General features: G+C 43.1%; 1 protein-coding gene across 1 annotated transcript; it reads left to right on the forward strand.

Annotated features, from left to right (window-relative positions):
* Nucleotides 1–10,914: 10,914 nt before the first annotated feature.
* Nucleotides 10,915–29,271, forward strand: LOC123390717 (transport and Golgi organization protein 1 homolog). Its single transcript, XM_045075212.1, has 9 exons — nt 10,915–10,965; nt 13,543–13,644; nt 21,293–21,353; nt 21,461–21,496; nt 21,579–21,646; nt 21,770–21,864; nt 22,830–22,894; nt 25,861–26,014; nt 29,132–29,271. Exons 1-9 carry the CDS (start codon nt 10,922–10,924, stop codon nt 29,134–29,136), a joined length of 630 nt encoding a protein of 209 aa, XP_044931147.1. The 5' UTR covers nt 10,915–10,921; the 3' UTR covers nt 29,137–29,271.
* Nucleotides 29,272–72,089: the final 42,818 nt, after the last annotated feature.

Consider the following 72,089-nt stretch of genomic DNA (forward strand, 5'->3'; position numbering starts at 1 on the left):
AAGGACAAGGACATGATGGTGCAAAGGCTACTCTTCTGGCTTGTCTTGCTCCAGTGTCCCAGTTCCCCAAACCCAAATGTGAGTAAATGTGACACTTCACTCGTGTCTTCTCATGTCTTCCTTCTTCTTCTTCTTCTTCTTCTTCTTCTTCTTCTCCTTCTCCTTCTTCTCCTTCTTCTCCTTCTACTCCTTCTTCTTCTCCTTCTTCTTCTTCTTCTTCTTCTTCTTCTTCTTCTTCTTCTTCTTATATGATTTATTTGAGGAATAGAGAAAAAGGGCTCATGTGTAGGTGGCAGAGAGGGTGGGAAAGAGAAAATCCCAAACCAGCTGTGCAGTGAGCACAGAGCCCAAAGTGGGCCTCAACCTCAGGACCATGAGATCATGACTTGATCCAAACCAAGACTTGGTCACGTATCTGACTGAGCTACTTGGGTGCCCATAAGCTGCTAGTGGTTTCTTCCTTCTGACTGGGTTATTTAATCACAGCTTTTTCATGGGGTTCTTGAAGGTAACTTCAGAAACGAGAGTTCTTCCTGATGACTGGGCACCACAGGGCAGGTTTCAGGGTCAACCTGAAGGTGTTGAGGCCACAGCCATTTCCCTCATGTTTCGGGTCCTGTCTGTGCTGCTGGGTCCAAGAAGCACAGCTTTGGTAGGATGGAAACCTGAAGGCACCAGGTTTTTATAGTGTCAGGAGGAAGGATTTGTGAAGATAGGAAAAGCCATTGAGCTCTTTGTCCTAAATAGGGGGCTTGTGTGATATGTACATTATATCTCTTTAAAATTGTCTTCAAAAATGTCAGGAACTCTAATTTAGTAGGAGCTAGGGGTGCTAGATTGTCCCCTGGGATCCTGGTGAAGATCCTACTGCAAGCCTGGTAAATTCAGGGTCCAGCTTCTGTTTAGTTTGTTTTTGTGTCAGCGCATTGTTTATATTTGTAAAGTTTGACATCCCTGGGTATCTTAAGCATTGGTGTTGGGACTAGAGTATTAAGAAGTGAAATATCCTTTTTGCTCTGCTTCTTGGTTGGAGGCTGTCCCCAGGGACTGTGTGTCCCACCAGGTCCATAGAGACCTGAGAATCCCAGAAGACACTAATAGACCACAACCTGCTGGGATATATGTCACAGGAAAATCACTAGGAGTGATGTGATTAGGAAGTGAATGAGTTGTTGTCCTTTCTTTGACCAAGTATGTGCAGTGTGTTGATTTTCCCAAAATAAGAAAGTTCTGGATGTCCTTAGGATTGTCCAAATATAAAGAAATACGTGGTTCCCAGCATGAATATTTCACTCTGTCATGAAAAAGTAAACCCTGTACCCCCAGGAGAAAGAGAGAGAGTCAGCCAACAGTTAGGGAACACCCCTGGAAATAAGTAGACTACTTTAGATCCGCTTGCACCAGATTATGAAAGAGGGATCTGGAAGTGTCAGTAGTCAAGAAGGATGCTTGTATTGAGGCAGACCCATCCCACATGAAGACCTCTAGTCAAAGTAGACCCCATTCTGTTTCATTTGAGTCTTCAGAAGAGGGAATTTCTTGGTCGTCTGGATTGGAATCATTCCCCTCTACCTGGGCTGCATCTCATGGATCAGTTCACCTTTCTCACCCTTCCTCATCTCTGAACTCTTGCCTAAATGAACTGGTGTTGCATTTCCCACCTCCACCTGCTCATGGCCACTGTTGGAGAACCTAGAGTTTTTGGCCCCACTGGCTGTCCTCTAGTTAAGACTCAGCTACTGATATCAGCATCCAGACAGCTGCCAGATGTACTGTGTGCCCACAGCTGGGCGTGTTTTACATTCCTGACAAGACAGCCTCTGTCTTTTGTGCACTTGATCCCCATGACCAACCATTGTGCTGACAGCTACTGCTCTCTTCCAGACCTTGGCTATTAAAGGCAGTGTACGTTTCCCACCAGCACACATTTTCCTGACCTCAGCTGTGAGGGCTGAAGAGGAAAATGTTTTAGATTTCAGTAGCTCCTTTCTAGAGAGGTGTGTTTGCACAAAATTCAAGCTTGGTGTGAATTAGTATGAATTGCATTGTTAGTGTCTTTTCTCCTGAAATACTTCTAAGTGTAGTTTTTTGTAAAATGATGTGTTCCTAGCTTCGGTGTTTGTATCCAGGAATTTTGTATTAGAATTCACAGGCACCTGGGGCGGTTCAGGCAGTTAAGTGTCTGCCTTAGGCTTGGGTCATGATCCCAGGGTGCTGGGATTGGTTGGGCTCCCTGCTCAGCTGCCACTCAGCTACTCAGTCTCCCTCTGCCTTTTCCCATCTCTCTTTCAAATAAATAAATACATTCGTTAATATTTTCCCTGTTTAGAAAGTTAAATTTTTAAGCTGCTCTTGCATGATTTACTTACAGTACCAAGAAATAGGAACATGAATTGCTTCCATTGGCTTTTTGGAGATACTAACCCTCACAGATATGCTTAGAACATACATGATCACCTGATTATGTACTTCAGAAATCTGACATCTGGGTTTGCGATTCAGAATCAGAGTGAGCATTGAAAGAAAACATCAATGTTTTCAGAAACTAATCAGTAACTCTGATTTATTTTTATTGGGCAATAATCACATGTCGTATTAACGAGCAGCCTCCTGTCTCTCTCACTTATGTCCTGATCTATAAACATGTGTCCATATAATGTGCTCATTTGTACCTCTAGTACAAATTCTATTCATGCTTTCCCTCATTCGTCCATAAATTTTGGGTGTAGTTTTGGAAATGGTCCAAAGGAGTTTTTCCAGGTCCTCCATGGATATACAATAGAAGTCACTGACTCCTTACCTATTCTAAGTTTACATTGACTTACCTTGTTTATTTTATGTTGGCTTATAAATTCTCAAGTTCTGTTAGCTATAGAAAAAAACAGTTGCAATGTGCTTGTAGATAAAATAAAATCTCTTAAGATTTGTCTATTAGATTTTGCCTGCAGCTTTAGTGTGTCATAATGTATATATGATCACAACATCTTTTCAAAGAATACTTTTTGTTGATATTTGACATAGGGAAGCAACAAGGAAGCCATCATCATGGTAAGTTGGTAAAACACACTCATCACTGCCAAAAGTTTGCCCCAGCTCCTTGGAAATGCCTCTGTGCTCCTTCTCCTCCAGGAGGAGCTAGTTAAGAGGTATGCTCACCTCCTGGAGGCTGACTGAGGGTTTGTAAAGTTGATTTTTTGTGACAGATACACAGTAAAAGTCTTTGAGATTCCTCATTGTCTCAAATGGTATTTCAGCTTGTCCTTTCCTTGCCTGATCCTTTCTGTCTTGGCCCTCATGGGATTGAAGTTCTGTGGAAGCTTCTCATTTTAACTGCCTTCTTGGGAACTTGTGCCTTTCTCATATACCTCTGGAGAACCATCCTCGCTGTAAGTATATTAATGTACCTTCTGTACTTTCACTCATAAATAAGCAAAAAATGTTAGAGTCCCTGGACATTTTTATGTCCATTCAGTACTACAAATTTCCCTCTAATATGTCAATTTTGATTATCACCTAGATTGATGTAGTTTTAAATTTCTATTGAAGTGACTTCTTGATCCATATGTTCTTTTTTTAAGTTCAAGCATAATTGGCAAACCGTGTAATGTGACTTTCAGGTGTACAACATGACTCCGCAATTCTGTACATTTCTCAGTGCTCAGCAGAAGAAGTGCGCTCTTCTTTCCCTTCACCTCCTTCACCCATCCCTCCACCCACCTGCCCTTCCACCCATGTCTTCTTTAGAAGTGGGCTGTTGAATCTCTCTCTCTCTGGTCATTTCTCCAGCTATCTTTCTGTTCTCGATCTCTAGTTTGAGTCAACTGGGGTCTGAGAGCATAGTTCCGGTGATTTCGATTCCTTTGGTGGTTCACATGTGTTGTATGGCCCCGAATTTTGGCTCTCTTAGTGACTGTTTCATGTCAGCCCGAGCAGAATGTCTATACCTCATTGTTGAATGAAGTATTCTGCCGATGATAGTGGATGGGGTGGATGGGTGATGCTGGTCATTTCACCTGTGTTCTCATGGATCTTCTGCATCTCTGGGTCTGTCAATGAGGGATAAGAGGATTTTGAATTCTCCAGCTGTAGGAATGGATTCATCTGTTCCCACCAGCAGTATTTTCAGTTTCTGTTTCATGTGCTCTGACACTCTGTTGTTGATGCACACACATTAGAAATTGTTGTGTCTTTTTGGAGAATTGACCCCTTCATCATTGAAATAATGCCCGCCATTATTCCTGACGGGTTTCCTTACTGTGTGGTGTGTGTTGAAGGACCATTTCACTGGCCACAGATTTCTAGCTCGATGTTCCTTTAAACAGTATAAACACTTCACCCTTCTTGATGGCATGGTTTCTGAAAAGAAGTGTGATGTCGTTCTTATCCTTTTCTCTGGAGTAAGGTGTTACTGCTCACCTCTCCCCTTCCCCACCCACTCCCAATCCCTGCTCCAGATTTCCAGAACAATTTATTTGTCTTTAATGATCTGTAGCTGAATATTCTAGATTAGGAAACATTGGTGGTTTTGGTTGGTTTGTTTGTGTGTGTGTGTGTGTGTGTGTGTGTGTGTTTTGGTATTTATCCTTCTTTCAATGTTTTGATTTTCCTGGATCTTGATTAGGTAACTCCATTAATTTCAGACAATCCTCTGTCATTATTCCTTCAAATAGCTCTCCGTCCACTCTCCTATAGGAATAGGTATTCCTGTTATGTGTGTGTTACACATTTTGTAATGACCTATCAGTCTTGGGTTTTCTGTGTTGTCTGTGTAATTTTTGTCTTTGTGTTTCTCTTTTGGAAGTTTCTCTTCCTGTCAATGATTCTTTCCTCTGGTTTATTTTGAGTCTCTTCATGAAGCCAGCGCAAGCACTCTTGATTTTTATAATGGTGTTGTTGTCTTTCTAGACAACATGTTACAATCTTAGGGCTTCCTATCTCTGCCCACATTTACCATCTCTTCTTCCTCTTGTGCACTTTTCCCTTAGACCCAGTATCTTACATCAAAGAGACTTGAAAGTCCAGCCTGCTCTCCCCATCACTTCTGCCACAGGAAGTGTGATTCTCGTGCTTGCTGTCATGGTTTTTACCTGCAGCATGCCTTGTAGGGTTGTGTTGAAAGCTAGATACTGTGTCCTGCTGAAGGAAGGGAGGTAAGTGGGAGTTAGGGTGAGGTTTTCTGCTTTCTTCTCTGGCTCGGAGTTAGACTGAGGTCCTCGCCGGTGAGACAGGGAGGAGATGGCACTGGAGTTGAGGATTTCCCTCACCTCTGTGGCTGAGTCTTTGGGAAACCCCCATTTAGACTCTGGAGACATAGTTTCATTTGAGGGCAGACCTTTGTAAGAAGAAAGAACTCTTTTGAGTTTCTTTCTCCGTGGGACTATTCCCCCTCTCCCTCACAATGGAGAAAACTTCCCTTCAAAGAGAAAAGAAAAATATTATATATTTGGTGTAGCCATCGACCTTTCCACTTCCCCTGCCCATGGGGCTGGTGACATAGGCCACAGGAGCTCAGAGGTTCCTAATCAACATGTGAAATCAAAGGAATAACCATGGCTTTCTGATTTCCCTCCCCTGATGCACTCTCCCCAACAACATACTATGACTGGTTTATTGATAGCATGGTGATATTCCAATATCCTGGCAAGATTTGCAGGTTGGCCCCAGCCTCTCATCATCCTGTAAACCTTTTAAAACAGGAAATATGTTAATGGTGTCAAAGTGAGGTCTTGCCTAGATGTTGTTGAGCTATAATAACATGAGGGTGACTCAAATCTGAATTGCCTCACTTCCCTTCTTGGAACCATCAGCTGTCATTTCTGTCATGGCTTATGCTTCTTCTCATAATGGGCCACTCTTTATCTCATCTGATGGCTTTTACTTCTTTTTGATGACACTGCATTTAAACAGTCTGGGAAACTGCATAGCACCTGATATGTCATAACTGTGTGTGAATTCAGCAAACAGCCAACTCTTTGTAAGGTTTCAAGATAGCTTTGTAGAGAAGGAAAGAGGTGGCATATCCTTGACACAGCCTTTGCTCCCGTGCCTGCCTGCCTGCCTTCTTTCCTCCTTCCTTCCATTTTCTTTCTTTCAGTATTTTAAAATAATCCCAAATTCTGTACTTCAGTGCAGATACTGGGTTGCAAAAATGTGAGGGAAATATACTAAGTGAAATAAGTCCAGTGGATAAAGTCAATTATCCTTTGGTTTCACTTATTTGTGGAACATAAGGAATAGCATAGGGAATATTTGGAGAAGGAAGGGAAAAATGAATCAGGGGGGGGGGGAAGAGTCAGAGGGGGAGATGAACCATGAGAGACTATGGACTCTGGGAAGCAAACTGAGGGTTTTTTTAGAGGAGAGGGGTATGAGGAGCCTGGTGATGGGTAATAAGGAGGGTACCGATTTCATGGAGCACTGGGTGTTATACACAAACAGTGTATCCTGGAACACTACATCAAAAACTAATGACAGAAGGGACAAGATGGCGCGGGAAAGTAGGAAGAGGCACCTTTTCAACCTGTACTCTAAAGCGAGCTGATTACCTACCAAAGAACTCTGATCACCTATGAAATCAGCATGAGATCAGAATTTTACACATCTGGATCTCAACAGGGGCAGAAGACGCCAATGGGCAGGTAAAGCGGAGTGGGAAAGGCGGACTGATATTGCAAGATAAACAAAAGGGGGAGGGAGCCACCAGAGCTGACCAGTTGGAAAGTAATACCCTAATACGAGCGAGCGTGCCCAGTGTCTGGGGACCAGCATTAACTTGGAGACTGGTTGAAAGCACTCCAAAAGAGCAAAGGAACGTGGGTGGTAAATTGTTGGAATCGGGGCAGCTAGGGACAGGGGCTTAAGTCCTCGGTCCCAGGACAGCCTCCCCTGCATCTGAGCCAGAGAGAGTGTGACAAAGAAACCAGATCTTGGTCCCAGAGCCGCCAGCAAACCCGAGATTGCATGGGTTCTGGCTCCTGTAAAGGGATGGGAGCCACACAGGATGGCAGAATGTGTGAGCCCTGCTACAGAGCCTCTAATGTGCATGTCCCTCATCCTCCCCTGAGAGAGGTACAAAGGCCCAGCCAGCGCTCTTTGATATGCGCCATTGTTTCAGAGCCTAACAAAGGCACCCCAAACTCTCCCAGGAGAGAGGTGCTCGAAGGCCCAGCCTGGTGCTTTTGGACCTGCACCTGTTCTCAGAGCCTGAGACGTGCAAGCGACCCACAGCCTCCCCCAAAAGAGGTGCATGCAAGCCAGGTGCTCTTAGACCAAGAATTTGGGGGCAAAAATAAGTTAAACACACTTGTGCTCTTTATCATAAATTGATTGTGAACCATGATGACTTCATCAGAAATTCTAATTTTATCTTCCTTTTTAATCCTGTGAATTCATACTGCTAAGCAAAGTGATTGTTGTCATATCTTTGGATTATAATTGTGGTACTATCTGTACTATAGATTATTACTCATAATATGTTTTGTCATCCAGCTTATCTTTGTTTCTTCCTCTCTTAGATAAAGCCTCGACAATACGAAGGTAAGTTTTGGGGCTTCAGTTTTCTTTGCCAAAAATTCTCAGTACCCGTATTTGATGTGTGTTTAATTTGATGAGGGATAAATATGGTGACTTCTGATGTCTCACTGACTTAAGTCTTGAAAATGCTTCTCTTCCCCATGTGGAGTCTAAGTGACAGTGTGGAGGGAGTTGCCATCTCTAAGAGACCAGGAGAAGGAACTCTTCGTGGGACTAGGGAGAATACAAGGTGTAATTTTGCAGAGACATGTTTAGGAGGCAAGTGATGATGACAGCGTGAGGTCTGGAGTGAGTACTTCACCATGAGCTGGCTCTTGGTGAGATGTCAAGAGGAGAAAACTCTCTGAGTCTAGCAAAATGGCTACACATAGGGAAGAAGGCAGATATCGCCATACAGAGCGTGTGTTACAGGAGAGAAGTAAACTGTGGTTTTAAGTCTGAAGTGGAGGGGTCGTTGCCTGCCAGGGGAGAATGAATGGAATAAAGCCTGTGCCAGTGGGGATAATGGATAGTGTGTGGGGATCATGGATTGTGGTGATTCCATGGTGCTGGCTGTTGACGGCCTGGGTGGCCACCTGGCACTTAGGAAACCATTGAATGCCATTGTTCGTTGTTGTGAGTGTGGAAGTGGTTCTGGTGAGAAGAGAGGTCTCAGGGCAGGAGAGCACTCACAGTGGGTCAGGAGAAGAGAAGTTTACACTTTGAGGCAAGATGAGAGAATTATTTTTTAAGAGATTCTGTTTATTCACTAGATATATATATATATAGAGAGAGCACAAGCTGGCAGAGTGGGAGGCAGACAGAGAGGGAGAAGCAGGTCCTTGCTGAGCAGAGAGTTGGATGTGGGATGTGATCCCAGGACCCAGGATCCTGATCCCAGCAGAAGGCAGACCCTTAACCAACTGAGCCACCCAGGTGCCCCACGATGAGAAAATTAAGTGGCTCTTAGAGGAGTCTGTGTTCTAGACCTTACAAGTGTTATGCAGCTGCCATCAGTCTCCTCATGCGTATTGTTTTCCTTTAAGGGTGGAGGGTAACATTCTCCTGTTGTGATGAAAAAAGCTTGTCTTCTCAGGCTTGTACATTATCCAGGGCCTCCAAAGACTCTCTGTAACGTGGAGATTGTACCCAAATGTGTTTATAGCAGAGATCTTGTCCTCCAGAGCCCCCAGCCTGGGGTCCATGAAAGGCGATCTGGGAGCAGCAGAAAGTTTCTGAAGGCCTGTGAGTTGTCACTCACCTGACATCTTGAGCTTTCCTTGTGTGGAATTCCAAGTAGGACCTGGAAGTGGACGATCCACTGAGCAGGAACAATGTATAGTTTTGCTCATTATGTGTTGTTTGCAGGGACCTGCTTTTGTATCTATCTGAATCACTGGAGGAGAGAGATGTTAGTTGCTAGGATGCTTGATTTTTCGGTCACATCTCTGGCGATGACATTAGCATATGCAAGGTTTGAATTTTCCAAGAATGGTGCTTACAGGTGGGAGAAAAATGAGAAAGCTTTCGATTGTTTCTTTTTTTATGTTTGAAAAACATTTTAAGTAGGAATCTCACTGATATAGAATGTCTTAGGTTTCAAATGCTGCTACAACATGCTTCCTTCAGGCACAATGGGAATGCTAGCAAGTTAGTGACACCCAAGTGTCAGAGAATGTACTCTGGTGCTAATATATTGGGATTATTCAATGTCGCTGTTTTTGCTAATTATCTTAAAATTCTTTTTTTCTCCTTTCAGTTACTTTAGACCAAATCAAGATGAAGATTAATAACCTTAAAAACGAAAACAGGGATCTTGAAAAAAACATAGCGAGTTGGGAGGAGAAGGTATGTGTGCCCTTTCAAATATTTTTGTGTGATTTCATATTGGTTACTTACCCTCTGGTAGTTCATTCTATCGATCTATATCATGCAACCCAGAAATGGTCCTTGAGTAAGAGAAGCTTCACAAATGTAGAGTACTGCCTCTTTCTTTGTCACAAAAGGAGAGACACAAATATACGTTTCTTTAACATGCTATTTTGGACTTCTGATTCTTTTTCATATTTTTTGTAGGCCAGGGAAGCAAAGAAGCAAGCAGAAACGAAGAGAGAACATAAGCGTTCCCTTGCTGGAGTACGTAAATTAAAAGTAAGACTCCTTTCTTTGCCTGAATTGTGTTCTAACAGCAGAAATAAAAGTAATAAAATATTATTATTATTATTATTAAAATTATTATTATTTCAAAGATTGATTTGAGAGAAGGAAAGAGTGAGGGGAGGGGTCTGAAGGAGACAGAGAGAGAATGCCAAGCTGACACCGTGCCGAGTGTTTCGCCTGATGCGGGGATCAATCCCATGACCCTGAGATCAGGACTTGAGGCAAACGAAAGCAGGAGTCAGACACTCCACAGACTGGGCCACCCAGGTGCAACCCAGGTGCCCCAAGGAATGAATCACTGTAACTCATTCAATATGTTTTCTTGAAGGAGAACATCAAAAAGGTGGAAGAGATTAATGAAAATTTGAAGGACTCCCTTCATTGTAAACAGGCTCTCTTACAAGCTCAGAGAGAAAAGAATATTAAGAATGTGGATGTGGTAAAAGTTAGGTGTTAGTTGTACTATAATGTGGTTTGGGAGGCTTTTGATTTATTTGGGTGAGGTGAGTGCAGTGTACTCCTTGTGCTGTTTGCGCAGTAGAGTGTGGGCGTCTGGGAACAGCAACCTCTACTGAACCGTGAGCTGTGATTTCACTTAGGACCACCCCGATGAGATTTGCAATTTCAAGGCCTAGGAAGTATGGTTTATTTCACAGCTGGGTAATCATCACATCACTCAGCGCTGCCCTCCAAGTTACATAGAAAATCCCACAAAATACGTGAGCAGTGAAGGATGATAGCAAGCCCAATATGTATAGTAGAATATTATTTTATATCAGTTCCTCTAAGAAAGCCATTTGTGCGGTTTTTGACATGAACTAGTTTCTTTACTTGCCCCTTATTCCATTTATGCCTCAAGGGCTTTCTTTGTTGCCCTCCATGATCCTGTCCTGTTAGGTGCCCTCATATGTCTTTTCTCAAATCTATCTTAAAGGCCCAAGATGCACTGGCGGATCAAGAGTTGAGAGCCTTGACATCAAAAAACCAAGAACTGAAAGGTACCTTGTTTTGGGGGATGAAATCTCCATATGGTGGCAATGAGTTTGCATCGGGCAGGGAGAGAATGCCTTTCTGCCTGCACAGCCTTGCCCTTCTCCTTTCCCCATTGAACCCAAGTTCTCAGGTCATGACACAAACATAGAAAATTAAACTCATCCTTTACAGAAAGGAAAACATTCCTGGAAGACCAGTGTAATGCCCTGAGTTCTAAAGAAGCAGAATTGAACCTGCTAAAAAAAAAAAATTGGATATGGTGGTGGAGTTCTCTGAAAACCGAAAACTGACTGCAGAAGAGTAAGCCATTGCTGTGTTGTCATAGATATTGTTGTATGAATTTTCGTGGCGGCAAGTATTTGGATCTTCTGGAATTGGATCTTTGTGTACTTTTGCCAAATGTATTCTGTAGAATTGTGCCTGCCCTTCCTGTCTTGATTTGTGTAACCTGAATTTTCCTTTCTGTTCTAATGACTTGCCACATGTTATTGTGTGATTCATTGGGGAAGAAGGGGGAAGGTACCAGCATTAATCACTTTGATACATGGATCCCCTCTGGATCAGTCTACATTTCCCTTTCATTTTAACTCTCATCACATGCTCTGACCACTCCTGCATTAGGTCCATTTCTTGTTCAGTATGAGACTTGGGTCCAGAACATGGAGAGAAAAATGGAATTCTCTTCCTGCAGAAACAGGGAAAGTTTCTTTGTGGGAAGTGTGCTGGGGCTCCAGCAATACTGTGTCCCTTTATCTGGTGTACAACTGAGATCTTTCGCTGCAGCCCAATACCTTAGAAGGCCAGGGTATTTCCTGACCACCTGATTTTCTTTTTTTCTTTCTTTCTTTCTTTCTTTCAAGAGATTTTATTTATCTATTTGACAGAAAGAGACACCGCGAGAGAGAGATCACAAGCAGGGGGAGTGTGAGAGGGAGAAGCAGGCTTCCCGCCAAACAGGGAGTCCAGTGTGGGGCTCTATTGCAGGACCCTGGGATCATGACCTGTACCAAATACTTTTAAGCAGATAATTACTGAGCCATCCTGGTGCCCCTCCACACGATTTTCTAGGTGTATGTCTCTTAGATCCCAACCAAAGCCTGCATTTTCACTAAGTCTCATCTTTGCTGGCTGGATGAGAGCTTCACTTGTTGCATTCCAAACTGTCCCCAAAAGGTTGCTTATTCATTTACTTTGTATTCACTCGCCTGTTCTAGAATTCACTGATGTGTCCTCCGGAAACTGGCTCCCACTGCCAGGCTGGCCTTCTCCTAGGCTTCCTTTTTCTCCATCTGATTATCATGTTTCTTCATGTGCTCTTTAGAAATTGTGTGCATTCACTCACAAGTTTGCTCTCTTGTCCAGTGTGTCCTTTTATTTCTCAGGAGAGATAAGGACGTTGGAGTCCCTCATTCATGTGGAAAAGCAAAGCTGTTCCCTGTCTACCCTGGAGACTCAGCTTTGTGTTATTCCTTCCCACATCGGGAGTGGGGGCCACTCTCTCACAGGCACTTGGGTTCTGTTCATTGGTAAAGACCCACTCCCCTCACTCTTTCCTTCTCTCAAATCAATCTTTGAAATAATATTAATTTTAATAATAAGAATATTTCATTACTTTTATTTCTGCTGTTAGAACACAATTCAGGCAAAGAAAGGAGTCTTACTTTTAATTTACGTACTTCAGGACCTTCTTGGGGCAGGCCCAATGTCCTGACCACCTTTCTCTCTTCAACACCATATCCCTGAGCCACACACTGACTGCCGCTCCAGAAGACATTTGCTGAAGGATGGTTGAGAGACCAGAAGCAGATGCTCCTGTCCTTCTCTTTCTAGAGCTTTTGTCTATCCCTAAGTCTTTCTGCATGAGATTCTTGACAAGTGTCCTGTTGAAACCTTGTGAATGAACACCATGAACAAAAGAGTTGAGGGCAGCCCAGCAGACCAAACATTCTAAGCATCACCGTTTGCTGCCTTCACCATCCATGAAGCTGGTTTTGGTCAAGAAGGTTGACTTGGGGGGCCTGGGTGGTTCAGTAGGTTAGAGCCTCTGCTTTCGGCTGAGTTCATGGTCCCCCTGGGATGGAGCCCAGCATTGGGTTCTCTGCTCAGTGGATAGCCTGCTTCCCCCCCACCACCCTCTGCCTACCTCACTGCATACTTGAGATCTCTCTCTCTCAAATAAATAAATAAAATCTTTTTTTTTTTTTAAATAAAGGTAGAGTCACTGGAGTTGACAGATTTACATCTGAACTATGTTCCACTGAGATAACACCCTGAGTATGTGACAGTTCACATGGATTATATGAGGACATATTTTCGGCACTAAGATTGGCCTTTTCCTATACTAGGATCTTTCACAAGGGGCTAGGGGTTGTACTTCTAAAGCCTAGAGATGTGTGGGAGTGAGTTTCCATACCAGTGAAGCCATATTCTGGAAGTTCCTTTGGGCTGAATGTGGGGGCACAGCCTTGGTCTGAGGATCAGGGCTCCCCACAGAGACTAATGATGGGCCCCTATTCATCCTAATGAGTGTAGCTCGTCAGGCTTGGCTTTTCACTTTGAATTGAAATGAGCCTTCACCATCTCAAACCAAAGACGCATTCCAAGAGGGCACAGAGTGCAATATTATTTGGTGACATGGTGAATGAATTAAAGTAGACAAGTAAAAAGACAGCCCCGATTGCAGGGAGCTTGGCCAGCAGCAAAAGTTCGATGTTTCTTCAACACTAAATGGGGCCTTCATTCATTTCCCTGTTGTGTTGTCAGTCTGTGCTTTTAGCAGGGACATTCCAACATAGGCCATCAAGTGTGCTAGAAGAATAAATGGCAAAAATTCAGGACCGTGGCTACTGGACAATGTATATATCTCTCCCATCTTAGGAAGCTAGAAGAGAAACTGTATGAATTGAATGCAACTAAGAATGAGCTGTTAGCTGCCGATAAATATCTGAAAGTAACTGAAGAAGAAATGGAGAAGTACAGGTAAGTTCAGACACTACATACTATTGGCTCCTGAAAAGTTCCCTTTGGATTTTTTTTTAAATTTTTTAATTTTCTTATAAACCTATGATGTATTCTTAGCCCCAGGGGTACAGGTCTGTTATTCACCAGGGTTACACACTTCACAGCACTCACCATAGCTCATACCCTCCCCAGTGTCCATAACCCCACCATCCTCTCCCTACAACCTTCCCCCCAGAATCCCTCAGTTTATTTTGTGACATCTTGTTTCATTTATTCTTTTCCTACTCCACAACCCCCCACGTTGCATCTCCACTTCCTCATGTCAGGGAGACTCTATGATAGTTGTCTTTATCCGGTCGACTTCTTTCGATAAGGATAATTCCCTCTAGTTCCATGCACGTCGTCGCAAATGGCAAGATATTTCTTTTGATGGCTTCATAGTATTCCACTGTATATATATATATACCACATCTTCTTTATCCACTCATTTGTTGATGGACATCTAGGTCCTTTCCGTCATTTGGCTATTGTGGACATTGCTGCTATAAACATTCAGGTACACGTGGCCCTTCAGATCACTACGTTTGTATCATTAGGGTAAATAGCCAGTAGTGCAATTTCTGGGTCATAGGGTAGCTCTATTTTCAGCTTTTTGACAAACCACCATGCTGTTTTCCAGAGTTGGTTGTACCAGCTTACATTTCCACCAAAAGTGTAAGAGTGTTCCTTTTTCTATGCATCCTCGCCAGCATCTGTCATTTCCTGACTTGTTAATCTTAGCCATTCTGACTAGTGTGAGGTGGTATCTCATTGTGGTTTTGATTTGAATTTCCCTGATGCCGAGTGATGTGGAGCAATTTTTCATGTGTCTGTTGGCCATCTGGATGTCTTTGCAGAAATGTCTGTTCATGTCCTCTGCCATTTCTTGATTGGATTATTTGTTCTTTGGGTGTTGAGTTTCTGAAGCTCTTTATAGATTTTGGATCCTACCCCTTTATCTGATATGTTGTTTGCCAATATCTTCTCCCATTCTGTCAGTTGTCTTTTGGTTTTGTTAACTGTTTCCTTTGCTGTGCAGAAGCTTTTGGTCTTGATGACGTTCCAATAGTTTGTTTTTGCCTTTGATTTCCTCCCTTTTGATGATGATTCTAGGAAGAAGTTGCTGTGGTTGAGGTTGAAGATGTTGTTGCCTGTATTCTCCTCAATGATTTTGATGGATTCCTTTCTCACATTGACGTCCTTCGTCCATTTTGAGTCTATTTTCCTGTGTAGTGTAAGGAAATGGTCCAGTTTCATTTTAATGCATGTGGCTGTCCAATTTTCCCAACACCATTTGTTGAAGAGACTGTCATTTGGACATTGGACGTTCTTTCCTGCTTTGTTGAAGATTAGTTGACCATAGAGTTGAGGGTGTATTTTTGGGTTCTCTCTTCTGATCCATTGATCTATGTGTCAGTTTTTGTTCCAGTACCATTCTGTCTTGATGATGACAGCTTTGTAGCAGAGCTTGAATTCCAGAATTGTGATGCCACCAACTTTGGCTTTCTTTTTCAATATTGCTTTGGCTATTCGAGGTTTTTTCTGGTTCCATATAAATTTTAGGATTATTTGTTCCATTTCTTTGAAAAAAAAATGGATGGGATTTTGATAGGGATTGCATTAAATGTGTGAATTTCTTTAGGTAGCAAAGACATTTTCATAATATTTGTTTTTCCAATCCAGGTGCATGGAACCTTTTTCCATTTCTTTGTGTCTTCCTCAATTTCTTTCATGAGTACTTTAGAGTTTTCTTAGTATAGATTCTTTGCCTCTTTGCTTAGTTGTATTCCTAATTATCTTGTGGGTTTTGGTGCAGTTGTAAATGGGGTTGACTCCTTAATTTTCGTCCTTTTGTCTTGTTGTTGTGTAAAGCAATGCAACTGATTTCTGTGCATCGGTTTTATATCCTGACACTTTACTGAATTCCTGTACAAGTTCTAGCAGATTTGGAGTGAAGTCTTTTGGGGTTTCCACATATAGTATCATATCATCTGCAAAGAGTGAGAGTTTGACTTTTTTTTTTTTTCTTTGGCCGATTTGGATGTTTTTGATATCTTTTTGTTGTCTGATTGCTGAGGCGTGGACTTCTAGTACTATGTTGAATAGCAGTGGTGATAATGGACATCCCTGCCGTGTTCCTGACCTTAGCGGAAAAGCTCTCAGTTTTTCTCCATTGAGAATGATATTTGCAGTGGGTTTTCCATAGATGGCTTTGATAATATTGAGATATGTGCTCTCTATCCCTACACTTTGAAGTGTTCTGATGAGGAAGGAATGCTATACTTTGTCCAATGCTTTTTCAGCATCTATTGAGAGTATCATGTGGTTCTTGTTCTTTTCTTAATGTATTGTATCACATTAATTGATTTGCGGATGTTGAACCAACCTTGCAGCCCTGGAATAAATCCCACTTGGTGGTGGTGGAGAATAATCGTTTTAATGTACTCTTGGATCCTATTGGCTAGTATTTTGGTGAGAATTCTTGCATCTGTGTTCATCAAGGATCTTGATCTGTAATTCTCTTTTTGGATGGGATCCTTGTCTGGTTTGGGGATCAAGGTGATGCAGGCCTCATAAAACGAGTTTGGAAGGTTTCCTACCATTTCAGTTTTTTGGAACAGTTTCGGGACAATAGGAATTAATTCTTCTTTAAAATGTTTGATAGAATTCCCCTGGGAAGCAATCTGGCCCTGGGCTTTTATTTGTTTGGATATTTTTGATGACTATTTCAGTCTCCCTACTGGTTATGGGTCTGTTAAGGTTTTCTATTTCTTCCTGGCTCACTTGTGGTAGATAATATTGTCTCTACTAGTACACCCACTTCTTCCAGATTGTCAAATTTGTTGGCAAAGAGTTGCTCATAATATGTTCTTATAATTGTTTGTATTTCTTTGGTGTTGGTTTGATTTCTCCTCTTTCATTTGTGATTTTATTAATTTGGGTCCTTTTTTCTTTTCCTTTGATAGGTGTGGCCAGGGGTTTATCAATCTTATTAATTCTTTCAGAGAACCAGCTCCTAGTTTCATTGATTTGTTCTATTGTTTTGTTTATTTGTTTGTTTGTTTGTTTGTTTTGAAAGATTTTAAGTATTTATTTGACAGAGAGAGAGATCACAAGTAGGCAGTAGGCAGAGAGGCAGGCAGAGAGAGGGAGGAGGAAGCAGGCTTCCCGCTGAGCAGAGAGCCCGATGCGGGGCTCGATCCTGGGACCCTGGGATTATGACCTGAGCTGAAGGCAGAGGCCCAACCCACTGAGCCACCCAGGCGCCCCTGTTTGTTTCTATTTCATTGATTTCTGCTCTGATCTTTATGATTTCTCTTCTCCTGCTGAGTTTAGGTTTTCTTTGGTGTTCTTTCTCCAGCTCCTTTAGGTGTAGGGTTAGGTTATTTCTTGAGAAAGGCTTGTATCGCTATATATTTTCCTCTCAGCACTGCCTTTGCTGTGTCCCACAGATTTTGAACCATTGTGTTTTCATTGTCATTTGTTTCCATGAATTTTTTTTTCAATTCTTCTTTATTTTCCTGGTTGACCCATCCATTCTTTAATAGGATGCTCTTTAGCTTCCTTTCTCTGTCATTTGAGTTCCTTCCAACTTTCCTCTTGTGATTGAGTTCTAGCTTCAGAGCTTTGTGGTCTGAAAATATGCAGGGGATGATCGCAATCTTTTGATACCGGTTGAGGCCTGATTTATGACCCAGAATGTGATCTATTTTGGAGAATGTTCCATGTGCATTAGAGAAGAATATGTATTGTTGCTTTGGGATGGAATGTTCTGAATACATCTGTGATGGTCCAGTGTGTCATTTAAGGCATTTATTTCCTTGTTCATCTTTCGCTTGCATGATCTGTCCATTTCAGTGAGGAGAGTGTTAAAGTCCCCTACTCTTCTTGTATTATTGTTGATGTCTTTCTTTGATTTTGTTATTAATTGGTTTATATAGTTGGCTGCTCCCATGTCAGGGGCATAGATATTTAAAATTGTTAGATCTTCTTGTTGGAGAGACCCTTTGAGTATAATATAGTGTCCTTCCTCATCTCTTTTATTATAGTCTTTGGCATAAAATCTAATTGATCTGATAGAAGGATTGCCACTCCAGTTTTCTTCTGATTTTCATTAGCATGGTAAATTGTTTTCCACACCCTCGCTTTAAATCTGGATGTGTCTTAGGGTCTAAAATGAGTTTCTTGTAGGCAGCATATGGTTGGGTATTTTTTTTTTTATCCATTCTGATACCCTGTGTCTTTTGATTGGGGCATTTAACCCATTTACATTCAGGGGAACTATTGAGAGATATAAATTTAGTGCCCTTGTATTGCCTGTAAGATGACTGTTACTGTATGTTGTCTCTGTTCCTTTCTGATCTACAACTTTTTAGGCTCTCTCTTTGCTTAGAGGACTACTTTCAATATTTTTTGTAGAGCTGGTTTGGTGTTTGCAAATTCTTTCAGTTTTTGTTTGTCCTGGAATGTTTTTACCTCTCCTTCTATTTTCAATGATAGTCTAGCTGGATATAGTATTCTTGGCTGCATATTGTTCTCGTTTATTGCTCTGAATATATCTTGCCATTCCTTGCTGGTCTGCCAGGTCACTTTGGATACGTTTGCTTCCAATCTAATATTTTTACCATTGTATGTTACAGACTTCTTGTCCCGGGGTGCTGTCAGGATTTTCTCTTTGTTGCTAAGACTTGTAAATTTTACTATTAGATGACGGGTTGTGGACCTATTCTTATTGATTTCGAGGGGGGTTCTCTACACCTCCTGGATTTTGATGCTTGCTCCCTTTGCCATATTAGGGAAATTCTCTCCAATAATTCTCTCCAATAGACCTTCTGCTCTGCTCTCTCTTCTTCTCCTTCTGGAATCCCAGTTATTCTAATGTTGTTTTGTCTTATGGTATCACTTATCTCTGGAATACTCCCCAAGTGGTCCTGTAGTTGTTTGTCTCTCTTTTGCTCAGCTTCTTTATTCTCTGTTATTTGGTCTTCTATATCACTAATTCTTTCTTCTGCCTCATTTATCCTAGCAGTAAGAGCCTCCATCTTTGATTGCACCTCTTTAATAGCTTTTTTGATTTCAACATGGTTAAACTGTGGTTCTTTTATTTATCCAGAAGGGGCTTTTATATCTCCAGATAGGGTTTCTTTAATATCTTCCATGCCTCTTTAGAGCGTGGCTAGAACCTTGGGAATCGTCATTTTGAACTCTAGATCTGACATATTGCCAATGTCCATATTGATTAGGTCCCAAGCCTTCGGTACTGCCTCTTGTTCTTTTTTTTGTGGTGAGTTTTTCCACCTTGTCACTTTGTCCAGATAAGAATATTTGAAGGAGCAAATAAAATACTAAAAGGGTGGCAAAGACCCCAGGAAAGTGTGCTTGAGCCAAATCAGAAGAGACCCCAAATCATGGTGGGAGAGAAAGGGGATAAAAGGAAGTTCAGGGAAAAAAATTTTAAAAGAATACAAATAATGAAATAATATAAAAAAGAAAATTATATATACATATTAGACTGGTGACTAGAACAGGGTCATTCACTTAATTTTGGGTGTATTTTTGTCTCTTACAAGAAATTACCTCCCAAAATTTTAAAGAATGGAAAACATATATAAGAGTAAACACAATGAAAGGACAGAATATGACTATTAAGATGAAAAGAATTTTTTTTTTAAATTTCTAAAGAAAGAGTTGATATGTAAGTTGGTTGGGAGAATAAAGAAAAAGAAAGTGGAGAAGAATTGCTCAGCCTGGAGAGTAGAACAAGCCCGGTGGTAGATTTAGGGTGTAGTTTCATCTATTAGAAGAAGTTGTACCCCAAATTTTTTAGAAGAAAAAACCCTACGTGTATACAGAAACTGAAGTTAGATACAATGAAGGATAACATACAACAATAATAATGAAGGTTCGAAAAAGATTTTTTTAATGGAAAGTATTGTTAAGATAAACAAGTTTAAAAAACGTTAAAAGAAGATACGGTAAAAGTTAAAAAAAAATTAGCTGAAGATAAAAAAAATAAAGTTAAAAAAATTAACTTTGTATCATGAGGAGAAAGCCGTGAATTCATGGTTTGCTTTCGCCTCCTCTGGTATTCCGCTGTTCTCCTTGGTAAGTGAACTTGGTCTTGACTGGATTTCTTGTTGGTCTTCTCAGGGAGGGGCCTGTTGTAGTGATCCGCAGGTCTCTTTGCCCCAGGCGGAATTGCACCACCCTTTCCAGAGGCCAGGCTAAGTAATACGCTGGGGTCGCTTTCAGGACATTTTGTTTCCTGAACACTTTCCGTAGAGTTCCAGAGATCAGTAATGAAAGTGGTGGCCTCCCAATCTCTGGCCTGGAGGAGCTGAGAGCTCAGGGACCCATTCCTCAGTGCGCCCTCAGGGAAAAGCACTCATCATTTCCCTCTCCCTGGCCTCTGGCTGCGCTCAGACCTCACCCAGGCTGGGACCAAGTGTCTCTGTCTCTGGCACACAGCTCCACCTGGAGTCTCCGAAACCCTTAGATCGCTGAGCTCTTTTGGGGGGATTTCCCCAGATCCTGTGCCATGGATTACGGTTCAAGGTAACGCTGAGTTGAGAGGTCACTCCTTGGATCTCTTTCTGTTCCCGGCTTCCCTGCTCTAATACCTGCGTGTTCTATGACACTCAGACACCCCCGGGCCTTCTGTGACCCTGCAGGACCTGGGGGCACGCTGTCCCTGCACGGGCTTCAGCCCGGTTTAGCCTCTGGAGCGACGTCCCTCAGTGCGCATCGCTTTTAAAAGTCCTGGTTTTGTGCTCTGTTGCTTGTCAGAAGCCGGACCCTCCCCCCAGGGTCTCTCTTCGCGTCGCTTTGGATTCACTTCTCCGTGGGTCCTACCTTTCAGAAAGTAGTCGATTTTCTGTTTCTCAAATTGATGCTCTTTTTCTCTTCGATCTCCTGTTGGATTTGTAGGTGTTTGGAATGTTTTGATAAGCTATTTAGCTCGTCTCCTGCTACCTGATGTCATCTCAGCCTGCTTTTTCTCGACCATCTTGACTCCTCCCTCCCTTTGGATTGTTAATCTTTGTACATTTTGAGGACTCAATTAAGTAATATACACTAAAATTCAGAGGATGTATCCAGAGCGAATTAACTGACACAGAAGATAAGGCACAAAACAATTACGTTACTAAACATATCCGGATCCCCAGTGTTGGCCTGACTGTGGAAACTAGCTCCATACCAGCGTCCTTGAGGTGGTGTTTGGAGGAAAACAGTTTGTCCTAGGATGAGTCTTTCCCATAAGCCCAGTAGTGGCATCTGATGGTGCTGGTCTTTGCAAACCTGGGAACCATAGCGAGGATAGAAGTTAGAGGAGAATAGAGCTTCATGACAAAAGACATTTGTCATGTGATAACTGAGGGAAAGATTGAAAACGGGTAAGGAAGTTTTGTCGGTTTTGATCCCGCAGGCAAAAGAAAAAAATGATGAAGGAAAGGCTGTAAGAACAGCTTTGATCCCACAGTCCAATTATAGTCAGGTGAAAGTGTTTCCTGTGTCAGGATCAATTGTATGAGGGGACAGATAAGAGGAGGAGGCCACATTGGCAGATGATTGAAAATCACACCCCGTGTTGGGTTTTGTCTGAAGAAAACAATTGTCCCCCTCACAGACAAGAAGTGGAAGAAATGCGGGAAGAGCTGCAGGAGTCTAACCTCACCTTCAACCACAAGGTAATGGGAGTTGTGTCCAACACACTGACCCCTTGGCGCCCCCTGCAGGTGATGGTCGTGGCCCTTAGAGCCCTGAACATGGGTTTCTGGTGTGTTGGCTTTTTCAGATCGCAGTTCAAGAGAGGAACGCTCTGGCTAACTGGGTAAGTATTTTCCTTTTCCTCATCTTCGTTTGCGGCACAGTCGGGCACAACTGAAGGTGGGTGTTTTTTTTTTCTGCCGCAGATGAAGGCTCGGTATTGGGAAACAAGGATGATGCAGCAGAGCAGGGAGAACGCCTGCCTGAAATACAGGTGCGAGAGTTTGACGTGCGTTTTTACGGGTGTTTGGAAAGGTGACGGCTATGCTGTTTACTGCCTAGGAGAGGACGTGGTGTTGTAATTCTTAGAGATGTCCATTCTTTTTCTGTGTTCAAGACTGCGCATGATGCAAAGGGAGATGCTGCCTGTGGGATCCGTGAGGCGGGAACTGATGCCGGGAAGGCCTGAGTCGCAGAAGCCTGTGTGGCAAGGTAGGGAGCACGATGTGAAATGCAGCAGCCTGATTTCTGCTGTGAAACCACACGGTGTCCTTCCTGTTCCTGTGGGTGATTGCTGTGTGTCCACCTCCAGCCTGCAGGTTGTCTGAAGGGGTGACAGGAGGTTGCTTTTCTTATATGTCCCCAGGCAGCAGGACACTTGCCCCCATGACAGGTGGAGCTCACGCCACTCCACACCTTCCCACTGCTACCCCCTTCGGAAGAGCTGAGCCTGAGAAGGTGCGAGACGAGTGCCCTTTCCACCTTGACTCAGTGGTACCTTGACAAAAAAAAAAAAGACTATTTGTGAAAAAGGGCATTTATTTACTCATTATGGAGGTTTCTATATTTTTGTTTTATTTGTCATCTATAGGACCATATTGAGCAATGAAATATATTTTACTCCTCTCATGTTATCGTTGCAATGCCATAGCTTTATTGCTCAATCTGTCTATGATTTCTTTTTTCGTGACTATACAAATGTCAAAGTCTGTTTCTTCCCTGAAATGTTTATTTGTTGGCCAGTCACGCATTCTAGGTCCCAAATGCAGGATGGACAAATGAACCATTCACCTGTGGCCTGAGAAGAGAACATGGGCTGTTCATGTTGAGGGTTTGTGGATGTCCCCACGCAAGGCTATTCTCACTTAGGTGTTTAATCTATGAAGATAAAGTGATTTTTTTCTGATGTGTGTTGAGCACCCCAATTTTAGTGTTGATAGCCAGTTGTACCCCGACCTGTTTACACGTGATGGGTTACTTACAGAAACACTGGAACCAGGGCCCTGGAGTGTCTCAGGCAAGAGGAGACTGGTGTCTCTCGTTGCAAAGGACTCACTTGAGTCACGGGTGAAACCCTCTGATAAGGGACCCAAGTGTGGGAAAGAGTGCAAGATGGGGAGAGGAAGGGCATGGAGGGCACGAAACCAATATAAAACTCTGACCTTTGTCTGATCTAGCATCTAGAGTGGTTCCCAGGATGAACAGCAGCACTAGCCCTCAAAGCGACCCAGAGATGCATACGGTAAGTGCTTGGGCATTTTTAGTTGTGTCCGTTTCTGAAATGGATTGCAGTGTGGACAGGTCCCTGTCCTAGCCTGTGGCCTTGGTGTGTGTCCTGCGATCATCCCTTTCAGAGTGCACGCTGTTCACCCAGGAGCCTCCGCCTGCTCCATTAGAGATCTTCAATTTTGTGCTTCCTCCCAAAGCTGTAGATGCTTTGAGACACGTGATGGTAGGATGCTCACCTCATGCATCTGTGTGTGTATGTGTGTGTGTGTGTGGACGTGCGTGTATGTGTCTGTGTACATAACTCGAGGAGGGTGACATCTCACCCCACAGTGAAGTCAGCTAGTCCGGCTGACTCCTTGTGGTTTGCTTTCCTGCGGGGAGCTGGAGCATTTTTAGTATTCGGGTCAGGAGACTAACCTGGGAGGGTATCTGCAGAGGTCCTCAGATGGAAAATGGGAAAAGCCAGGGACCGCGTCACACTTGCCCCACATGCTTTGGGCAGCTTGAGTGTTTGTGGAGAAGGTGAGCTGTGACCTCCCGTGCGTCCCTTCTGAGTGGATGAAGACGACAGCTGGAATCCCTCCAGTTAGCCCCTGGGTGAGATGATGATGAACTCTGGCAGGTGCCAGGTGTGTCATAGAAAACACCCCCTGGAGCAGCAGCCCTGAAGAGGGAATCCCAGTGACTCTCTGCAAGGCCCACACCTCACACGTGTTTTACTCGTGCTTCCATGAGCGGGTTCTGATGGGGTCTGATGGCTGTGCCAACTCATAGGGTCTCTCCCGACCCATCTTGGGAGCATTGCCTGTGCTCTCCAGACACACTGGTTCCCATTTGGGGGTATCGAATCAGCCCATCAGTGGGTCTCAGCACCAAAGACTAGGCATTTGCTCTGTGCCTGAGCTAAGGACTGTCCGAATGTCGGGGACGTAGATCCACAGAGCTGGTCTCGCTCACTCAAAGGGGTCCTGTTACTCTCAGAAAGCACTCTTCCAGGTCCTCTGCAGGACTCCGGACACTCCTCCTATCTCCTCAGCGGTGTCTGTGGCCATGGACAGCCCTTGTGGAGTGTAGGAGATCCCATTGTCAGGGAGGGAAGCAGAGCTGTTCAGGGGGGATGCTGGTGGGCTTCCGGTTGACCCATAAGCACATGCACTTCCACGTGTGGACAACAGGCTTTCCAGGGCCTATCATTTTGTTTGTTCTCAATGTATAGAAGGAGCTGCTCTGTTTGCTGTGTGATGGGGGAGGTGTGGTCCCAGCTGTAGATACTGGCCTGTCGTGAATGGAGTTTTTTCCTTAGTTGATTATCCTTGGTGTCACACTCTTGTCTCTGTCGAGGTGTGCAGATCTATATTAACATGTGGTGACAGTAGTTTTCCCCATGGAATCTCTTCACCCCAGGTGCTAGGTGAGACCCAGGGGGCGGATAGCCGTTCTGGCACAGATGCTATAGTATTGGAACATGGTGGTGGGGAAGATGTGTGTGCGGATGTGTACCCCTGCCTGCCCACAGTGCACTCCGGGGAAGTAACTGGGGGAGGAGGGCCCCTCCCTCCACAGTGAAGTCCTCTGGCCAGCCCCGACTCCCTTTAGGTTACGTTCAGGTGCACTGGTGTTGTGCTCATGCTGGGGATAGATGGGTCTGGTAATCCTCACAAACGGAAACTGGGGAAAACTCTCTCTGCATTTTATACTGTCTCCTTTGCAGTCTGCAATGTTCTCAGGGCATGTTTCACAAGTCATCTCCATTTTACTTCTGCTGGAAAACGTGCCTTGCAGAACCAGCCCACTTAAGACCCTTTCTACAAGTATTTTGAAGTGTCAAAGCTCTTATGTGCACTGTCATAATCGCACACTGGGTCACACGTTCTGAAGGGGGACATCAGTGATTACGTGCATGATCACTGCCTCCCAGCCCTTCAGCTGGGTTTCCAGGAGCAGGTCATTGGGTCCTAAGTTACTGTGAGAGTTGATTTCTTTTCTCATCACAAGTGTGGAGTTTTCCACTGGGAAGCATATACCCTTTTGTGAATTCTCTCATATGGCCTTCCCATCTTCATTTCCCATTGTACAAAATTACTCTGGAACTCAGTAGGTTGAAATTTCCAAATGACTGTGTTTTCAGACAACCACAGGGGATGCCTGTGTGGCTCAATGCATTAAAGCCTCTCCTTAGGCTCAGGTCATGATCCTATGTGCTGGGATCAAGCCCCACATCAGACTCTCTGCTCAGCAGAGAGCCTGCTTCCCTTCCTCTCTCTCTCTCTGCCTGCTTCTGATCTCTGTCTGTCAAATAAATAAAATCTTAAAAAAAAAAAAAAGACAAGCACAGCTGCTCAGTGTAAATAAAGGTTTTTGATATCATGTCCCTCGGACGACACTTTTCCAGTGCCCCTGTCAGACCACAAGGCCCTAATTCCTCAAGTGTCTTTGTAGCCATGGACAGAAACTGTAGAGAGTAGAGGACCCCTTTGTCAGGAGCGAGGCAGCGTGGGGAGAGTCAGGGACTTATACGCCAACGATTCCCCTCAAGTGGCTCAGAAACTTTGTGGAGAAGGGGCATTCAGTTTCGTCACATTCTCTCTATTCGGCCCAAAGCAAAATCTTCTCTGGTGTCTGAGGAGGATAGAGGAAGTATTGTTCAGGATGTCGATGCCTCCGTGTCTGGAATGTGCTGCTTTAGTTTGCAATGATCCTTTTTCATCTTGAAGACACTACTTCTTGCTGGATAATGTGGGCCGACATGGGCAGTGATGTGTGGTGACAGGCTATTCCTGTAACAGCCATTGCCGTCTCCCCCCTCATTGTACTGGCCCCAGCTGGGAGGGACATGTAAGTTTTCTAGCATGATGCAGCTCTCCTGGAAGGTGGTATTGGAGAAGGAGCCGGATGCTGGGAGCTCTTTCTTTTGGTTTCTTTTCTTGGTGTTGCAACTTTTGTCTGTTTTGCTAAAATATTTTCTTGTCTGTTCTGCAGGTTGCTAGAGGTGTGAGAGAGTTCCCTCATTGCCCAGGGCTCCTCCGTATGCCCTACCACATGGGGTGGAATGTACCAGACTTCCCTCCTCCTCATCCACCTCCACAGTGGTGGACATGGGGGCCTCGGCCACACTTCGTTCCTCCACCACAAGGTGAGATGATCTGAATTGACATGGGTCATAGAGCTTATTCATAGTTGAAACCCACTTCTGTCGGTGGAGAGGATGGAGAGGTGGTACCACAAGGCTTTGCAATGCAGCAATAAGCCCAAGTGAGGACATGGTAACATTCCTCCACTTTGTCTGACGTCCATCTCATGGACTGTCTGGTTCACCATACAGAACTGGGCAGCAGGCATCTACTATGGAGCAGAAAAGTGACATTCCACAGAGGACAGACATAGAAGCATTGCCCAGGTGCACTACACAGACACAATGTTTTGGGCTCTGGGCTGGACGAAGCACAACCTTCACATCAGTCTCACATGTGGAGACCCCCAGTTGTCCAGCATTATAGATTAGTTCTGGAAACATATGTCCCAGGAAGAGTGGTTGTATCTGCGAGGGTGATGGACAGTTCCCGCCTTCGTCCACAGGGGTCCGGGGAGTCCTGTGAGAAACACAGTGGACCCTCCGGAAGGAGAGAGGGGAATAGGCTGGGGCAGGGGTAGAGGGTTGGCTTGAATCCTGTGTGATCGTCAGTCTGAAACCACCTCTGTCCCTTCTCGGCCTTCGGTCCCAATCAGAAGCCTGTGGAGCTCAAGGGGACAATAGCAGCACCATGCCCAAGAAGGTCCCAGAGAAGAACCAAGTAAATGCTGGGGCGTTTTCAGTTGTACCCATTTCTGGAGTCCTGTTCCTCTCTGGGCAGCACAGTGTCCTGACCTCTGTGTGTTGGGTATATCCTGGGGTCTGTGTGTGGTGTCGTTTCCCGTTCAAAGTGGCAAGTCTTCATGCAGAGCTTACAGGCGTCTATTTCCAGATCATCACCTTCTGGTTGTGTCAGTGGAGCAAAGGCAGAGTTTGTGTTCAGGGCTTGACATTCAAGGGGAAACCAGGCTGGGGACGCTGTATGATTCTGAAGTTCTTCAGGACACACGTGCTTGTGCCTGGCTATTTGCGCACACTAAGCAGTGGGCAGTTGCCATTGTTGGAAAGGAAGTGTCTCCCTTGCACAATGGCAGACATCTGTCTCTTACCGTCGTACACATCCAGCATCCGCATACGTTGTTCTGGGAGGGATGAAACACCTCTCACTTCATCTGCAGTGTGTAGGGTTTAAGCTGTCATTTCCTTAGTTGTATAAAACGCCTGACACAGGGAAGTGGTCCCTTCATTGTTCATTAGCGTAGGGGTCTGCCCTTGTCCTCTGTAGCTTAGAAACTTGTGGATAATGCTCTTGTCTGGTCTGGGAGGTGAGAATGAAAGAAAAAGTGGCAGATGCCGGAGGCAGGTGTAGAGGGTTTGCTGGAATGTTGCTCAGTCACTTCCAGGTGGAGAAGCTTCTGTCTTTTCCATGGTGTGGGTCAGATACAGATGCTGGAGCGTCCTCCACAAGGACCAGCGGTGCTGCCCACAGGCCTCTCGTGGCATGAGGGAGTGAAGACTGCTAAAGACGTGGTAACTTTCTTCTGGTTGTTCTGTACTTAGAATCGATGGACCTTGTCTTCCAGTCATACTGAGAGGGTTGTAGGTTCCTTGTGGTGGCAGAGACCTGCCCTTCTCCGAATGCTGGGCACAGCAGGTTTCACACACATATGGTATGGAGATGATGCTCTGTGCTCCAGGAGGGATAAGGCCTTAATGTGAGGAATTGAAGGTGTGTGTCTGAGAGAAGGGAGGGACACACTGATGACAGGACATAGACCGTGTGTTCTGTATAAGGGAAGAACTAGAGATGTATCCAGAAAGAAGGGAGGGAGCCCTGAGTCACACAGAAACAGTAGGTTGTGGATGCCCAGAAGGCCCAAGGTGCTCAGGGAGAGGCTGGGCTTCTCTCAGGGAGGGTGAGGTCGTTCCTGGCAGGCCAGCAGCTTGAGAGTGAGTGTGAAGACACCATGCTGTCCACACTGACTACAGCATGTGTTCACTCACACAGTGTGGATCACGCCGTTATTTGTCTCAGAATGTCGTTTTTGCCATGAATCCCTTCACTCATAGTCTGTGAAGAGCGTTGTTTCCCTGAATTTCTGAAAATTCTGAACCATGTGAAAGAGTGTTGTGGAGATTTGGAAATTTAACTTGGCCTTTGGGGATTCTTGTCTGGCTGACTTTAAGTCCAGCAGCGAGAAAACATGAAGACAAGACGGAGAACCAGTGAATGGTGGCCGCCCTGGCCTCAGCCCGAGTCAGACTGTTAGTGGGAGAGTCAGGGTTGGCCAGGAGCAGCCCTAGCTGGAGCCCTGTCACCAGGCCTCCGCATCTGCGTCACCACCCTGCCTATAGCTGTGCACTTCTCTGGGACTTCAGTCCCAGTGTCCAGATTTGCCTGTATTCCAGATTTCTCAGTCCAAATACCAGCTCTCAGTGGGGCCTTCTCAGGGCCTCAGCTTTTATTTTAATCTGTCATAGAGAGAACATATTGGATTCTGAGGTCACTAGAACAATAGGAGTTGAAGTACATAAAGAACCTGCTGGGGCCCCTGGGCGACTCAGTGGGTTAAGCAGCAGAATCTTGATTCCTGCTCAGGTCATGATCTCGAGCTTTTGAGATTGAGGCCCAAGTCGGGCTCGGTGCGGAGTTGGAGCCTATCTGGGATTCTCTCTCTCCCTCACCTTCTCCCCCATCCCTCTTCGCTCACAAGTTTGTGCTTTCTCTGTCTCTGTCAAAAAAAAGAAAAATAATAATAATAATTGGCAAAGAATCTGGGCTCTGACCATTCACCATTCTCACTGTTTAAATGAAAATAGCTCCAATGCCAATGAGCATCAAAAAGTGTTTGTTTAAGTCCATAAAATACACTAAGAGTGTAATACCTCAGCCCCGGTAGTGGCAATTCTCATTTTAAAGACAAGGCAAAGAGCCCCCCCTTTTTTCTATTAAATGTCAGGTCCTAGCCACAATGTAGTAAAATATAGTTAAGAGAACAGGTACAATCAGATATTTCTATGTGAGATGTGAAGACAGTTATTGTCTATTACATACAGACTCACAGATGTGGCCACACACCCAAGTGTTCATCCAAGGCCTCAGATACAGTATGGAAGGCAGAGAGCATTTAGGAAAACATAAGTTCCCATTGTACTAACCCAAATCCTCTTGCCTTACAGGGTAATCATTTTGTAATCTGAAGACTTCCTTGACCTCCAACAACCAGGCTCCAATGAGTTTATATCTAGTCAAGATATGAATGTTTCTTCCTGGTGGTCTGAATGCTTTCCCTGCCCATCCTGTACCCTGTGCTTTGTCTCTCCTGTATATCTCCCCAATAAACTGTTCATGGTTCTGTCTCTGTGTCAGCATCTCCCTTCAGGGGGACCTACAGTCCCTCTCCTTCGAGGGCACAGGGTGAAGCCTTCAGACAGATAACACCCTGGCAGCAGTGGGGAATGGAGGATAGAGCAAGATTACCCTTCGTGGTACTTCTACTGCAAGGGACTTTCTGGGGAGGGGGCCCAGGTTGAATTTAGATCTGATGGTGTTTGTATTAACTCTGGTGACAGATCCTCTTGAGCACATGGCACCCTCTTGTTTAGGGGGGTAGTGATCAGCAGGACAGGTGGCTGTCCCTATGCAGTGGTCTACTGTGACAGTGAGCAGAGAATGAAGTGTCTTGTGAGGCCCTGAGAGCCTGGTGAGGAGGCCCTGCATTAAACCAGCTTTTGTGCAGGGTTTTCACCTAACCAGCTGCCCCCCAACCACAGGGGGGCCTTGAGTGGAGCTGATGGTGGCAGTGTTTGTGGTAAGACCCATGATGCCCCACAGTCCTCCCACAGTTTCCCTGTTGAGGGATGGGCAGGGCAGAGGTCCCCGAAAGGAGACCCATCCCTTCCTCAGCAGCAGGAGGATTTGGGTGTGTATGCTTCTGTCCCCTTTTAGGCCCTTTTTTCCCAATCCCTTCTGCAGCAGAGCCCTCCTTCTTCCCAGGTCATGGGGTCCAGCTCCATTCTCACTGCCCCAGGATAGAGAGCCAGAGCTGTATTTCCAGCCGGTTCACCCGATGCCCTGGGGAGACCCTGGGGCCTTTGCAGTAAATTCCTGCCTCCTGAGGTGTGACAGAGAAGCGGCCTTGTTGGCTGAGTGCTGAGTAGGGGGCTCTGGGAGCTTCCCCAGAACATGCTGGTAGGTGAGAAAGTACAGGCAATGACATATTGGGGCTCTTCCCAGGGTTTGGTCCTCATTGTCCCTGAGGACATTTGAAGACCCTATTTTACTCAGGGGTCTCTGGATTGAGAGGTCACGGGACACTGCAAACAGAAATACTGTGGTTGGTTTTTCACCAATGCCGACTTGTTTCTGGGGAGAAATCGTGACTCAGCTTCAGAGAAACTGGAGCTACATTGGGTTGGGCCAGGAATGCAAAAACCATTGACCTTCAGGACCTTCTAGAAGGAGGAGCTGGGATCCCTGCTCTCTGAGTTCTGCTAGACCCAGTACCCCAGGTAAAAGCACAGACTGTCCTGCACTGATGCTTTTATTACTTTTCAGTGTTTATTTTTTTCCAACAATGTTACAGTAGTTGGAAAACAAGTGCAAACTTGACAAGTCCCTGATTCCATAAACCTTTCATTTTTTTTTAAGGTTAAATTTACAAGGAAAACAGGAATTGTTTTATTGATCCTTTCTCGTGATCATTGGAAGGAAACTCATCAATAATATCTTCAAAACGTGCCTTTTACCTCATCTCCTTTTTCTCTGTTTTCTTTTTTAATGATTTTATGCAAGTACAGTGGTGAGGAGGGGGAGGCAGAGGCAGAGGGAGAAGGTGACTCAACACTGAGTGGGGACTCCAACGTGGGACTCGATCCCAGGATCCTGACATCAAGACCTGATCCATGCAGGTGCCCCTGCTTATCTCTTTTCAACTGAGATTTGCCATGTTTTCTAATTTTGTCATGAGTCGGTAACAATCTTCAGCAGTTTTAAATTGGTTAAAGAGTTCAGGAAGAGCTCTTTCGCAGGATTCCACTGAGATTTTTCTTCTGTTCAAAGTGTCAAGACCACTTCTCAATATGCGAAAGATTGTACTAAGCAAAATCTGTGAATCAGCATTTGAAAAAAAGCTGCTGCTATTTGTGGAAGATATTAAAATAGATGCTTAGATCGACCAATTCATGCACTTCCCACTTTTTTCTTTTCCTTTGTTGCTTATTTCTAATTCAGATATCATATTCATAGCTCTTCCTGAGTTTTCCATGCCTCACACGTACTTTTAGGTTCCTTTGTGACTTGTAAAGAAAACAGACCTTGTGGTGAGCGTGCAACTTTGTGTCCCTTCAGGATTTGTTGTTTACATCTCTATTAACGTTTCTCACCCATTTAAAACTATCATGCCACCTTGACATATTACAAAAGAAGTGTAATCTATATGCATCTGTATGATTTCATTTAATTATAGTGTATTTATTGGAGATTTTCTGTTTATGACTAAGGCCTGAGAATATCTCCCAAGTCCATTGAATTTGGAAAAATCATATATCCTAAGTATGAAATTTTGAAAGTTTGCATATTGAAATATGGAATATGAAAGATGCATGTTTGCATCTCCTAAATGGAGATGATGTCCCTCTTAAGGTTAGTTTCTGAGCAAGGTGCAAGTGGACGTAATCATTGTGAGGGAAGAAAAAATGTCTTCCATTCTTTTCCAAACATGCTGCAGTTGCTCCATTATCTTATGTCTGGATATGGGCAATTATTTTTTCTTTTCAAAATTTTATTTAAGTTCTACTTAGTTAACATGCAGTGTATGGATAAAAGCAATCTTTTGACGGTATCCTTTTTTTAACCATTTATTGATTTTATAAATTAACATAGCCTTATTTCTTCTCCATGCTAAGAAAATCAACTAATGTATCATCTATCTTTATGACCCAATTCTTTGTTTTTAGGATTTTATTTATTAATCTGAGAGACAGAGAAAGAGAGAGCATGTATGGAGGGGGTTAGGCAGAGGGAGAAGCAGACTCTGCTGAGCAGGGAGCCTACTGCATGGCTAGATCCCAGGACCTTGAGAAATGCCCATAGCAGAAGGCAGGTGCTTAATCCTCTGAAACACCCAGGCACACCCTTATGACATTTTTTTTTTTTAAGATTCCATTTATTAGTTGGACAGACAGGGATCACAAGTAGGCAGAGAAGCAGGCAGAGAGAGAGAGGAGGAAGCAGGCTCCCTGCTCCGCAGAAAGCTCGATGCAGGGCTCAATCCCAGACCCCTGGGATCATGACCTGAGCCTAAGGCAGAGACTCTAACCCATGACCTGAGCCTAAGGCAGAGGCTCTAACGCCACCCAGGTGCTCCCCTTATGACATTCTTTTTTTTTTTTTTTTTTTTTTTTTGTTTTACAGAGAGAGAGAACACAGGCAGAGGGAGTGGGAGAGGGAGAAGCAGGCTTCCCATAGAGCAGGGAGCCCAATGTGGGGCTTGATTTCAGGACTCTGGGATCATGACCTGAGCCAAAGGCAGATGCATAACAACTGAGCCACCCAGGCGCCCCCCTTATGACATTCTTAATATGACATCTCTTATAATTGAAGCTTTTCCTCACTGATGGGCTTTACCTGTTTCCCGTCAGTAACCAGGGGATTGCATTTTTCTTTGAATATCCTCAATAGTGTTTCAGGTCTAATATAATGTTGTAGTAGCATTACAAATTATTTTTGAATTTTGTTATACATATAAGACTAGATCTTACTATCACTATATGATTAGGCATATAAACACTATAATAATCTATAATACTCAAATTCAGAATCCTTCCAGAGTTTGGGCTTTCAATATTTTCTTGTGATCCCCTAAGATGTAAATTGTTGATTGCACAAAACGTAACATCTAAATCACTCCTAAAATAATCTTTCATTTTAAAATATTTTTTTTCATTTGCTACAAAGCACAACAGAATAAATTATGAGTTTGAGTAATTTGTGACCTTTGTTTGGAAAAAAAAAAAACCTTCATGGTGAAATATTACATCTTCATTGTAACAGATTCTGTTTCTGTTCTGTGATATCAGTGAGCCAGAGATGGCCCCTGTGTTGGCAGGCTGCAACCCATGAGCTAAAGACCTGTTGCTGGTACCTAAGTCAGATTTGTTTTCTACACATCCAGTCTTTTAAAAACATAACCCTGGAGAGCAGATGTTTAGGTATTGACTGCCTGCCTCAATTCTGTATGTCGTGAAACTGTGACCAACATTTTCTTATCATAAATAAAGTCAGTGAGTCAATCAAGCAATCCAGATTAATCCTTCAGTTCTAAAAGACCCTGAACAACTGTTGGCCTTCTAAATCCCTGAGGCAGGGACCCCGCACCCCATCCAGGCTGCAGAAAGGCATTACTTAGGCTCATGTGTACTCACTTCAATATCCCCAGTATTGGAAGGATTAATACTGTGATGGGCCACCCCTCTTGCAAACCTGTCAGTCCCCCAGGATATGGGGGTTCCATGTTACTGTCACATCTTTTTCCTTCCGCCTGAAACTCATTGAACTCACTCTACATCCTTCCAGTCTTGGAATGTCTTTATAAAATGAAATATTTGATTGTCTAGTTACTGCTGAAGAGGATGAAGGGGAGGAAGAGAAAAATGAGGTATCATGAGAACAATTGAGCCAGCCAACATGAATCACTTGGCCACATGTAATCTTCTTAACAGGTTCAGCCCTGGTGTAAAATATCGTATCCTTCATTTTTCATTTTTTGAGGAACCTCTTCACCATTTTCCAAAGTGGCTGTACCAACTTCCATTCCCACCAGCAGTATGAGAGGGTTCTCCTTTCTCCCAACTTCTCCAACACTGGTTGTTTCTTGCCTTGTCAGTTTTTGCGGTTCTACCTGGTGGAAGGTGGTATCTGTGTGGTTTTGATTTGAATCTCCATGAAGGCTAATGATGATGAACAGTTTTTCATGCATCTGTTAGCCATTTGTATGTCTTCTTTGCAGAAGTGTCTGGTCCCATCTTCTGCCCATTTATTGACTCGATTATTTGTTTTTTTTGGGTGTTGAGTTTGAGAAGTTCTTTATAGTTCTTGGATATCAGCCCTTTGTAGTGTCATTTGCAAATAAGTTCTCTCATTTTGTGGGTTGCCTTTTTGTTTTGTTGTTGGTTTTCGTTTGTGGCGCAGAAGCTTTTTTGATCTTGATGAAATCCCAAAAGTTCATTTTCACTTTTGTTTCCCTTGCCTTTGGAGGTGCATCTAGGAAGGAGTTACTGTGGCTGAGGTCAAAGACGTTGCTGCCTGTGTTCTCCTCTAGGATTTTGGTGGATTCCTGCCTCAGTCTGAGCTCTTTTATCCAGACTTTTCACGACAGACAACAAACTGATGGTTGGCAGCATGTGGTGAAGTAGGTGATAGGGATGAAGGAGCTGCTTGTCCTGATGAGCCCTAGAGAATGCATGAAAGTCTTGAATCCCTCTGTTGTATTCCAGAAACTAATATATGTGAACCATATTGGAATTAAAGAATTACAAAAAAGGAAAATAGTTTGCAAACTGTGTTAGGTGTATGGAAATGTTTAGTCCTGTCTTTTCTATTTGGTTTTGTTGGTAAGTCTAAACCTATTACAAAGTGAAAAGTTTATTAGTAATCTTTTTTTTTAATTTTTAAATGCATAATGTAGCATAATTATTCCTACCACTACTTACTAGTAATTGACACCTATTCTCTTCTATTGTTTTATTTATTTATTTATTTATCTATTCATTTATATTATTTAAACATTTTATTTATTAATTAGACACACAGAGAGAGAGATCACAAGTAGGCAGATAGGCAGGGTGGCGGGGGGGAGAAAGTCCCCGCTGAGCAGAGAGTCCAATGTGGGTCTCCATCCAAGGACCCCAAGATCATGACCCGAGCCAAAGGCAAAGACTTAACGCACTGAGCCACCCAGGCACCCCTGTTGTTTTATTTAAATAATAGCATTTATGTTAAAAAAAAATTGAGTAATACACAATATAGAAATCACAGAGCAATTACAGATGTTTTTTATGTTAAGGTAAAACATATATAACATTTTGTATTCTATCATAATGTAGTTTTCTAATCTAGAATGGGTGTGTCCTTACATGGCGCTCTATGAAGTTGGTGCCTGCCATTCCAGGGGCTAATTACTCATGGAGAGAAAAATCATGGCTGTAATACTAGAATGATTAATACCAACAAAGGCTATTTAGAGGTTACTGGAGGGGCTAAAAGAGAGTTGATATGGGGGGACCACCTTGGTGGCTCAATTGGTTAAGCATCAGAGTCGTGATTTTTGCCTCAGGTCATTATATCAGGGTCATGAAACTAATCCCAAATCAGGCTCCACATTGAGCATGGAGTCTGTTTAGATTCTCCCTCTCGGGTGTCTGGGTGGCTCGGTGGGTTAATCTTCTGCCCTCAGTTCAGGTCTTGATCTCAGGGTCCTGGGATCGAGCCCCACATCATGTTCTCTGCTTGGTGGGGAACCTGCTTCTCTCTTCTCTCTACCTGCCTCTCTATTTGTGATCTCTTTGTCTGTCAAATAAATAAATAAAACCTTGTTAAAAAAAGATTCTCTATCGCCTTCTAGCCCACCCCACCAATTCAGTCTTTTTTCTCTCGTTCTCAAAAAAAAAAAAAAATAATATGTATATGTATATGCATGTATGTATGTATAAATGGTTGATTTCAAGATACACAGTTAATTGTTAATGTTTATAGGAAGGGACCATAATTAGATTTTTTATTTTGTCACTACTGCAATCTACTGTCAATTGCTGTTCAGCTGATAAAGCTGCACTTACTAATACTGATTTCAAGGATAGTGAGTGCTCTTAAGCCTCAGATCCTATGACTTCCGAGACTGCAAGGAATAGGAATTTTTTCCTGGAGGACAAAAGTGTTCATTATTCTTGGCACAAGGTATATGCTGTCGATAGTCCTCCATCCCTTGCTAAAGGTGCATGTCTTTGTTTCTGGCAAGATTTGAACAGTGCTTTCAAGAAGAGTTGCTTGAACTGAAACTTCTGGAGTGAAAGAGTGGGGTTGGAGGAGTCATGGGACACAAATTACTTGTTATTTAAGAAGTATTAGCATTGGGACTGTAAGTGATCAGGAAAGTAAGGCATCCTGGCAGTCATTTGGTGTATGATGGGCAGCACTACACTAACTTCTCAATATTTCAGATCCCATGGGTCATGATAGGGAGGAGAGAGGAGAGGAGAGGAGAGGAGAGGGTTGGTGCCCTCTGGTGTCTTCACTGACAAGCCCTGTCTTGTACACACAGTGGCTGCCTCCCGCAGTTGCCTGCAGCTCTTTGCCTGAGGGTGTCCATTGGCTTCCTTGGCTTCTTTGGCCATGGCAGTGAGCTCGGGAGCCAGGTAACCAATGTCCATAAGAGCAACACTCATCCCGTGCAGGTCTTTTTCTTTTTTTGCACTTGGATGGGATGACTCAGGACTGTTCTGCATGTATTTAAAACGTTCCCAGTGGATGGAGACAGAGTTGCCCAAGCAGGGACCTCTAAACTAACACCCTGTCTTGTGTGTTGGCTGCCCTCCTTCTTCACATCTTAGCTCCCATCATTTCTTCCCACCAAAGATCCTTCCAGAGAAACTACTTATACTCACATCAATGTCTTAGAGTCACTTTCTGAGGCACCCAAACTCTCATAACTCCTGGTGCTGCCAACAATGGTGGGTGTTGTCTCTCTGTGCCCCAGGAGAGGATCTACCTTTTAAAACACACACATTCTTGGGAGATCTCAAAGCTCAGTCATGAGAACCAACTTACATTTTTCCCTTGTGTAGGAGAACTGAAAATCCATGCATGCAAGGCAATAGAGTGACCTAGATAATAGTGAGATTATTCAACTTGTCACACAAAGTGGAATGCTCAGGCTGGAAGGAGACATACATTGTAGTATCATTATCAGTGGTACTGTTACTGAGTTCAAACATCCTATCTCTTGAAGGTTCTTCTTTGACTTCCATTTTGTCCATAAGGGTACTTCTTGGTAATATACTCACCCTCAACTCATGTCCAGTCCTTATCTTTGGATCCAGTCCTAGGCTCACTTTCATCCAACCCTACATCCCCTGCTCCTACTTTCCATGTCCCTTCCTCCTTTTCTGCTCTCCAAGGTTTCCCAAGATCCATCTTGGCTCCAGACTCCTACTCTTCAGGTGTTGGAAGTTCCTTGGGTCCACCATCTCTCCTGATCCCCTCTAGTTAGTAGGGGGGGGGTGTGAGTATGAATGAAGGTCTTGCTCTACCTTTCCTTATATCCTGGCCCTCCAAGGGGGAATGGGCCCCAGTCTGGAGTCCAGGATTGCCTGGATATTAGTCTATTTCAAAGAAGGAATTGAATTCAACTATAATTATACATTGGAAATAAAGGAAGTCTCAATATATTTCAGAAGAATGAAAACCACAAGAGTTGTTCTTTCATCATAATTGCAAATGTGCTGGATTAATCAAGAAAGGGATAACTAGGATTTCCCATATATTTGGAAATTGAATAGCTTTTTGAATAAAACTGCAAAAGGGAATCTCATAGGAATAACCGGTATGATATGAATGAAAATGATACTGCATATGTGGTATTAACATAGACTTCCAGGGGGGAGACAAGATGGCGGGGAAGTAGGAGGAGGCGCCCTTTCAACCTGCACCCTAAAGTGAGCTGATTACCTTCCAAAGATCTCCAATCACCCACCAAATCAGCCTGAGATAAGAATTATACACGTCTAGATCTCTAGTGGAGCAGAAGACGCCAGTGGGCAGGTAAAGTGGAGTGGGAAAGTCGGACAGATATCAGAAGATAAACAAATGGAGCCACCAGAAGCGACCCATTGGAAAGTAATATCCCAATACGAGAGTGCCCTGCACCTGGGGACCAGCATTAACTCCAGAGTCTGGTAGAAAGCCCTCAAAAAGAGCAAAGGATCACGGGGGGGGGGGGTGGGGGGGCGGGGAATTGCTGGGATTGGGTTGTTAGGGTCGGGGCTTAAGTCCCCAGACCCAGGACAGTTACCCCTGGCACAGAGCCAGAGAGACTGCAGCAGAGAAACCAGGTCTCGGTCCCTGAACCACCAGTGGGCCTGAGAGTGCGCCCGGCTCCCGTGAAGGGCTGGGAGGCTCGCCAGCCAACAGAAGCACAGTCTTTTTCAGTCCCCACGCAAGTGCCCTGCTGTGCCATCAGAGTCCAAGTCATGCCCCGCACCCTCCCCTGAGAGAGGTGCACACAAACGCCAGCCAGGTGCTCTAGGACCGGAAAGAATAGGCACTCCAAGCCCTGGCCAGCAGGAAAATCTGTGTGTGATCACTGCTTGGAACTTCTCTGGCAGTCTGGAGCTGCCCAGACAGCGAAAAATCCTGAGTCCGCAGGGACCACGACTGGGAACCTGCTCTGCCAGCGGCCAAGGTGGGATTTATATGGGCTCTGGAGCCAGACTGAGGCTTCTTTCTGAGAGGGAGGTCAGGGTGCAGTTTGCTTTCTTCTAAACCTACAAAAACCATCAAAAGCGGTCAAGGCAAGAGAGAAAAACAATAGTGAACAAATGTAAAAACCTCCAGAGAACAAAAGCCTGAAAAAAACAGTTTCCTCAGAGCCCACCCCCTTGAGGGGGGCGGGAGTACTTAGCTGAGAGAACTTCAGGGACTGAAAACCCACGTGGCGGGCCCCTCCCCCAGAAAACCAACCCATAATGGGAAAAAAAAATAGATGACAAGAGAACAACCACCACTACTTCATAGGACAATTTTTATTATTAATTTGATCCCACTATTCTGGCTAATATTTTTATATAGTTATTTTTTTATTATTATATAGATAATTTTTAACCTATTTACTGTCACAGTGAGATGTGCAGTACATCAAATTCCATAATAACCTTCTAACCTGAACTTTTTGATACATACACCTGTGTTTTCCTTTTGCATTTCTATTTTTTTTTAATTTCTTTTTTTTAAATTTTAGTTTAGTTTAGTTTATTCCTTTTTTTAATTTTTATTTTCTAATATTTATATAGAGTTAAACTTCAAGGTAAGCCCCTTTCCCCAATCAATGCCACCCCTATAGGTAAACCAATTCCTAATCCGTCCTTATCTTAGGAAAGTTGAGTCCTTTAACAAAGATATCAAGACAAATCCAGGAAGAATCAAAACAACCTTCCTAACCCACACTGAGAATTTACAACCACTCTCCCATATTTTTCTTCCACCAGTGTTTCTGTAATTTTGTGTTTATCCTGATAGTATATAAATCTTATATGTAGGGTTCTTTTTGATGAGGTTCTTCCTTTATTTGCATATATATATGCAAATATATATATATATTTTTTTCTCTTGTCATATACTTTTATCAGTCTTTTTGTTTGTCTGTGTCTGTTTGTATACTTCATAAATCTTACCTAGGACCCATTTGGCTAAGCCTTCTCTTTGATCTCACTTTTCGTTCCTGTCTCTCTCCCTCTCTCTTTTTTTCTTTTCCTTTTCTTTTTCCTCTCATTTGGGTGGGGAGGGAACCCTGATTGCTCAGAAGCATTCCAGGGTGCACCTTGACTGCACCACAGTCAATAAACCCAGCTACACCCGTTCAGCCATCTCTCACCAAAATGACTAGGAGGAGGAATGCCTAACAGAAGAAAAATACAGAGGATGGACCTTCTGCAACAGAGCTAATGGCTATCAACATAGACAATATGTTGGAAAGAGAATTCAGGCTAACAATTATCCAAGCAATAGCTAGGTTGGAGAAAGCCATGGGTGACCAAACGGAATTGATTAGGGCCGAATGGAAAAGGACCAGAGACAATGATTTCAATATTAGGGAAGAGCTGAAAGCTACTTGGGATGAGCTTCACAATGGTCTCAATGAGTTCCAATGTAATCTAAATTCTCTCAGTGCTAGAGTAACTGAGACAGAAGATAGAATTAGTGATCTGGAGGACAAACAGAGAGAAAGGATCAGGAGGAAGCCTGGAACAAACAGCTTAGAAGCCACGAAAACAGAATCAGGGAAATAAATGATGCCATGAAACATTCCAACGTCAGAATTATTGGAATCCCTGAAGGGGAGGAGAAAGAAAGAAGTCTAGAAGATATAGTGGAACAAGTTCTTCATGAAAATTTTCCAAAAGTCATGAATAGAACCAGAGTTTATGTACTAGAGGCCGAAAGGTTTCCCCCCAAGATTACAGATTCTTGAAAGTCCTCGAGACACCTAAAAGTAAGAATGAAGAATTATATTTGTAGGCAGAACCTCTTGAAAGCACTAGGACAAAGAAGATCCTTACGTACAGAGGAAAGCCCATCAGAATAACATGAGACCTGTCCACAGAGACCTGGCAAGCCAGAAAGGGCTGGCAAGATATATTCAGGGCACTAAATGAGAAGAACATGCATCCAAGAATACTTTATCCAGCAAGACTGACATTCAAAATGGATGGAGAGATAAAGAGTTTCCAGGATCGGCAAGGCTTAAAAGACTACGCAACCACCAAGCCGATACTACAGGAAATATTAAGGGGGCTTCTTTAAAGGAGGAAAAAGCCCAAGAATAGCATTGAACAGAAATATAGAGACAATCTACAAAAAGAAAGACTTCAAAGGTAACATGATGTCAATAAAAACGTATCTATCAATAATCACCCTCAATGTGAATGGCCTAAATGCGCCCATAAAATGGAACGGGGTTGCAGACTGGACAAAACGACAGGACCCATCCATATGTTGTCTACAAGAGACCCATTTTGAACCTAAAGATACACGTAGACTGAAAGTGAGGGGATGGAGAAGCATCTTTCATGCCAATGGGCTTCAAAAAAAGGCTGGGGTAGCAATTCTCATATCAGACAAATTAGATTTTAAACACTAAAGACTGTAGTCAGAGATCCAGAAGGACACTACATCATTCTGAAATGGACTATCCACCAAGATGATCTAAGAATTGTAAATATCTATGCCCCCAATATGGGAGCAGCCAATTACATAAGAAAACTGTTAATCAAGATAAAGAGTCATATTGATATGAATACACTAATCATTGGAGATCTTAAAACCCGCCTCTCTCAGAAATAGACAGATCATCCAAGCAGAAAATCAATAAAGAAACAAGGGCATTGAATGACACATTGGACCAGATGGACCTCATAGATGTATACAGAACATTCCACCCTAAAACAACAGAATACTCATTCTTCTCAAGTGCACACGGAACCTTCTCAAGAATAGACCACATACTAGGTCACAAATCAGGACTCAACCTATACCAAAAGACTGAGAGAATTCCCTACACATTCTCAGATCACAATGCTTTGAAACTGGAGCTCAATCACAAGGAAAAGTTCCGAAGGAACTCAGACACCTGGACGCTAGAGACCACCTTGCTTTAGAATGCTTGGATCAACCAGGAGATCAAGGAAGAACTAAAACAATTCATGGAAACCAATGACAATGAAGATACTACCATCCAAAACCTATGGGATAGAGCAAAGGCGGCCCGAAGGGGGAAATACATAGCCATCCAAGCCTCCCTCAAAAAAACTGAAAAATCCAGAACACAGCAGCTCTCACTACACCTTAAAGAACTGGAGAATCAACAACAAATCAAACCAACTTTACACATAAGAAGGGAAATAATCAAGATTAGAGCTGAGTTCGATGAGGTAGAAACCATAGATACAGTAGAACGTATCAATGAAACTAGAAGCTGGTTTTTTGAAAGAATCAATAAGATGGATAAACCATTGGCGACACTAATCCAAAAGAAAACAGAGAAAACTCAAATACATAATATTATAAATGAAAAGGGAGACATCACAAAAAACACCAAAGAAGTTGAAACAATCATCAGAAGTTATTATCAACAGTTATAGCCAATAAACTTAGCAACCTAGATGAAATGGATGCATTCCTGGAAAACTATAAACTAGAAAAATTGAACCAGGAAGAAATTGACAACCTGAATAGACCAATATCTAGTAACGAGATTGAAGTGGTGTTCAAACCCTCAGAAAAAAAAAAAGAGCCCAGGACCTGATGGATTCTCCAGAGAATTCTACCAAACTTTCAAAGAATAAATACCACTTATTCTCCGGAAGCTGTTTCAAAAAATTGAAGCAGAAGGAAAACTTCCAGACTCTTTCTATGAAGCCAGCATTACCCTGATCTCCAAACCAGGCAAAGACCCTACCAAAAAGGAGAATTTCAGACCAATATCACTGATGAATATGGATGCTAAGATTCTCAACAAGACCCTAGCAAACAGTATCAAACAGCACATTAAAAAGATTATCCACCATGACCAGGGGGAATTCATCCCTGGGCTCCAAGGATGGTTCAACATTCGCAAATCAATCAATGTGATAGAACAAATTAATAAGAGAAGAGACATGAACCACATGGTCCTCTCAATTGATGCAGAAAAAGCATTTGACAAAGTCCAGCATCCGTTCCTGATTAAAATGCTTCAAAGTGTAGGGATAGAGGGAACATTCCTGAACTTCATCAAATCTATCTATGAAAGACCCACAGCAAATATCATCTTCAATGGGAAAAAGCTTGCGTTCTTCCTGTTGAGATCAGGAACACGACAAGGATGTCCACTCTCACCACTCTTGTTCAACATAGTATTAGAAGTCCTAGCAACAGCAATCATACAACAAAGGGAAATAAAAGGTATCCAAATTGGTAATGAAGAAATCAAACTCTCTCTCTTTGCAGATGACATGGTTCTTTATATGGAAAACCCAAAAGACCCCACCCCCAAACTACTAGAACTCATACAGCCATTCAGCAATGTGGCAGGATACAAAGTCAATGTACAGAAATCAGTGGATTCCTTATACACTAACAATGAAAATACAGAAAGGGAAATTAGAGATCTGATTCTATCTACAATAACACCAAGAACCATAAGATACCTGGAAATAACCCTAACCAAATTACCTCTTTGGATCTGTACTCAAGGAACTACAGAACACTCATGAAAGAAATTGAAGAAGACACAAAAAGATGGAAGACCATTTCATGCTCTTTGATCGGAAGAATAAACATTGTTAAAATGTCTATACTGCCTAGAGCAATCTATACTTTTAATGCTATTCTGATCAAAATTCCACCGGTATTCTTCAAAAAGCTGGAGCAAATAATCCTAAAATTTGTGTGGAATCAGAAGAGACCCCGAGTTGCTAAGGAAATGTTGAAAAACAAAAATTAAATGGGGGAGCATCATGTTACCTGATTTCAAGCTTTACTACAAAGCTGTGATCACCAAGACAGAATGGTACTGGCATAAAAACAGACACATGGACCTGTAGAACAGAGTAGAGAGCCATATGGACCCTCAACTCTATGGTCAAATAATCTTCAACAAAACAGGAAAAAATATACAGTGGAAAAAAGACAGTCTCTTCAATAAATGGTGCTGGGAAAACTGGACAGCTATAAGTAGAAGAATGAAACTTGACCATTCTCTTATACCGTACACATAGATAAACTCAAAATGTATAAAAGACCTAAATGTGAGACAGGAATCCATCCAAATCCTGGAGGAGAACATAGGCAGTAATCTCTTCGATATCAGCCACAGCAACTTCTTCAAGATTTCAAGATGATGGGTCATCCAAAAACGCCTGGGTGGCTCAAAGGAAACAAAAGCCCTGGGGAAAGAGGCTCCTTGCTCAGCAACTTCTTTGGGACTCTCTGATAAATCAAAATCTTTAAAAAAAAAAAAAAGCTTCTGCACAGCAAAGGAAACAGTCAGGAAAACAAAGAGGCAACCCACGGAATGGGAGAAAATATTTGCAAATGACAGTACAGACATAAGGTTGATATCCAGGATCTATAATGAACTCCTCAAACTCGACACACACAAAACAGACAATCATATCAAAAAAATGGGCAGAAGATATGGACATACACTTCTCCAATAAAGACATACAAATGACTATCAGACACATGAAAAAATATTCATCATCACTAGCCGTCAGGGAGATTCCAATTAAAACTACATTGAGATATCGCCTTACACCAGTTAGAATGGCCAAAATTAGTAAGACAGGAAAACAACATGTATTGGAGAGGATGAGGAGAAAGGGGAACCCTCTTCCACTGTTGGTGGGAATGCAAGTTGGCGCAGCCTCTTTGGAGAACGGTGTGGAGATTCCTCAAGAAATTAAAAATACAACTTCCCTATGACCCTGCCATTGCACTCCTGGGTATTTACCCCAAAGATACAGATGTAGTGAAAAGAAGGGCCATCTGTACCCCAATGTTTATAGCAGCAATGGCCACGGTCGCCAAACTGTGGAAAGAACCAAGATGCCCTTCAACGGTGAATGGATAAGGAAGATGTGGTCCATATACACTATGGAGTATTATGCCTCCATCAGAAAGGATGAATACCCAACTTTTGTAGCAACATGGACGAGATTATGCTGAGTGAAATAAGTCAAGCGGAGAGAGTCAATTATCATATGGTTTCACTTATTTGTGGAGTATAATAAGAAGCATGGAGGACATGGGGAGTTAGAAGTGGGTTGGGGTAAATTGGAAGGGGAGGTGAATCATGAGAGACTATGGACTCTGAAAAACAATCTGAGGGGTTTGAAGTGGCGGGGCGGTGGGCGGTCAAGCTACCAGGTGGTGGGTATTCTAGAGGGCACGGATTGCATGGAGCACTGGGTGTGGTGAAAAAATAATGATACTGTTATGCTGAAAATAAATAAATGGAAAAAAAATGTTTTAAAAAAACATAGACTTCCTTCAGTCCTGGGAATTCAACTTTGGATAGAAAGATTTATGGTGTTCAAATCATCCCATATTAACAGAGAAGGTATTACACCTAAAACATCTCTAGAAACGCCACTTATCTCTGTAACCTCACTAGGTGTCAGTGTGGAGCTTACATTATGTACATACATGGAAAAATGACAAGCTGATTCTCATGCTTGCTCTGTGTGGGATCTCCATGACACTTACTAATTTAAGTCAACAGGTTCATCATACGCTTTTCTGTCAATGGACTTCTGGACAGCACCCAGACAGTGTGGCACCACCAGGTGTCTGAAAGTAGGAGAGGAAGAGTCAGAGGTAACAGGGATAGCGAGAGGAAGGGACAAAGGGGAATTGCATGAAGACAGGTGGGACGTGGCCCAGGAGTGTGGAGGGGGAACCATGGCCCACGGAGGAGGGGCTTTCAGTGTTGGGGCAAGAAAAGGCAGGAATCCCGAGCATCAGAGTTCTCTGAGCCCAGGGCTCCAATCTCCCTCCAGTGGCCATTTCACTTGGAAAGGTGAGTCCCCGTCATTTTGGCCTGGAAATGTGGGACCCAGCCTCAGGATCTGTCAGGAGAGAGAGGTGGCTTGAGGGAGAGCATGCTGCTCTTTGGCAGGTAGTGTCTAGTGCTTGCCCTGGGGGGAGGTGGCCCTGAGCCATCTCTCTCCCTGCCCCTGTCCCTGCTGAATTCCTCCTGCACCAGCAGGGCCTATCTCAAGTTCCAGAACCAGGCCCCAGGTCCTGCAGCCTGGAACTGACACAGAGGCACAGCTGATCTCAACCCAGAGTATTGAGAATAAGGTCCATCTTCTCCCTCTGGAGCTAGCAATGTGCAGTAGGATGAGGGGTTGCTATCCTCAAGTTCACTGCCCATCCTGACACAGGATGTTAGGTGGATGGCTTCAATCCCTGCAGCCTTCTCCTACAACCAAGCAGAAATGTCATACTTCACCAAGCTTTCTTCTGCCTGTGAAGAGATGGCAATTAGTACTCGAAGGTAAAATTGGTTCCTTACCAGACTGATGGAAATGATTTCATCCATCTACCATATCTAAAGCACCTTTCATTGAAAATACGATCTAAAGAGACATGCAGTAAATTCATAACACATGTGAAGCTCCCTCTAGGTTTGCATTTTGACCCTGTCACCTATGTGTCATTGAACACTTTATTGGCATGGTCAAAATAAACTATCAAGATCATGGTGCTAGATGATGTCTCGTATCATTGTACTTTCATATATCCTGACCTGACTGGAAATTATTCCTAAGAGGAAAAAGAAGGAAAGAAAAAAATTACAGTAGTGTAATTGTGTAGTATGACAATTTTGGTGGGCAAACGCATCTATCTTTACATTTAAAAAATATTTTATTTATATATTTGACAGAGATCCCAAGTAGGCAGGGGCAGGCAGAGAGAGAGGGGGAAGCAGGCTCCCTGTTGAGCCAAGAGCCTGATGCAGGGCTCATTCCCAGGACCCTGAAATCATTTCCTGAACCAAAGGTGGAGGCATCACCCACTGAGCCAACCAGGTGCCCCTGTAACTTTCCATTTTGTATGTCAGTAGTCTTTATTATTGAACGCAGTGGTGCAAGCACTACACATTATGTAGTGACATTGTCGAGTTCGGTTCTTTCTTCACTCACACAGAAAGAAGGAAAGGAGTGATTTGTTTGTGTCTGAGGCGCTGACACAGAGGCCTGCCCTGGTGTAGAGAACAGGCTCCCTGGAACCAGAGTAGCCTCAGTGCCTCCCGCTGAGCAGCCCCAGCTTAGAGCATTGCAGGGATTCCCAGGGAAGCGGGCAGAGGGCGCCCAAGCGCCTCAAGCCAGCAGAGGCGCTTTATCTATCTGCACATGCACCACGGCAGACTTAGGGAGCAGAAGGTTCGCCATGGCATCATCTGCCGCTGCGTTCCTCACAGTCAGAAGGGTTTCTGCCACCAGCTGAGGGCCCAGGGCCCCTCAGAGGGCCAGGGCTGCATTTGCAGCCAGTTCTGATGCTACCCTGGAGAGACCCTCGGGGCTTTGCAGCAGGTTGGTGCCTCCTGTGGTGCGATGCAGAAGCGGCCCTGTTGGCTGAAGGCTGAGGAGGGGGCTCTGGGCGGCTTCCCGAAACCTGCTGGTAGGTAAGCCGCCTCATTGTTACATTTTTGGTGTTGTTCCCACGGTTTGGTCCTCATTTTCCTCGAGGATATTTGAACAAGACCTATTTTACTCAAGGATCCCTGGATGGAGGGGTCACGGGGATGCCATACCGGAGATGCCATGGTTGGTTTGTTACAGAAGCAGGCTTGTTTCTTGGGAGAAATCCCGACTCAAGAGGAACAGGAGCAGCATGTAGTAGGGAGCTGAAAACACAACTTGCTGACTGTCAGGGTGTCTTAGAAGAATGCACTTGGGACCAACTTGCAGATTACTGCTGCAATCAGAGCCCCAGGTAAAAACAAAGTGCCGTCCAGTTTATAACCTTCAAGATTAAAAGTATCAGCAAATGTTGGGTTTGTTGAGAAGGAAGGAAAACTGAATGTAGGCCAAAGAAGCTGTGACTGATCCTTTGGCACATTGGGGAACTTCGGAGAGGTTCACTCTTGTCAGAGACAGGGGGCAATTTGAAAGGCTGTTAAGAACCAGAAGTGCATTGGAGGCATCTGGTAGTACAAATCTTTCTGGCTTTTCATGGGTGGGGCCTGTTGGAGGAGGTGGGGGGCTGGATAGAGAGATGAGAACAGAGTTCTGCTAGCTGGAATAGTGGGACACCCATGTGCAAGATCAAGTCCATGTCCTCCTGTTGGTTCCCCATTTATTTGGAGTGGTAGTGTGTCATAACACCCCCTACCAAAACCTCTTCCCTCTGCTGTGACATTCCCCTTATGACTTTGCCCCGTCTGATCAAACGAAATAAGTCAGTCAGAGAAAGGTAGGTACTATACGATTTCACTCATTTGTGGAAATTATGATATAAAAACATATGAGCGAAAAGAAATTAAAAAGAGGCACACTACGAAACAGACTCTTAAATAGAGAGAACAACCTGTTGGTAATCAGAAAGGAGGTGTTGGTGGGGCAGATGGGTTCAACAGACGATGGGGACTGAGTTGTATTCTTGTGATGAATGCCAGCTATTGCATGGAAGTTCTGAATCATGATTATACACCTGAAATGAATACAACAGTGTGTGTGTGAGTTAATTGTACTATAAATTAAAACTTCAGGAAAGTTTCCTTGGAGGAATTTCAAATCAACAGTCAAGCTCTTTGTAGTTAGTGGTTTTGTGTTTCAGTGCCAGCAAAGCCTTTTCTAGTTGGCATATCCCATGTTGGTTGAATGTGCATGACAGTTGCAAAAACTACTCAAGTGAGCCTTGAGGAACAAAGAGTTTTTAAAAGGGAGAAAAACTCTCTCCCACTCCCCTTGTTAGGTTGTATCTCCTCAAGATTGAAACCAGTGAGCCAGCATCACCTCACTGGGCATGGTGTTAACACAAAGGATTTGAGGAACAGCAAGTACAGGACCAAAGTAAGGAGACAATTCCTAACCATATGTTGTTTCTAAACCAGGACTCTACATATGATAGGAACCAGCTAAAAATATATATTGGCACTTGTTTGGACTGAAGGAGGGAGGGTTTCTCCATATGAAGGCCAACTCAGAATCCTGTATGCCTCCTGGAAGTGTCCTCCACGAGTGGCTATGAGCAAAATAGTGAAATACTGTCAGAGTGCACTGAATGAAATCAGGGAGCGTGTTTGGTGACATAGAGTACACTGAAAAACATGAAGCGTTCATTAGAGAACGTGTTGTAAGACTAGGAATACTTCCGGGACATTTCCAAACAGTATTGTTCTTTTCAAAAGAACAGTTTAGAACTCTGTGTGTTATCAAAAGTGATCTGTTATGTTGTAAGTTCAGAAACCATGCATTTGGATTAGAATCAGGATTCAGTTAATAGTAGAGGTAAAGGAATGACTTTTGAATTCTGAACCATCTAAATGTCTAGAAATGCTCACAAGATCAAAATTAGTGTTTTCTGGAAAGGCCCATAATCCAAAGAAGTTTCTTCCTTTTTTCAAGAGACTCAGAGATGCAGAAAATGACGTGTTCTTTGCACAGAATATGGAGAAGGAGCAATAGTGAGGAGAGGAATGCAGGCCTGGTCCAGACATGTGGGGAAGTCTGTCTCCCCAGATGATTTGTATTTCAGTTGGTGCAGTATTAACCTTCTTGTGACCAGATGATGTATAAGTCAAGTCAGGCTTTGGTTCTTCCTTTAAAGGTGTCCCGTGGACCCAAGCGTCCATTCCCTGGAGTTTGGGAGTGCAAGGTTTTATTAGCAGTATTGGAGAGAGACTTCTCGGGGGATGTTGGAGAGAATCTTTGTGGAGATCCTTCCCAACAGAATCTCCAGGTTGCAAGGTGTGGCGGTCAACGTAAGTGTCCCCTGGGAGTGCACTATGAAAAAGTCTGATCTACTGCAGTGTGGTTAGGTTGAATAGAGGCAACTCGATCTTTGCTTTATTGAAATACATCCCACTGTGGGTCCAGAGAGGCAGGGGTCGAACGCAGTGTCCAGTGACTATCTGCAACTAGGGACTCTGATTTCCAAAAAGGGGTGGACTTGAGATTTTGGAGGATAGCAATCCCTTTGACCCAGGGAGCTGAAAAGTCTATGTAGATTTTTCCAAATGAGTCCCCACAATACGTGGTCACTGTGTGAGACTAACTTTGAAGATAGAGGACAGTAATGTACAAGGAAATTGTAAAACTAGTGAAACATCGCAAATTGGTGGAGAGCCTGCATGGTAGAATGGGTTTCCTGGTCACTGTGTATAGTTCAAGAGGGCTTCCCTGGGAGGGGTAATATTTCTAACAGGATTTTAAGTCCCCCAGTGAGAAAACATGAAGACAAGATGAAGAACCAATGAAGGGTGGCCGCCCTGGCCTCAGCCCGAGTCAGACTGTTAGTGGGAGAGTCAGGGTTGGCCAGGAGCCCACCCTAGCTGGAGCCCTGTCACCAGGCCTCCGCATCTGCGTCACCACCCTGCCTATATAGCTGTGCACTTCTCTGGGACTTCAGTCCCAGTGTCCAGATTTGCCTGTATTCCAGATTTCTCAGTCCAAATACCAGCTCTCAGTGGGGCCTTCTCAGGGCCTCAGCTTTTATTTTAATCTGTCATAGAGAGAGCATATTGGATTCTGATGTCATTAGAGCAATAGGAGTTGAAGTACATAAAGAACCTACAAGGGCTCCTGGGTGACTCAGTGGGTTAAGCAGCAGAATCTTGATTCATGCTCAGGTCATGATCTCGAGCTTTTGAGATTGAGCCCCAAGTTGGGCTCGGTGCTGAGTGTGGAGCCTATCTGGGATTCTCTCTCTCCCTCACCTCCCCCCACTTCCCTCTTCGCTCACAAGTGTCAAGACCACTTCTCATTATGCGGAAGATTGTACTAAGCAAAATTTGTGAATCAGTGATTACAGAAAAGCTGCTCCTGTTTGTTGAAGATATTAAAATAGTTGCTTAGCTCCACTGATTCATGCACTTCCCACTTTTTTCTTTTCCTTTGTTGCTTATTTCTAATTCAGATATCATATTCATAGCCCTTCCTGTGTTTTCCATGCCTCACACATACTTTCAAGGTTCCTTTGTGACTTGTAAAGAAAGCAGACTTTCTGTTGAGAATGCAGCTTTGTGTCCCTTCAGGATTTGTTGTTTACATCTCTGTTAACGTTTCCAACCCTTTTGAAATTATCATGCCACCTTGACATCTCACAAAAGAAGTGTAATCTATATGCATCGTATGATTTCATTTAATTATAGTGTATTTCTTTATTCGAGATTCTCTGTTCATGACTAAGGCCTGAGAATATCTCTCAAGTTCATTGAATTTGGAAAAATCATATCTCCTAAGTATTAAATTTTGAAAGTTTGCATATTGGAATATGAAATATGAAAGATGTATGTTTGTATCTCCTAAATGGAGATGACGTCCCTCTTAAGTTAAGGTTATTTGCTGAGCAAGGTGCAAGTGGACGTAATCATTGTGGGAGAAGAAAAAAATGTCTTCCATTCTTTTCCAAACATGATGCAGTTGCTCCATTATCTTATGTCTGGATATGGGCAATTACTTTTTCTTCTCAAATTTTTATTTAAGTTCTAGTTAGTTAACATGCAGTGTATGGATATAAGCAATCTTATGATGGTATCCTTTTTTTAACCATTTTTTGATTTCATAAATTAATATACCCTTTTTTTTTCTCCATGGTAAGAAAATCAACAAAGGTATCATCTGTTTTTATGACCCAATTCTTTGTTTTTAGGAATTTATTAATCTGACAGATAGAGAAATAGAGAGAATGCATGGAGGGGGTTAGGCAGAGGGAGAAGCAGACTCTGCTGAGCAGGAAGCCTGCTAAATGGCTAGATCCCAGGACCCTGAGAGATAACCAGAGCAGAAGGCAGGTGCTTAACCCCCTGAGCCACCCAGGTGCCGCCTTATGACATTCTTAATATGACATCTTTTATAACTGAAGCTTTTCCTCACTGATGGGCTTTATCTTTTTTCCCATCAATAACCAGGGGATAGCATTTTTCTTTGAATATTCTCAATAGTGGTTCATGTCTAACATAATGTTGTAATAGCATTACAAATATTTAGAATTTTTTATACATATAAGACTAGATCTTATTATCACTATATGATTAGGCATATAGACATTATAATAATCTATAATACTCTAAATTTAGAATCCTTCCAGAGTTTGTGTTTTCAATATTTTCTTGTGATCCCCTAAGATGTAAATTTTTTATTGCACAAAACATAACATCTAAATCACTCCCAAAATAATCTTTCATTTAAAAATATTTTTTTCATTTGCTACAAAGCATAATGGAATAAATTATGAGTTTGAGTAATTTGTGAACTTTGTTCAGAAAAAAACCTTCATGATGAAATATTACATCATCATTGTAACAGATTCTGTTTCTGTTCTGTGATATCGGTGATCCAGAGATGGCCCCTGTGTATTGGCAGCTGCAACCCATGAGCTAAAGACCTGTGGTTGGTGCCTAAGTCAGATTTGTTTTCTACACATGCAGACTTTTAAAAACATAATCCTGGAGATCAGATGTTTAGTTATTGACTGCCTGCCTCAATTCTTTATGTCGTGAAACTGTGACCAATATTTTCTTATCATAAATAAAGTCAGTGAGCCAATCAAGCAATCCAGATTAGTCCTTCAGCTCTAAAAGACCCTGAACAACTGTTGGCTTTCTAAATCCCTGATGCAGAGACCCCGCTCCCCCAGCCAGGCTGCAGAAAGGCATTACTTAGGCACATGTGTATCCTGTTCAATATCCCCAGTATTGGAAGGATTATTACTGTGATGGACCACCCCTCTTGCAATCCTGTCAGTCACCCCGGAAAGGGGGTTGCATGTTAGTGCCACCTCATGGTCACATCTTTTTCCTTCAGCCTGAAACTCATTGAACTCACTCTACATTCTTCCCGGCTAGAATGTCTTTTTAAATTTGAAATATTTGATTGTCCTATTAATGTTGTAGAGGATAAAGGGGAAGTGGAATGTCTTTTTAAATTTGAAATATTCGAATGCAGTTGCTCCATTATCTTATTATTATCTCATTATCTTATTACTGCTAAAGAGGATGAAGGGGAGGGAGAGAAAAATGAGGTATCCTGAGAACAAGTGAGCCAGCCAACATGAATCACTTGGCCACATACAATTTTTCGAACAGGTTCAGCCCTGGTGTGAAATATCATATCCTCTATTTTTCATTTTTTGAGGAACCTCCAAATGGGCTGTACCAACTTCCATTCCCACCAACAGTTGAGAGGGTTCTCCTTTCTCCCAACTTCTTCAACACTTGCTGTTTCTTGCCTGGTCAGTTTTTGCCATTCTACGTGGTGGAAGGTGGTATCTGTGTGGTTTTGATTTGAATCTCCCTGATGGCTAATGATGATGAACAGCTTTTCATGCATCTGTTAGCCATTTGTATGTCTTCTTTGCAGAACTGTATCATCACATCTTTGGCCCATTTTGTGACTCGACTATTTGTCTTTTGGGTGTTGAGTTTGAGAAGTTCTTTATAGATCTTGGATAACAGACCTTTGTCTGTAGTGTCATTTGCATATACCTTTTCCCATTCTGTGGGTTGCCTCTTTGATTGTTGATGGTTTTCCTTTGCTGCGCAGAAGCTTTTGATTTTGATGAAGTCCCCAAAGTTCATTTTCGCTTTTGTTTCCCTTGCCTTTGTAGGTGTGTGTAGTAAGGAGTTTCTGTGGATGAAGTCAAAGGGATTGCTGCCTGTGTACTCCTCTAGGATTTTGATGGATTCCTGCCTCAGTCTCAGGTCTTTTTTCCAGACTTTTCACGACAGACAACAAAGTGATGGTTGCCAGCATGGGTGAAGTCGGTGATGAGGATGAAGGAGCTGCTTGTCCTGATGAGCCATGGAGAATGCATGGAAGTGTTGAATCCCTCTGTTGTATTCTAGAAACGAACACTGTATGTGAACCATAATGGAATTAAAAGAAAAGGAAAATAGTTGGCAAACTTTGCTAGGTGTATGGAAATGTTCAGTCCTGTCTTTCCTATTTGGTTTTGTTGGTAAATCTAAACCTATTTTAAAGTTTATTCATAATCATTGTTTTTCTTATTTTTTAATACATAATGTTGCATAATTAGTGCTACCATTACTTAGTAGTAATGGACACCTATTCTCTTCTGTTGTTTATTTAAATAATAGCATTCATGTTACAGAAATTGAGTAATACACAACAATATAGAAATCACAGAAGGAGCTATTACAGATGTTTTACGTTAAGGTAAAAACATATATAACATTATGTATTCTATCATAATGTAGTTTTCTAATCTAGAATGGATGTGTCATCCCATGGTGCTCTGGGAAGTTGGTGCCTGGCATTCTAGGGGCTAATTATTCATGGGGAGAACAATCATGGTCATAATACTAGAACAGTTAATACCAACAAAGGCTATTTAGAGGTTACTGAGGGGATAAAATAGAGTTGATAGGGGAGACTGCCTGGGTGGCTCAGTTGCTTAAGCATCAGAGTCTTGATTTTGCCTCAGGTCATGATCTCAGGGTCATGAGACTAAGCCCAAATCAGGTTCCACACTGAGCATGGGGTCTGCTTAAGAGTCTCCCTCTCCCGTGCGTGGGTGGCTCAGTGGTTTAATCCTGTGCCTTCAGGTCATGTCTTGATCTTAGGGTCCTGTCATTGAGCCCCACAACATGTTCTATGCTTGGTGGGGAGCCTGCTTCTCCCTTATCTCTGCCTGCCACTCAGTCTACTTGTGATCTCTCTGTCAATTAAATAAATAAAATCTTAAAAAAAAAGTTTCTCTTTCTCCCACTATGCCACCCCACCCATTCAGACTTTGTTCCCTCTCTCTTTCTCAAAAAAAAAGGGGGGGGTGCCTGGATGGCTCAGTGGGTTCATGTCTCTGTTTTTGACTCAGATCATGATCTCATGATCCTTGGATCAAGCCCCTCATTGGGCTGTCTGCGCTTCATGAGTCTGCTTCCTCCTCTTTCTCTGCCTGCCTCTCTGCCTACTTGTGATCTCGCTCTCTGTCAAGTAAATAAATAAAATCTTTCATATATATATGTATATATATATATGTGTGTGTGTGTGTGTGTGTGTGTGTATATGAATAATGTATATGTATGTATGTATGGTTGATTTCAAGATGCATAATTAATTGTTAATGTTTATAGGATGGGAACATGATTACATTTTTTTATTTTGTCACTACCACAATATACTGTCAATTGCTGTTCAGCTTGTAAAGCTGTGCTTATTAATAATGATTTCAAGGATAGTGAGCACTCTTAAATCCGATGCCTTCTGAGACTCCAAGGAATGGGAATTTTTTCTTGGAGGACAAAATTGTTCGCTGTTCTTGGCACAAGGTATAGACTTTCGATAATCCTCCATCCCTTGTTAAAGGTGCATGTCTTTGTTCCTGGCAAGATTTGAACAGTGCTTGGAAGAAGAGTTGCTTGAACTGAAACTTCTGGAGTGAAAGAGTGGGGTTGGAGTAGTCATGGGACAGAAGTTACTTGTTATTTAAGAAGTATCAGTGTTGGGACTATAAGTGATCAGGAAAGTAAGGCATCCTGGCAGTCACTTGGTGTATGATGGGCAGCACTACACTAATTTCTCAGTATTTCAGATCCCATGGGTCATGATAGGGAGGAGAGGAGAGGAGAGGGTTGGTGCCCTCTGGTGTCTTCACTGGCAAGCCCTGTCTTGTACACACAGTGGCTGCCTCCCGCAGTTGCCTGCAGCTCTTTGCCTGAGGGTGTCCATTGCCTTCCTTGGCTCCTTTGGCCATGGCAGTGAGCTCGGGAGCCAGGTAACCAATGTCCATAAGAGCAACACTCATCCCATGCAGGTCTTTTTGCACTTGGATGGGATGACTCAGGGCTGTTCTGCATGTATTTAAAAAAAACGTTCCCACTGGATGGAGACAGAGTTGCCCAAGCAGGGACCTCTAAACTAACACCCTGTCTTGTGTGTTGGCTGCCCTCCTTCTTCACATCATAGCTCCCGTCATTTCTTCCCACCAAAGATCCTTCCAGAGAAACTACTTGTACTCACATCCTTGTCTTAGAGTCACTTTCTGAGGCACCCAAACTCTCATAACTCCTGGTGCTGCCAACAATGGTGGGTGTTGTCCCTCTGTGCCCCAGGAGAGGATCTACCTTTTAAAACACAAACATTCTTGGGAGATCTCAAAGCTCAGTCATGAAAATCAACTTACATTTTTCCCTTGCGTAGGAGAACTTAAAATCTATGCATGCAAGGCAGTAGAGTGACCTAGATAATATTGAGATTATTCAACTTGTCGCATAAAGTGGAGCACACTGGTTGAAGGAGACATTTACCGTAGTATCGTTATCAGTGGTACTGTTACTGAGTTCAAACATCCTATCCCTTGAACGTCCCTCTTTGACTCCCATTTTGCTCATAATTGTACTTCTTGGCTATGTGCTCACCCTCAACTCATGCCCCGTCCTTATCTTTGTATCCAGTCCTCGACTCACTCCCATCCATCCCCACCTCCCTTGTTCCCACTTTCTGTGTCCCTTCCTCCTTTTCTGCTCCCCAAGATCCATCTTGGCTCCAGACTCCCACCCTTCAGGTGTCAGAGGTTCCTTGCATCCACCATCTCTCCTCCTCCCCTCTGGTTAGTAGGAGGGGGCGTGAGTATAAATGAAGATCTTTCTCTACCTTCCCTCATATCCTGGCCCTAAAAGGGGGAATGGGACACAGTCTGGAGTCCTGGATTGCCTGGATATTAGTCTATAGCAAAGAACGGATTGAATTAATCACAAATATGTTAAACTGTAGGCCTTTGCTGGGCACCGGAAAGAGCACCAGCATATTTGTGGGAGGGTAGAGGTCAGGAGATATAGTCTGGTTAGGCCTTGCCTGAAAGATGATCCAGCTGTGAAGCCAGGAGATAAAAAATGCGAGGGAAGGAAATGTAAGTAATGGGATGTCATGGTTATTGAATGTTTATGTCAGGTATGCTCCAAAGACCTTTATCAATCAATCTGTTCTCAGGGGACAGTACCCTACAGTACATAAATCTCATTGTCCTCCCCATTTTGGAAGTGAGTACGTTGAGGCTCAGAGACAGGCACACAGCTAGGGAGGGAGGAAACTAGGATATCAACCAAGAGGGAGACTTCCCTTCCACTCAAGACTCTCTAAGCTTTTGTAGCGCCACTTGCCACTTGATTGTTACTGGTGAAGGGAGAAACGGGGTATTCAATCCTAATAGAACTCAAAAAATATTCTCCATGGAGGAGAGAAAATATTAAAAAAAAAATCAGGCCCTCCTAGGAAAGGGTAGTCAGAGTGCTTGTCTTGGGGGATGACGCCATATTGACCTCAGGTCAGGGCCTTTTTAGTCCACCTCTGATGAGGTTACTTATCAACTAGGACCTTGATCAGACCCTTCAGGTTGTTTCCCAAATTTCCTGGACTCTGGTATAGACTGAGAGACTTTTTTACCCAAGCAGATGGGAATTCTTCCTCAGCCTCTGGGTTTCTTTGCCTGAAACTGTGTGGACTGAGAAGGAGGATATCTTCATGTGAAAAGGATGCAGGAGCCAGCTTGAAAGCGTCACCATTGACCAAATCAAGACAACCTGCACCAAAATGTATCACGGCAGGAGTGCTTTCCCAACACTGAATAATAATCTGTAAATCTAGAGTACTACTTAAGAGAACCTTTAGAATCAGGATTGGAGAGAAGCAAAAGATTGCTCAGAAATAAAGACAGAAGTAGAAAGTGGAAAGAAGAAATCATCTTGCAAAAGCATATGTAAAAATTCAGCCACCAGTTTTCAGTAGATGCTAAGGTCTTTGGGTGAAATGATGTTGGAGAACAAGACATGGACTGTGGGAACCATGGGGAACTTAACACCACTTCCTTCTAGTAAAACTAGGCTATTCCCATGTTGCTCATGGGGCAGAATCAAAGTGAAGGGTATGATATCAGATAATAACTGATTTCCAAAAGAAGCAAAAATAGAGAATTCTGGACAAATAAAGAGCAGATCATGAGATGGTGAATGTAAAGTTGAAGAGAAAAGGGTCCCAATGAATGCGAATGGACAGGAAGATCAGATAAAATCCACAACTTGATCAACCAACCAACCGACCAACCATTGTAAAATTTTGATACGATAATCCTCCAATAATTAACGTTATAGATATTTGGAAAATAAAACAGTGGGAAAACAATGAACCATGCAAACAGCAATGAAGGAAATGCTGCTCTGACTATAGTAATATCAGGCCAAAAGCATTACTAGATACAAAGAAAGTTGGTACAAAATGAAAAAAGGTATAGTTTACCCAGGAAAGTAATACTGTGGATCTTAGTTACATAGACGTCAAACCTATAAAGGAGTGTTTGACAGGACTGCAAGTAGAGGAGCACCTGGGTGGCTCAGTCAGGTAAGCATCTGCCTTCAGCTCAGGTCATGATCCCAGGGACTTTTGATGGAGCCGCACATCCAGCACCCCATGCAGTGGGAGTCGGCTTCTCCTTCTCAATCTCCCCTTCCCCCCACTCATGCTTTCTCTCCTAAATAAAATAGTCTTTAAAAAAAATACTCCAAGAAAAATAAAATCCTCCCTGAGGCAAATTTTCACAGCCCTCACTCAGCAGCTGATAAAAAGCAGACCCCAAATCAGTAAGGATGCAGAAGATTTAGATGGTTAAACCATCTGAATGTAGAAATAGATACATAATGATACAAGTACATATCATATAGAAGTATGTACAAAATAAGTATATGAAATGTATGTATGGTAATTATACACTTAGATATTATCCTTATGTCCAACGAGCATCCTGACACAGGATGTTAGGTGGATGTTTTCAACCCCTGCAGCCTTCTCTTACATCCAAGCAGAAACGTCTACTTCACCAAGCCTTCTTCTGCTAGTGAAGAGATGGCAATTAGTACTCGAAGGTAAAATTGGTTCCTTACCAGACTGATGGAAATGATTTTATCCATCTACCGTGTCTAAATCCCCTTTCATTGAAAACATGATCTAAAGAGACATGCAGTAAATTCATAACGCATGTGTAGCTCTGTCTAGCTTTGCATTTTGACACTGCCACCTATGTGTCCCGAAACACTTTATTGGCAAGGTTGAAAAGAAAGTCTCACATTCAAGATCATAGTGCTAGATGATGTCTTGATTCAGTGGACTTTCATATATACCCTGACCTGACTGGAAATTCTTCTAAAAGGAAGAAGAAGGAAAAAAAAAATTAAAATAGTGTAATGGGTGTCAGTGATTTATGTAGTAGGAATATTTGGGTGGGTAAACAAAGTTATCTGTTACTTTACATTTGTATGTCTATAGTCTGTATTTTTTTAAAGATTTTATTTATTTATTTGACAGACAGAGATCACAAGTAGGCAGAGAGGCAGGCAGAGAGAGAGAGAGAAATAGAGGAGGTATCAGGCTCCCCACTGAGCAGAGAACCTGATGTGGGACTTGATCCCAAGACTCTGGGATCATGACCTGAGCCAAAGGCAAATGCTTTAAACCACTAAGCCACCCAGGCGCCCCTGTAGTGTGTATTTCTGAAGGGAGTGGAGCAAGCACTACACATTACATAATAACATTGTTAAATTTGGCTTCATTCATCACTCACACAGAAAGGAGAAGGCATCAGTTTCTTTGTGTCTGAGGCGCTGTCACAAAGGTCTGTCTCAGTGTAGAGAACAGGCTCCCTGGGACCAGAACTGCCTCAGTGCCTCCCGCTGAGCCGACCCCTGCCCCTGCTTAGAGCTTTGCAGAGATTCCCAGAGTAACCAGCAGAGGGCGACCGCGCACCTCCAGCTGGCAAGGGGCTGTTTGCTCCTGGGCACAGCAGCCTCAGAGGGCCGAATGCGCGCCATGGCATCATCTGAGGCTGGGTTCTTCAGAGCCCAAAGGAATTCTGCCACCAGCTGAGGACCCAGTACCCCTCAGAAGGCCAGGGCTGTGTTTGCAGCAGTTGGCGACTCCTGTGGTGCGATGCAGAAGTGGCCTTGTTGGCTGAGAGCTAGGAGGGGGCTCTAGGCTGCTTCCTGAGACCTGCTGGTAGGTGAGCCACCACGTTTTTGCATTTTTGGTGTTGATCCCATGGTTTGCTCCTCGTTTTCCTCGAGGGTAGTTGAATAAGACCTATTTTACTTAGGGCCTAATCTGTGGATGGAGGGATTCTGTGATGCTATAACTGAGATGCCATGGTTGGTTTGTTACAGAAGCAGACCTGTTTCTGGGGAGAAATCCCGACTCAAATTAAGAGGAAGAGGAGAAGCCTGTAGTTGGGAGCTGAAAACACAACCTGCTGACTCTCAGGGTGTCTTAGAAGAATGCAATTGGGGCCTACTTGCAGATTACTGCTGGATTCAGAATCCCAGGTAAAAACAAACTGCTGTCCAGTTTGTAATCTTCAAGGTTAGAAGTATCAGCAATGTTGGGTTTGTTGAGAAGGAAGGAAAACTGAATGCAGGCCAAAGAAGCGGTGACTGATCCTTTGGCACATTGGGGAACTTCGGAGAGGTTCACTCTTGTCAGAGAAAGGGGGCAATTTGAAAGAAGAACAAGAAGTGCATTGGAGGCATCTCGTAGTTCAAGTTTTTATGGCTTTTCATGGGGGAGTCCTGTTGGAGGATGTAGGGGGCTGGAGAGAGATGAGACTAGAGCTCTGCTAGCTGGAATAGTGGGGCACCCATGTGCAAGATCAAGTCCATGTCCTCCTGTTGGTTCCCCATTTATTTGGAGTGGTAGTGTGTCAGAACACCCCCTACCAAAACCTCTTCCCTCTGCTGTGACGTTCTCCTTATGACTTTTTCCCATCTGATCATGATTTGCATTGATAAACGAAATAAGTCAGTCAGAGAAAGATAGGTACTATACGATTTCACTCATTTGTGGAAATTATGGTATCAAACATACGAGCAAAGAGAAGGAGAAAGAGGCAAACTAAGAAACAGACTCTTAACTAGAGAACAACCTGTTGGTTATCATAGAGGAGGTGTGTGGGCGGGATGAGTTCAACAGGTAATGGGGATTGCAGCTTATTCTTGTGACGAGTGCCAGGAATTGCATGGAAGTACTGAATCACGATTATACACCTGAAATGAATAGAACAGTGTGTGAGTTGATTGTAATATAAATTAAAACTTTAGGAAAGTTTCCTTGGAGGAATTTCAATTGACAGTAAGTTCTTTGTATTTAGTGGTTTTGTGTTTCAGTGCCAGCAAAGCCTTTTCTGGTTGGTATGTGTCATGTTGGAAGGTATGTGCATCACAGCTGTAAACTACTCAAGTAACCACTGAGGAGCAGGGAGGGTTAGAAGACAGAAACTTTCACCAGCGTCCCATGTGAAGTTTGTATCTGCTCAAGACTGAGATCAGAGAGTCAGCATCACCTCACTGGGGACAGTGTTTCTACACAGGATTTGAGAGACAACAAGGGCAGAACCAAAGCATGGGGACAATTCCAAACCATATGTTAGTTCTAAACCAGGACCCTGTGTATTAAAGGAGCCACTGAAAATATTTATTAGCACTTGTTTGGATTGAAGGGGAAAGACTTTCTCCCAATGAAGGCCAACTCAGAGTCCTGTATGCCTCCTGAAAGTCTCCTCCATGAGTGGCTATGATCAAAATAGTCAAATAGTGGGAGAGTGCACCGGATGAAATCAGGGAGCGTGTTTGGGGACATAGGATACACTGAAAAATGTGAAGCGTTCCTTAGACAACTTGGTGCAAGAATAGGAATACTTCCGGGACATTCCCAAACAGTATTGTTTTTTTCAAAAGAACTCTTTAGAACTCTATGTGTTATCAAAAGCGGTCTGTTATGTTGTAAATTCAGAAACCATGCATTTGGCTTAGAATCAGGATTCAGTTAGTACTAGAGGTAAAGGAACGACTTTTGAATTCTCAACCTTCTAAATGTCTAGAAATGCTCACAAGATCAAAATAAGTGTTTTCTGGAAAGGTCATAATCCAAAGAAGTTTCCTCCTTCTGCAAGAGACTGGGAGATGCAGAAAATGGCATGTTCTTTGCACCGAAAATGGAGAAGGAGCAATAGTGAGGAGAGAAATGCAGGCCTGGCCCGGACATGTGGAGAAGGCTGTCTCCCCAGATGTTTTGTATTTCAGTTGGTGCAGTAACAACCTTCTTGGGACCAGACAATGTACAGGTCGAGTCAGGCTTTGGCGAATTCTTTAAAGGTGTCCTGAGGACCCAACCATCCATTTCCTTGGGGTTTGGCTGCGCAAGGTTGGGTTAGCAGTATTGGAGAGGGGCCTCTCAGGGGAGGTTGGAGAGAATCTTTGTGGGATCTTTCCCAACAGAATCAGGTTGCAATGTGTGGTGGTCAGGGTAAGTGTCCCCTCGGAGTGCATTGAGAAAAAGTCTGCTATACTGCATCATGGTTAGGTTGAATAAAGGCAACTCGATCTTTGCTTTATTGAAATACATCCCCTTTTCCCAACTGTGGGTCCAGAGAGGCAGTGGTCAAATGCACAACGAATTCAAATCAAATCCAGTGACTATCTCCCAGGGGGAGAGACTGATTTCCACAAAGGGGTGGACTTGAGATTTAGGAGTGACAGCAATCCCTTTGACCCAGGGAGCTGGAAAGTCTCCGTAGATTTTGCCAATGGAGTTGACCAATGGTTGACAAAAAGAAAGAGAACAAAAAATTAAAACTGAAAAACAAAACTGTGAGTGGATAAAGAAGATGTGGTCCATAATATACAATGGAATATTACTCAGCCATCAGAAAGGATGAATACTCAACTTTTGCATCAGTGTGGATGGGACTGGAGGAGATTATGCTGAATGAACTAAGTCAAGCAGAGAAAGTCAACTATCATGTGGTTTCACTTACTTGGAACATAAGGAATAACATGGAAGACATCAGCAGAGGAAAGGAAAAGTGAATTGGGGGAAATCAGAGCGGGAGATGAACCATGAGAGACTGAGAAACAACCCGAGGGATATATATATATATATTAAGATTTTATTTATTTGACAGAGAGAAATCCCAAGTAGATGGAGAGGCAGGCAGAGAGAGAGGGAAGCAGGGTCCCTGCTGAGCAGAGAGCCCAATGCAGGACTCGATCCCAGGACCCTGAGATCATGACCTGAGCCGAAGGCAGCAGCTTAACCCACTGAGCCACCCAGGCGCCCCACAACCTGAGGGTTTTAGAGGGGAGGACATCGGGGGGGGATGGGTGAGACTGGTGGTAGGTATTAAGGAGGGCATGTATTGCACGGAGCACTGGCTGTTGTACATAAACAATGAATCTTGGAACACTGCTTCAAAAACTAATGATATATTTGATGGTGACTAACAACACAATAAAAAATATTTTTTTTTTTTAAAAAGCCAAGGACAAAATCGTGGGGAAAAAACTCCATGAATTCTATATGCTATATTCCCCTAGCACTGGGGTTTGGGCATTCTCAATGATCAGTAAACTTGGCTGTGTGTTCTTGCTGATCCTCTGGGGAAGGAGCCTGTTGCCTTGATTCTGTGGCATTTTTGCCCCGGGGCAGGATTGCACTGCTGTTGCCTAGGTGCCAAGCTAAGTAATCTACTCCGGTTTCCTCTGGCTTTTGTTCCCTGAAGGTTCTCTGTGTCTCATTAGAGGATGAGAATGAAAAAGGAAGCCTTGCAAAGTCCAGGCCAGGATCCATTCCTCAGTGCACCCTCAGGGAAAAGCAGTGAATCATTCCTGGCTCCCTGGTCTGCTCTCTGTGCTCACCCGGCCTGTGACTGAGCATTTGTATCTCAGGGCGGGACCCTGTTTGAGTCTCCAAACCCTACAGACTCCTGCAGGGCACACCCAAGCCACTCCTTCTGGGAGGAGAATGGATCTTGCCTGTGTGCTGTTGCTGAGTCCCTGGGGCACTGATTGTGCCACAACTCATGGCTTATGGCAGCCTGGAGCTGAGATTCCACTCTGGGGCTTGATGATTCCAGCAAGAGTCCCCGCTTTGATGCCTGGGACCTCTGCCACACTCGGCAACCCTGTTATTTCTGTGCCCTTGGGCAAATCGTGATGACACTGTCCCACCTAGGATTCTGCCCTGCTTCACCACCTGGGTACCGTTCAGGCAGGAATGGCCCTCATCAGAGCAAACTTCTAAAAGTCCTTACTTTGCAGTCCTCTACTATATCATTTTCTGGTACCTCCCTGCAGTTTATCTTCCCATATATCAACACGAATTCACTTCTCCACAGGTCCTACCTTGTAGAAAGAGGTCGGTTTTATATTTCTAGAGTTGCAGCTACTCTTTTCTTACATCTCTGGGTGAGTTCACAGGCGTTCAGAATGATTTGATAACTGTCTAACTGAATTCCTGTGACCAGATGAAATGAAGGTCTCCTATTTCTCCACCATCTTAGAGTCTCTGGGAGTATATCTTAAATTGTATACATATATACATATATGTAGACATATATAGATACATGACAAACAAAAGTGAACAAAGTGTTTATTCTAGCCTGTAATACATGATATACTTTAATCTACTTCATTTGTTTTTGATGCCATGTGTAGCCCATGAAAATGCCCCACAATGGAAAAATGATTAAATTATTGGCAATATTTAACATTAAATAATTTAAAAAGCCGAGGCAGAGCTATAATTTGGAACTTTATTTTTTTTAAAGATTTTACTTATTTATTTGACAGAGTACACAAGTAGGAAGAGAGGCAGGCAGAGAGAGAGGGGGAAGCAGGCTCCCCGCTGAACAGAGAGCCCGATATGGGGCTCGATCCCAGGACCCTGGGATCATGACCCGAGCCGAAGGCAGAGGCTTTAACCCACTGAGCCCCCCCAGGTGCCCCAATTTGGAACTTTAAAAGTGCACAGTACCTTGTTAAAAAGAAGAAATACTGTCAATGAATGTAAATATTACACTGTTTGTTGAAAAACATAGTTCAAAAGGATGCACAAGCCAAAAATTGAACAAGTCCTTCCTTTGTCACAATACATTTCTGAGCTTTCAGAATGTTTACAATTGAGACATAAAGGTATACAGCAAAAATTTATTGAGCATTTGCTGTCTGTGCCAGTTGCTGACTCAAACTTTACATGTATTATTATTTCCTTAATCCCTCCAAACCTGAGATGGTATAACCAACCACCTTCTAGAGTAGAAATGGAGGCTCAGAGACTCACAGTAAATTGCCTGAGGTTGGAGTGAAGACATGGGCAGAAGTGGAGGTCAAACCCTGTGTCTCAGACAACAGAGTTCATGCTTCGCCTTTAAGGCTGTGCTGCCTCACAGAGAGAAGACTGGAGGATGCGTGCCAGTTAGGAAGGGCCAGATGTTACTGTGAGTAACCTGTAGCCCTGTGATTTAGAGGCTTCTATTAGGGAAGTCTGTTTCTAGCACCTGCCACATGTCTACACGGTCTTCGTGGGACCAGGATAAAAGAGCACCCACTAGGGGGAGGAGTCAAGATGGCAGAGAAGTAGCAGGCTGAGACTACTTCAGCTGGCTGGAGATCAACTAGATAGCTTATCTAAAGATTGCAAACACCTGAAAATCCATCGGCAGATGGAAGAGAAGAAGAAACAGCAATTTTGGAAACAGAAAAACAACCACTTTCTGAAAGGTTGGACCGGCGGAGAAGTGAATCCAAAACGACGGGAAGATAGACCCCGGGGGGAGGGGCCGGCTCCCGGCAAGTGGCGGAGCAACGGCGCACAAAATCAGGACTTTAAAAGTCTGTTCCACTGAGGGACATCGCTCTAGAGGCTAAACCGGGGCGAAGCCCACGTGGGGTCAGCGTGGCCTCTGGTTCCGCAGGGTCACAGAAGGATCGGGGGTGTCTGAGTGTTGCAGAGCTTGCGGGTATTGGAACGGGAAAGCCGGCTACAGAGGCAGAGCCAACAGTAAGCTCGCAGCTCGGGGTTATCTTGAACTGGTCGCAGGCTTGGTGAGATCGGAGCACGGCTGGAGGTCAGGGAGATGGGAGTAACTGGGCGCTGTTCTCTGAGGGCGCACTGAGGGGGGGGCCCTGGGCTCTCGGCTCCTCCAGGCCGGAAACCAGGAGGCCGCCATTTGTGTTCCCGTCCTCCGGAACTCTATGGAAAGCGCTCAGGGAAAAAAGCTCCTGAAAGCAAACCCGAGCGGATTACTCACCCCGGCCCCTGCTAAGGGCGGTGCAATTCCGCCTGGGGCAAAGACACTTGAGAATCACTACAACAGGCTCCTCCCCCAGAAGATCAACAAGAAATCCAGCCAAGACCAAGTTCACCTACCAAGGAGTGCGTTTTAATACCAAGGAGAGCAGCAGAATTCCAGAAAGGAGAAAGCAAAGCACGGAACTCATGGCTTTTTCCCTGTGATTTTTTTTAGTCTTGCAGTTAATTTAATTTTTTTCCTTTTCATTTTTTGTTTTTTTTCTCACCTTCTGGTTAATTTTTTTTTAACTTTTACCTTTTTCTTTTTTAACATTTTTAACTAGTTTATCTAATATATATATATATTTTCTTTTTTATATTTTTCTTATTTGTTTTCTTTTTTAAATTCTTTTCTTTTCTTTTTTTTTTCTTTCTTTCTTTTTCAACCTCTTTTTATCCCCTTTCTCCCCCCTCACGATTTGGGATCTCTTCTAATTTGGTTAAAGCATATTTTCCTGGGGTTGTTGCCACCCTTTTACTATTTTACTTGCTCCTTCATATACTCTTATCTGGACAAAATGACAAGACGGAAAAATTCAACACAAAAAAAAGAACAAGAGGCAGTACCGAGGCTAGGGACCTAATCAATACAGACATTGGTAATATGTCAGATCTAGAGTTCAGAATGACAATTCTCAAGGTTCTAGCTGGGCTCGAAAAAGGCATGGAAGATACTAGAGAAACCCTCTCGAGAGATATAAAAGCCATTTCTGGAGAAATAAAAGAACTAAAATCTAACCAAGTTGAAATCAAAAAAGCTATTAATGAGGTGCAATCAAAAATGGAGGCTCTCACTGCTAGGATAAATGAGGCAGAAGAAAGAATTAGTGATATAGAAGACCAAATGACAGAGAATAAAGAAGCTGAGCAAAAGAGAGACAAACAGCTACTGGACCACGAGGGGAGTATTCGAGAGATAAGTGACACCATAAGACGAAACAACATTAGAATAATTGGGATTCCAGAAGAAGAAGAAAGAGAGAGGGGAGCAGAAGGTATACTGGAGAGAATTATTGGGGAGAATTTCCCCAATATGGCAAAGGGAACGAGCATCGAAATTCAGGAGGTTCAGAGAACACCCCTCAAAATCAATAAGAATAGGCCCACACCCCGTCACCTAATAGTAAAATTTACAAGTCTCAGTGACAAAGACAAAATCCTGAAAGCAGCCCGGGAAAAGACGTCTGTAATATACAATGGTAAAAATATTAGATTGGCAGCTGACTTATCCACAGAGACCTGGCAGGCCAGAAAGAGCTGGCATGATATTTTCAGAGCACTAAATGAGAAAAACATGCAGCCAAGAATACTATATCCAGCTAGGCTGTCATTGAAAATAGAAGGAGAGATTAAAAGCTTTCAGGACAAACAAAAACTGAAAGAATTTGCAAACACCAAACAAGCTCTACAGGAAATATTGAAAGGGGTCCTCTAAGCAAAGAGAGAGCCTACAAGTGGTAGATCAGAAAGGAACAGAGACCATATACAGTAACAGTCACCTTACAGGCAATACAATGGCACTAAATTCATATTTCTCAATAGTTACCCTGAATGTTAATGGGCTAAATGCCCCTGTCAAAAGACACAGGCTATCAGAATGGATAAAAAAACAAAACCCATCTATATGTTGCCTCCAATAAACTCATTTTAAGCCCGAAGACACCTCCAGATTTAAAGTGAGGGGGTGGAAAAGAATTTACCATGCTAATGGACATCAGAAGAAAGCAGGAGTGGCAATCCTTAAATCAGATCAATTAGATTTTAAGCCAAAGACCATAATAAGAGATGAGGAAGGACACTATATCAACTCAAAGGGTCTGTCCAACAAGAAGATCTAACAATTTTAAATATCTATGCCCCCAACGTGGGAGCAGCCAACTATATAAACCAATTAATAACAAAATCAAAGAAACACACCAACAATAATACAATAATAGTAGGGGACTTTAACACTCCCCTCACTGAAATGGACAGATCATCCAAGCAAAAGATCAGCAAGGAAATAAAGGCCTTAAACGACACACTGGACCAGATGGACATCACAGATATATTCAGAACATTTCATCCCAAAGCAACAGAATACACATTCTTCTCTAGTGCACATGGAACATTCTCCAGAATAGATCACATCCTCGGTCCTAAATCAGGACTCAACCAGTATCAAATGATTGGGATCATTCCCTGCATATTTTCAGACCACAATGCTCTAAAGCTAGAACTCAACCACAAAAGGAAGTTTGAAAAGAACCCAAATACATGGAGACTAAACAGCATCCTTCTAACAAATGAATGGGCCAACCGGGAAATTAAAGAAGAATTTTAAAAAATCATTGAAACAAATGATAATGAAAATACAACGGTTCAAAATCTGTGTATATCTGTGTATATCTGAGAGGAAAATATATAGCGGTACAAGCCTTTCTCAAGAAACAAGAAAGGTCTCAGGTACACAACCTAACCCTACACCTAAAGGAGCTGGAGAAAGAACAAGAAAGAAACCCGAAGCCCAGCAGGAGGAGAGAAATCATAAAGATCAGAGCAGAAATCAATGAAATAGAAACCAAAAAAAAAAAAAAAAAACAATAGAACAAATCAATGAAACTAGGAGCTGGTTCTTTGAAAGAATTAATAAAATTGATAAACCCCTGGGCCGACTTATCAAAAAGAAAAGAGAAAGGTCCCAAATAAATAAAATCATGAATGAAAGAGGGGAGATCACAACTAACACCAAAGAAATACAAACTATTATAAGAACACACTATGTTTAACTCTATGCCAATAAATTTGACAATCTGGAAGAAATGGATGCATTCCTAGAAAAATATAAACTACCACAACTGAACCAGGAAGAAATAGAAAGCCTGAACAGACCCATAACCAGTAAGGAGATTGAAACAGTCATTAAAAATCTCCAAACAAACAAAAGCCCAGGGCCAGACAGCTTCCCGGGAGAATTCTACCAAACATTTAAAGAAGAACTAATTCCTATTCTCCTGAAACTGTTCCAAAAAATAGAAATGGAAGGAAAACTTCCAAACTCATTTTATGAGGCCAGCATCACCTTGATCCCAAAACCAGACAAGGATCCCATCAAAAAAGAGAGCTATAGACCAATATCCTTGATGAACACAGATGTGAAAATACTCAACAAAATACTAGCCAATAGGATTCGACAGTACATTAAAAAGATTATTCACCACGACCAAGTGGGATTTATTCCAGGGCTGCAAGGTTGGTTCAACATCCACAAATCAGTCAATGTGATACAACACATCAATAAAAGAAAGAACAAGAACCATATGATACTCTCAATAGGTGCTGAAAAAGCATTTGACAAAGTACAGCATCCCTTCCTGATCAAAACTCTTCAAAGTGTAGGGATAGAGGGCGCATACCTCAATATCATCAAAGCCATCTATGAAAAACCCACCGCAAATATCATTCTCAATGGAGAAAAACTGAAAGCTTTTCGGCTAAGGTCAGGAACACGGCAGGGATGTCCATTTTCACCACTGCTATTCAACATAGTACTAGAGGTCCTAGCCTCAGCAATTAGACAACAAAAGGAAATTAAAGGCATCCAAATCGGCAAAGAAGAAGTCAAATTATCACTCTTCGCAGATGATATGATACTATATGTGGAAAACCCAAAAGACTCCACTCCAAAACTGCTAGAACTTATACAGGAATTCAGTAAAGTGTCAGGATATAAAATCAATGCACAAAATCAGTTGCATTTCTCTACACCAACCGCAAGACAGAAGAAAGAGAAATTAAGGAGTCAATCCCATTTACAATTGCACCCAAAACCATAAGATACCTAGGAATATACCTAACCAAAGAGACACAGAATCTATACTCAGAAAACTATAAAGTACTCATGAAAGAAATTGAGGAAGACACAAAGAAATGGAAAAATGTTCCATGCTCCTGGATTGGAAGAATAAATATTGTGAAAATGCCTATGCTACCTAAAGCAATATACACATTTAATGCAATTCCTATCAAAGTACCATCCATCTTTTTCAAAGAAATGGAACAAATAATTCTAAAATTTATATGGAACCAGAAAAGACCTCGAATAGCCCAAGGGATATTGAAAAAGAAAGCCAACGTTGGTGGCATCACAATTCCGGACTTCAAGCTCTATTACAAAGCTGTCATCATCAAGGCAGCATGGTACTGGCACAAAAACAGACACATAGATCAATGGAACAGAATAGAGAGCCCAGAAATAGACCCTCAACTCTATGGTCAACTCATCTTTGACAAAGCAGGAAAGAATGTCCAATGGAAAAAAGACAGCCTCTTCAATAAATGGTGCTGGGAAAATTGGACAGCCACATGCAGAAAAATGAAATTGGACCATTTCCTTACACCACACACAAAAATAGACTCAAAATGGATGGAGGACCTCAATGTGCGAAAGGAATCCATCAAAATCCTTGAGGAGAACACAGGCAGCAACCTCTTCGACCTCAGCCGCAGCAACATCTTCCTAGGAACAACGCCAAAGGCAAGGGAAGCAAGGGCAAAAATGAACTATTAGGATTCCATCAAGATCAAAAGCTTTTGCACAGCAAAGGAAACAGTTAACAAAATCAAAAGACAACTGACAGAATGGGAGAAGATATTTGCAAACGACATATCAGATAAAGGACTAGTGTCCAGAATCTATAAAGAACTTAGCAAACTCAACACCCAAAGAACAAATAATCCAATCAAGAAATGGGCAGAGGACATGAACAGACATTTCTGCAAAGAAGACATCCAGATGGCCAAACAGACACATGAAAAGTGCTCCATATCACTCGGCATCAGGGAAATACAAATCAAAACCACAATGAGATACCACCTCACACCAGTCAGAATGGCTAAAATCAACAAGTCAGGAAATGACAGATGCTGGCGAGGATGCGGAGAAAGGGGAACCCTCCTACACTGTTGGTGGGAATGCAAGCTGGTGCAGCCACTCTGGAAAACAGCATGGAGGTTCCTCAAAATGTTGAAAATAGAACTGCCCTATGACCCAGCAATTGCACTATTGGGCATTTACCCTAAAGATACAAACGTAGTGATCCAAAAGGGCACGTGCACCCGAATGTTTATAGCAGCAATGTCCACAATAGCCAAACTATGGAAAGAACCTAGATGTCTATCAACAGATGAATGGATCAAGAAGACGTGGTATATATACACAATGGAATACTATGCAGCCATCAAAAGAAATGAAATCTTGCCATTTGCGACAACATGGATGGAACTAGAGCGTATCATGCTTAGCGAAATAAGTCAAGCAGAGAAAGACAACTATCATATGATCTCCCTGATATGAGGAAGTGGTGATGCAACATGAGGGCTGAAGTGACTCTTAATCTCACAAAACAAACTGAGAGTTGCTGGGGGGAGGGGTTTGTGAGAAGGGGGTGGGATTATGGATATTGGGGAAGTTATATGCTTTGGTGAGTGCTGTGAAGTGTGTAAACCTGGTGATTCACAGACCTGTACCCCTGGGGATAAAAATATATGTTTATAAAAAATAAAAAATTAAAAAAAAAAGAGCACCCACTATAGGTAACTGCCGGGTGGTATATGAGATGGACAGAGGGAGAACCTGATCAGTCCCAGGTGTTCTGTTCGAGATGGCACGTCTCACTGCCTCACACATATTACTGGTCATAGCATGTCTACAGGACTGCCTCCAACTTCCTGAGTCAGAGGAATGCCTGAAATGCTTGGTGGAGCCTCTTGGGGATACCACATGGTGCCAGTCCATCTGGGGGACTGTGCAGGGTCGGAGGAGGGACGTGGGATATTGGTAGCAAATGACAGGAGGCCTATGTCAGGATGGGTTTGTGATCTCCTTCATAAAATACGATTTATAGGGTTCGGTCTATGAGGTATGATTTTGAGACCATATAGTGTTCTCACACCACATTTCCAAGATATTCTCAGCCAAAGACACATTTGATTATGATTGTATCATGCTCATATCATTTGGTTCCAATGTAGCTCTTTTTCTTTTCTATTTCTTTACTCCTATTTCATTGTTAGAGGTACTTCTCTATGTCTAAACATATGGGAATTTCTGGTTAGTTTTTTATCAGTGATTTCTTGCACATTATGTTACCAAAACATGCTCTGTGTGATTTCATGCCTCTGAAACATATTGAAATTTCCCTTATGGCCAAAGTAAATCGGGAACATTTTTCTAATGGTTTCTGTGCCTAAAATCAACGTGTCCTCCACAGTGGATGTGGACAGATGTATGGAGACAGCTGTGGGATTCAGATGGTTTGCCATCAAGATCGGTATTTTATGGATGCTCTGTAGACTGCGCTGAGTTGCTGAGAGAGGGCTGGAACCTCCTACTCTGGTTGTGTATTTGATTGTTGTTGCAGTTTGGTCCTGCTTTGCTTTCTACATTGTTCACCTCGTGGTTCTCGGACAGGAGTTTGAAACGGAAGGAGAGAGCACCCAGAAGAGGGAACAGGGACCTGGATTGAAGGGAGGAGAAAACAAGAAGTCTTCCAAG

This window comes from Mustela putorius, unplaced genomic scaffold (assembly GCF_011764305.1).
Source record: "Mustela putorius furo isolate JIRA1106 unplaced genomic scaffold, ASM1176430v1.1 tig00000139_pilon_pilon_pilon, whole genome shotgun sequence".
Lineage (NCBI taxonomy): Eukaryota > Metazoa > Chordata > Mammalia > Carnivora > Mustelidae > Mustela > Mustela putorius.

Bases quoted from the DNA above. Each gene is read 5' to 3' on its own strand.
- LOC123390717 (XM_045075212.1), top strand. From the start codon at position 10,922: ATGGTGGTGGAGTTCTCTGAAAACCGAAAACTGACTGCAGAAGA. The intron at 21,354-21,460 runs GTAATGGGAGTT...TGGCTTTTTCAG, and splicing joins ACCTCACCTTCAACCACAAG to ATCGCAGTTCAAGAGAGGAA. The intron at 22,895-25,860 runs GTAAGTGCTTGG...TCTGTTCTGCAG, and splicing joins GCGACCCAGAGATGCATACG to GTTGCTAGAGGTGTGAGAGA.